Source organism: Mytilus galloprovincialis, chromosome 7 (assembly GCF_965363235.1).
Source record: "Mytilus galloprovincialis chromosome 7, xbMytGall1.hap1.1, whole genome shotgun sequence".
Taxonomy (NCBI): Eukaryota; Metazoa; Mollusca; class Bivalvia; order Mytilida; family Mytilidae; genus Mytilus; species Mytilus galloprovincialis.
Genome location: NC_134844.1, coordinates 67,714,393 through 67,786,481, shown reverse-complemented (window position 1 = coordinate 67,786,481; position 72,089 = coordinate 67,714,393). Strand labels below are relative to the sequence as shown.

The window sequence follows — 72,089 nt, the reverse complement described above, 5'->3', positions numbered from 1 at the left end:
GTTATTGAGTAATAGGACTAACATCACCTATATATCTTAGCGTGAAGCTTAAACACTTACAAGATGCGTTTTCATTTTGTCTTTATTTAAAAAGTCAATACATGAATTTGGCTCCAGATCAAATTAAACCTTCATTTGCCATCATGGGTGCCAAGTCAGTACTTATTTGAATGCCGACTATTTGCTGAAATGTAAATTCACATTACTTGTTTAACCGACATTTACATTCAAAATTATCCATACTTATGTCAAAACTGTCTACGTATACGTAAGTCAAAGCTGTGACAACCACGAAGGTTATTTAATCAATTTTGTTTTGATAAACTTGCCAAAATATAGACATTGATGTTTAAAATATACTTGTACCTAAAAAAAAGGAAAAGCTCAATAAGAACTAACCATACGACTTTTTTTTCGATTTTTTACATTTTTAAAAATCCAAACGTTACTACCAAAGCTTAATCGATGACATACAATTCAAAAAATAAAACTAAAGGCAAAGTGCTCCTTGTCATAGTTAGTATGGATATGATTTTCCAATAATTCTGTTTCAGGGGAAATAGGAGACTGGAAAAATCATTTTACAGTAGCACAAAATGAGCGGTTTGATGTACAGTACACAGAAAGATTTAAGGACAGTTCATACACACTTTCTTTTGAACAAAGTATCATTTGTTAGAAACAAAAAAAAATGTAGGAACAGTCCTTTTCCAAGTGATGTGACATGGCAAGTTTGATTTAACATAGACAGGTATAAAGCTATAAAAACAATAAAATGTTGTACGGCGATGTCTAGATTTAATTGAGGAAAATAGAAAAGTACGTGGATACGAGTCAACAAAATATAGAGATCAGCAATCATTATGGATGTTATTATAGTGTCAAAGGCAAGAACTATGAGATTGAATGACAGAATCATCATAAAATAGAAATTGTAAAAACTGTAATATTAATGAAGTTGAAGATGAAACCCACTTTTTCTTAACATGTAAATTTAATAAATCTTCATGTCAGACAAAAATAGTATTTTTCCAGAATTATCTGACAAAAATAGAGTAGAATTACTTCTGTCTTCATTTGATATTATGCAGCTTTCTGTTCCGTTTTTAAAAAGTTATTTGGACTGAGGAGAGTGGACACAACACATGCATTATTACTTGTTTTACTACAGTACCGCTATACATATATGATTTTTGATATTTTATAATGTTTGCATTGTGCATATATTTGTATTGTATTGTTTATATGCCTTCAACTCCTCGGTGTATAAATATGCATTTCATTAATAAATATATTAATTTTAGTTTCACATAAATATATTTTTTATATTTAGATATGATTTGATTTCAAATAAGACAACTATCCACACATGTATGTGTGATGTGATGGTTAGCAACAGCATGCAACTGTATGGACTTCAACAATGAACAAAACCCATACCGTAAAGTCAGATGTGGAAGGTCAATTCTTGGCAAAATGTTAATTAGTTGAAACGAAATAACCAACTGCCTTGTTAATGCAAACGCAATAAACGAAACACGAATACTTCAAATAGTAATCAGTCTGTAATGGATCAAAGGCTCTCGATCATGACTTTGGAAAGGCGCATACAAAGTGTGACGGGATAAAACGAACTTCTCAGTGCCCACCACTTCCTCAAATTGACACAGTTGTGTAACAACACAACATAACACAGACACAGTAAAAATGTGTTGAACATGGACAGATTGGAACGAATCACAAACAAAATAACAACTAAAAAAAGAAAAAAACTAAAATAATTGTCTTTTGCTGAGAAGTAACTCATATATGCAGCCTATCACAGCTGATAAACACATTTGGTTATCCCAGACTTAAATGTCATTCATTTACCATCCAACAGAATAATGGCATACATAGTTTGAAAAAAACAGGAGCACGTGCCAAAATATTACTACATTGTATTGACAGAAAGTGGGACCATAAGTTGTCATAACTGTATATAAATGCATATTAAATAATGCTTTTCTCTATTAAAATCAAAATGAATGTTAGTACTGACAAAACACTACATTGGTAAATACATAACCTTTACGATTTTTTTTCAATTGAAAGAAGCAATGTCTTTAACTGGATCGTTTCTAAATTTATGAGCTTTATAAGCAACGTCAAGGTAAAAATTATGATCTATAATGTCTAAAACGTCACTACAAACACGGGCATAGGTTTTTTTTACGCAGTTTTTTTTCTGTTAACCGTTTACGTTTCTCAACTATTTTAATACAGGATATCATATAAGGCTTGTATGTGTGTTCGGCTGTGAAATTTGATAGCGAAGCGTGATTTTAAATAAGAAACTTCTTGCGCATATGCCAAAAACAAAATTCAATACATCCTTACGCACAAACTATCCGATACGATATTTTGTATATTATGTGAAAATTAATACTTATTGATTGTCAATTGTTCATGATCAATATATGTGAAATCCTCGTCTTTACTGTTTTGAAGATGTTTGCCGAAAATGAACATTCCTTCCAGTTCGTTATACGTGTCTTTTGTCAAAAGCCCGCTACATGCTATGGCATTTGTAGTGTTCTTCTATTAAAAAGAGAGGCGATAGATGCCAAAGGGATAATTAATACTTCTATGTTTCAATCTCTCCTAAGTCATATTCGTTAATAAAGTCTATTACCAAAAGTACTTTCATAAGTTGTTAGCATAGCATTTATGGTAAATTTGTATTTTTTAGATCCTTCCGATCATTTCCAACATCGTTTGGACAACCGATTCCACACTTGGAAACTGTGTAATCTATGAGTTATTGTCATACGTGTATACTGCTACGTAAAAGGGTTTTGGTAATTCCTTTCATATTTGGTCTGATGAAATTATACCTTGGGAACTCAAAAGTTAATGTTCGTAACTGATAGAGAGGGTTCGGCCTGTGCGCAAGGTTTTTAGGACAACATACTGATAATCCTCCAATCACATGACAACACAACAGGTGACAGAAACCTAGTATTTGCAAGACGTGACGATTTCGCCAAACAAATGACAGGTGTCAGAAACCTACAATTGCAAAGAGTTGACGATTACGCTATGCAATGCATTCGCACATACGTAACAGATAACCAATATCGATAAACAGTTTCATATTTACTAGACAAAGACATTAAAACGCAAATATCGCAATATCTCCGCATGAAACCGTGAATTTTCAATACATTTTCGCACCTCAACTTTTAGGATAAAAATTTGCAATGCATTAGCAGTGAAAAACCGATAATAAATCAACCAAGTAAAACGAAAGTGTTTAGCCTTAGTGCTATAAGTTTTTTGTAATACTATTTTGAAACATTAAAAATTCTATACGTGACCGACGATTGCTTTTATATCAAAAACTGTATATTAGTCGTTCTAAATAAAAATTAATTTAATCAATCAATGTCAAGACGTCACACATTCCAACTTCCGATCATAAAACTTTCGAGTACGATTATTGTACTCAGACTCCAGTGTTAACCAATCAAAATACTCGATTTGATGTTTCGAGCACAGATTTCGTACTCCGAGTACTGAGTAAAGTTTTATGACTGCAAAACACGTAAAAAGTTCGTAATAAATCAAGTCCTTTTAAAGTCCCGTTCCAAACAGAGCTATAATGTCTGAAACTTATCTTTCAGTAGCATTTGGCTTTTGTAAGACATAAAAAACCATGCGATAATTTAACATGTGGTCCGAGAACACAATTAATTCGTAGTGCATTTCTTTTAGAACATAAATGAAAATAAAAAAAATCCCACCTGCGCTTTCTCAATGAAATTTTTACAGTGTGTTGAACTACTTTTGGGACAAATTATATCAAAAATATAGAAAACTTCATCGCCTCTAACTCAAAATATGGACAATTTTGTGTTTAGGGTGTCTTGAAATCTTTTGACAGCTTCCGAAGTGCTAATTTTTAACCTTTTTCAGCTGGACCAAATCACTACTTTCCTGTAAAATTCTGGACCCAAATTTTTTTACAGTGTAGTTTCACCCCCCTACTTACAATTTGAGGCATTAAACATGGAGAAATAAATTTGGAAGGGGTATAAAAATTATTGGCAAGTAACCCACTTTTAACACTAGGGACTATATTCGTGAACAACGAAAATCAAGGGACGACAATTGTGGTCTCGGACCTAATAGGATAGAAAGAGTTGACAAATCTTAAAAAAACTTGGTATGACCAAAGCTTAATAAATTATAACACTGCTTGCAAAGTTTCATAACAATAGGATATATATTATAGACAATATGCTAAATTCTATACTCATCTTTGCGTGTTTAATTTTGACGTTAAAATTGAATAATTTCAACTATCAACATTTTGGGCTTTGAAAATTAAAATATTGCAAAAAAATACTTTTTAAATGCCCTAATATATCATTTATTATGTACTAAAAGCAATAGAGTACTCATTTGATATATCAGACTTAGCATAATTATTCAAAAGTCAAATTTATATCAGCCTGGGCCTAAAAATTGAGGTTTTTCAATGAAAGGGGGCCTTACATGAAGATGTAATATTTTCCAGCAATTTTAAATTTGTGAAGCTTTTAGGTTATAAATAATCCTTACATATGTATTGAATGTACTTTAAATGGGAAGAAAAGTCACAAATAACATATCATATTACTTTAAAAGGGTCTTAAGCCAAGTAAGACTGGAAAGAAATAAGGGTCAATTTAGGCCGTGCCACATATTTACATTAAAAAATGCATATTGAGGCTATAAGAAATAAAAAATTGTGTCTTTTTTATCATTTCTATACTCATGTGACATGATACAACAAATCTGAGCACAAAAAGGCTCTTGCAATTAACTTTTCTTACAGACAGTATGGTATGATACAAAGATTTTTGCCTTTTTAATGAAAAACTTGAATGCAATTTTAGTCTCAACAGGCTTATATCTAAACCACTTGCTATCCTACAGAAGAAAAGAAAGATATTATGTGAGATGGAACAGGTACAATAGACATTGCAAAGTGCTTTTGATACAAATTTAGTGAGGTCTTTATTGTGGACTTCAAATTTTATGTACCAAGAACCCCACTTTTGACTTCATCCAAACAGGGCGTTAAGACAAGGGTCATTTATACAACACATTTTGTACATATTGTCTGAGATAATGTTCTTTTCAGTAGATTCTGAGTTCATAAACAAGCAAAAGAACTAGATAAAGGCATAGAAACACAAGTATTGACACATGAAAACCTGTCAGATAAAAAGTCAGGATGCCATGTATGCATCATTATTGAAAAAGCCTTAAAATGCCTATTTTGACCATAAAATGCCAAAATTGGTCATTTTTGCAGAAATTCTATAAAATAAAAGTGTAAATCCTTTAGTTTCATGCTATTTGACAAATTGAAACCACCAAATCATTTAGGGAAGTTGCCAAAGTACAGATTCTATATTTACAGACTTCACCTCTTAATAGGATAGAAAGAGTTGACAAATCTTAAAAAAACTTGGTATGACCAAAGCTTAATAAATTATAACACTGCTTGCAAAGTTTCATAACAATAGGATATATATTATAGACAATATGCTAAATTCTATACTCATCTTTGCGTGTTTAATTTTGACGTTAAAATTGAATAATTTCAACTATCAACATTTTGGGCTTTGAAAATTAAAATATTGCAAAAAAATACTTTTTAAATGCCCTAATATATCATTTATTATGTACTAAAAGCAATAGAGTACTCATTTGATATATCAGACTTAGCATAATTATTCAAAAGTCAAATTTATATCAGCCTGGGCCTAAAAATTGAGGTTTTTCAATGAAAGGGGGCCTTACATGAAGATGTAATATTTTCCAGCAATTTTAAATTTGTGAAGCTTTTAGGTTATAAATAATCCTTACATATGTATTGAATGTACTTTAAATGGAAAGAAAAGTCACAAATAACATATCATATTACTTTAAAAGGGTCTTAAGCCAAGTAAGACTGGAAAGAAATAAGGGTCAATTTAGGCCGTGCCACATATTTACATTAAAAAATGCATATTGAGGCTATAAGAAATAAAAAATTGTGTCTTTTTTATCATTTCTATACTCATGTGACATGATACAACAAATCTGAGCACAAAAAGGCTCTTGCAATTAACTTTTCTTACAGACAGTATGGTATGATACAAAGATTTTTGCCTTTTTAATGAAAAACTTGAATGCAATTTTAGTCTCAACAGGCTTATATCTAAACCACTTGCTATCCTACAGAAGAAAAGAAAGATATTATGTGAGATGGAACAGGTACAATAGACATTGCAAAGTGCTTTTGATACAAATTTAGTGAGGTCTTTATTGTGGACTTCAAATTTTATGTACCAAGAACCCCACTTTTGACTTCATCCAAACAGGGCGTTAAGACAAGGGTCATTTATACAACACATTTTGTACATATTGTCTGAGATAATGTTCTTTTCAGTAGATTCTGAGTTCATAAACAAGCAAAAGAACTAGATAAAGGCATAGAAACACAAGTATTGACACATGAAAACCTGTCAGATAAAAAGTCAGGATGCCATGTATGCATCATTATTGAAAAAGCCTTAAAATGCCTATTTTGACCATAAAATGCCAAAATTGGTCATTTTTGCAGAAATTCTATAAAATAAAAGTGTAAATCCTTTAGTTTCATGCTATTTGACAAATTGAAACCACCAAATCATTTAGGGAAGTTGCCAAAGTACAGATTCTATATTTACAGACTTCACCTCTTAATAGGATAGAAAGAGTTGACAAATCTTAAAAAAACTTGGTATGACCAAAGCTTAATAAATTATAACACTGCTTGCAAAGTTTCATAACAATAGGATATATATTATAGACAATATGCTAAATTCTATACTCATCTTTGCGTGTTTAATTTTGACGTTAAAATTGAATAATTTCAACTATCAACATTTTGGGCTTTGAAAATTAAAATATTGCAAAAAAATACTTTTTAAATGCCCTAATATATCATTTATTATGTACTAAAAGCAATAGAGTACTCATTTGATATATCAGACTTAGCATAATTATTCAAAAGTCAAATTTATATCAGCCTGGGCCTAAAAATTGAGGTTTTTCAATGAAAGGGGGCCTTACATGAAGATGTAATATTTTCCAGCAATTTTAAATTTGTGAAGCTTTTAGGTTATAAATAATCCTTACATATGTATTGAATGTACTTTAAATGGAAAGAAAAGTCACAAATAACATATCATATTACTTTAAAAGGGTCTTAAGCCAAGTAAGACTGGAAAGAAATAAGGGTCAATTTAGGCCGTGCCACATATTTACATTAAAAAATGCATATTGAGGCTATAAGAAATAAAAAATTGTGTCTTTTTTATCATTTCTATACTCATGTGACATGATACAACAAATCTGAGCACAAAAAGGCTCTTGCAATTAACTTTTCTTACAGACAGTATGGTATGATACAAAGATTTTTGCCTTTTTAATGAAAAACTTGAATGCAATTTTAGTCTCAACAGGCTTATATCTAAACCACTTGCTATCCTACAGAAGAAAAGAAAGATATTATGTGAGATGGAACAGGTACAATAGACATTGCAAAGTGCTTTTGATACAAATTTAGTGAGGTCTTTATTGTGGACTTCAAATTTTATGTACCAAGAACCCCACTTTTGACTTCATCCAAACAGGGCGTTAAGACAAGGGTCATTTATACAACACATTTTGTACATATTGTCTGAGATAATGTTCTTTTCAGTAGATTCTGAGTTCATAAACAAGCAAACGAACTAGATAAAGGCATAGAAACACAAGTATTGACACATGAAAACCTGTCAGATAAAAAGTCAGGATGCCATGTATGCATCATTATTGAAAAAGCCTTAAAATGCCTATTTTGACCATAAAATGCCAAAATTGGTCATTTTTGCAGAAATTCTATAAAATAAAAGTGTAAATCCTTTAGTTTCATGCTATTTGACAAATTGAAACCACCAAATCATTTAGGGAAGTTGCCAAAGTACAGATTCTATATTTACAGACTTCACCTCTTAGGATAGAAAGAGTTGACAAATCTTAAAAAAACTTGGTATGACCAAAGCTTAATAAATTATAACACTGCTTGCAAAGTTTCATAACAATAGGATATATATTATAGACAATATGCTAAATTCTATACTCATCTTTGCGTGTTTAATTTTGACGTTAAAATTGAATAATTTCAACTATCAACATTTTGGGCTTTGAAAATTAAAATATTGCAAAAAAATACTTTTTAAATGCCCTAATATATCATTTATTATGTACTAAAAGCAATAGAGTACTCATTTGATATATCAGACTTAGCATAATTATTCAAAAGTCAAATTTATATCAGCCTGGGCCTAAAAATTGAGGTTTTTCAATGAAAGGGGGCCTTACATGAAGATGTAATATTTTCCAGCAATTTTAAATTTGTGAAGCTTTTAGGTTATAAATAATCCTTACATATGTATTGAATGTACTTTAAATGGAAAGAAAAGTCACAAATAACATATCATATTACTTTAAAAGGGTCTTAAGCCAAGTAAGACTGGAAAGAAATAAGGGTCAATTTAGGCCGTGCCACATATTTACATTAAAAAATGCATATTGAGGCTATAAGAAATAAAAAATTGTGTCTTTTTTATCATTTCTATACTCATGTGACATGATACAACAAATCTGAGCACAAAAAGGCTCTTGCAATTAACTTTTCTTACAGACAGTATGGTATGATACAAAGATTTTTGCCTTTTTAATGAAAAACTTGAATGCAATTTTAGTCTCAACAGGCTTATATCTAAACCACTTGCTATCCTACAGAAGAAAAGAAAGATATTATGTGAGATGGAACAGGTACAATAGACATTGCAAAGTGCTTTTGATACAAATTTAGTGAGGTCTTTATTGTGGACTTCAAATTTTATGTACCAAGAACCCCACTTTTGACTTCATCCAAACAGGGCGTTAAGACAAGGGTCATTTATACAACACATTTTGTACATATTGTCTGAGATAATGTTCTTTTCAGTAGATTCTGAGTTCATAAACAAGCAAAAGAACTAGATAAAGGCATAGAAACACAAGTATTGACACATGAAAACCTGTCAGATAAAAAGTCAGGATGCCATGTATGCATCATTATTGAAAAAGCCTTAAAATGCCTATTTTGACCATAAAATGCCAAAATTGGTCATTTTTGCAGAAATTCTATAAAATAAAAGTGTAAATCCTTTAGTTTCATGCTATTTGACAAATTGAAACCACCAAATCATTTAGGGAAGTTGCCAAAGTACAGATTCTATATTTACAGACTTCACCTCTTAATAGGATAGAAAGAGTTGACAAATCTTAAAAAAACTTGGTATGACCAAAGCTTAATAAATTATAACACTGCTTGCAAAGTTTCATAACAATAGGATATATATTATAGACAATATGCTAAATTCTATACTCATCTTTGCGTGTTTAATTTTGACGTTAAAATTGAATAATTTCAACTATCAACATTTTGGGCTTTGAAAATTAAAATATTGCAAAAAAATACTTTTTAAATGCCCTAATATATCATTTATTATGTACTAAAAGCAATAGAGTACTCATTTGATATATCAGACTTAGCATAATTATTCAAAAGTCAAATTTATATCAGCCTGGGCCTAAAAATTGAGGTTTTTCAATGAAAGGGGGCCTTACATGAAGATGTAATATTTTCCAGCAATTTTAAATTTGTGAAGCTTTTAGGTTATAAATAATCCTTACATATGTATTGAATGTACTTTAAATGGAAAGAAAAGTCACAAATAACATATCATATTACTTTGAAAGGGTCTTAAGCCAAGTAAGACTGGAAAGAAATAAGGGTCAATTTAGGCCGTGCCACATATTTACATTAAAAAATGCATATTGAGGCTATAAGAAATAAAAAATTGTGTCTTTTTTATCATTTCTATACTCATGTGACATGATACAACAAATCTGAGCACAAAAAGGCTCTTGCAATTAACTTTTCTTACAGACAGTATGGTATGATACAAAGATTTTTGCCTTTTTAATGAAAAACTTGAATGCAATTTTAGTCTCAACAGGCTTATATCTAAACCACTTGCTATCCTACAGAAGAAAAGAAAGATATTATGTGAGATGGAACAGGTACAATAGACATTGCAAAGTGCTTTTGATACAAATTTAGTGAGGTCTTTATTGTGGACTTCAAATTTTATGTACCAAGAACCCCACTTTTGACTTCATCCAAACAGGGCGTTAAGACAAGGGTCATTTATACAACACATTTTGTACATATTGTCTGAGATAATGTTCTTTTCAGTAGATTCTGAGTTCATAAACAAGCAAACGAACTAGATAAAGGCATAGAAACACAAGTATTGACACATGAAAACCTGTCAGATAAAAAGTCAGGATGCCATGTATGCATCATTATTGAAAAAGCCTTAAAATGCCTATTTTGACCATAAAATGCCAAAATTGGTCATTTTTGCAGAAATTCTATAAAATAAAAGTGTAAATCCTTTAGTTTCATGCTATTTGACAAATTGAAACCACCAAATCATTTAGGGAAGTTGCCAAAGTACAGATTCTATATTTACAGACTTCACCTCTTAGGATAGAAAGAGTTGACAAATCTTAAAAAAACTTGGTATGACCAAAGCTTAATAAATTATAACACTGCTTGCAAAGTTTCATAACAATAGGATATATATTATAGACAATATGCTAAATTCTATACTCATCTTTGCGTGTTTAATTTTGACGTTAAAATTGAATAATTTCAACTATCAACATTTTGGGCTTTGAAAATTAAAATATTGCAAAAAAATACTTTTTAAATGCCCTAATATATCATTTATTATGTACTAAAAGCAATAGAGTACTCATTTGATATATCAGACTTAGCATAATTATTCAAAAGTCAAATTTATATCAGCCTGGGCCTAAAAATTGAGGTTTTTCAATGAAAGGGGGCCTTACATGAAGATGTAATATTTTCCAGCAATTTTAAATTTGTGAAGCTTTTAGGTTATAAATAATCCTTACATATGTATTGAATGTACTTTAAATGGAAAGAAAAGTCACAAATAACATATCATATTACTTTAAAAGGGTCTTAAGCCAAGTAAGACTGGAAAGAAATAAGGGTCAATTTAGGCCGTGCCACATATTTACATTAAAAAATGCATATTGAGGCTATAAGAAATAAAAAATTGTGTCTTTTTTATCATTTCTATACTCATGTGACATGATACAACAAATCTGAGCACAAAAAGGCTCTTGCAATTAACTTTTCTTACAGACAGTATGGTATGATACAAAGATTTTTGCCTTTTTAATGAAAAACTTGAATGCAATTTTAGTCTCAACAGGCTTATATCTAAACCACTTGCTATCCTACAGAAGAAAAGAAAGATATTATGTGAGATGGAACAGGTACAATAGACATTGCAAAGTGCTTTTGATACAAATTTAGTGAGGTCTTTATTGTGGACTTCAAATTTTATGTACCAAGAACCCCACTTTTGACTTCATCCAAACAGGGCGTTAAGACAAGGGTCATTTATACAACACATTTTGTACATATTGTCTGAGATAATGTTCTTTTCAGTAGATTCTGAGTTCATAAACAAGCAAAAGAACTAGATAAAGGCATAGAAACACAAGTATTGACACATGAAAACCTGTCAGATAAAAAGTCAGGATGCCATGTATGCATCATTATTGAAAAAGCCTTAAAATGCCTATTTTGACCATAAAATGCCAAAATTGGTCATTTTTGCAGAAATTCTATAAAATAAAAGTGTAAATCCTTTAGTTTCATGCTATTTGACAAATTGAAACCACCAAATCATTTAGGGAAGTTGCCAAAGTACAGATTCTATATTTACAGACTTCACCTCTTAATAGGATAGAAAGAGTTGACAAATCTTAAAAAAACTTGGTATGACCAAAGCTTAATAAATTATAACACTGCTTGCAAAGTTTCATAACAATAGGATATATATTATAGACAATATGCTAAATTCTATACTCATCTTTGCGTGTTTAATTTTGACGTTAAAATTGAATAATTTCAACTATCAACATTTTGGGCTTTGAAAATTAAAATATTGCAAAAAAATACTTTTTAAATGCCCTAATATATCATTTATTATGTACTAAAAGCAATAGAGTACTCATTTGATATATCAGACTTAGCATAATTATTCAAAAGTCAAATTTATATCAGCCTGGGCCTAAAAATTGAGGTTTTTCAATGAAAGGGGGCCTTACATGAAGATGTAATATTTTCCAGCAATTTTAAATTTGTGAAGCTTTTAGGTTATAAATAATCCTTACATATGTATTGAATGTACTTTAAATGGAAAGAAAAGTCACAAATAACATATCATATTACTTTAAAAGGGTCTTAAGCCAAGTAAGACTGGAAAGAAATAAGGGTCAATTTAGGCCGTGCCACATATTTACATTAAAAAATGCATATTGAGGCTATAAGAAATAAAAAATTGTGTCTTTTTTATCATTTCTATACTCATGTGACATGATACAACAAATCTGAGCACAAAAAGGCTCTTGCAATTAACTTTTCTTACAGACAGTATGGTATGATACAAAGATTTTTGCCTTTTTAATGAAAAACTTGAATGCAATTTTAGTCTCAACAGGCTTATATCTAAACCACTTGCTATCCTACAGAAGAAAAGAAAGATATTATGTGAGATGGAACAGGTACAATAGACATTGCAAAGTGCTTTTGATACAAATTTAGTGAGGTCTTTATTGTGGACTTCAAATTTTATGTACCAAGAACCCCACTTTTGACTTCATCCAAACAGGGCGTTAAGACAAGGGTCATTTATACAACACATTTTGTACATATTGTCTGAGATAATGTTCTTTTCAGTAGATTCTGAGTTCATAAACAAGCAAAAGAACTAGATAAAGGCATAGAAACACAAGTATTGACACATGAAAACCTGTCAGATAAAAAGTCAGGATGCCATGTATGCATCATTATTGAAAAAGCCTTAAAATGCCTATTTTGACCATAAAATGCCAAAATTGGTCATTTTTGCAGAAATTCTATAAAATAAAAGTGTAAATCCTTTAGTTTCATGCTATTTGACAAATTGAAACCACCAAATCATTTAGGGAAGTTGCCAAAGTACAGATTCTATATTTACAGACTTCACCTCTTAATAGGATAGAAAGAGTTGACAAATCTTAAAAAAACTTGGTATGACCAAAGCTTAATAAATTATAACACTGCTTGCAAAGTTTCATAACAATAGGATATATATTATAGACAATATGCTAAATTCTATACTCATCTTTGCGTGTTTAATTTTGACGTTAAAATTGAATAATTTCAACTATCAACATTTTGGGCTTTGAAAATTAAAATATTGCAAAAAAATACTTTTTAAATGCCCTAATATATCATTTATTATGTACTAAAAGCAATAGAGTACTCATTTGATATATCAGACTTAGCATAATTATTCAAAAGTCAAATTTATATCAGCCTGGGCCTAAAAATTGAGGTTTTTCAATGAAAGGGGGCCTTACATGAAGATGTAATATTTTCCAGCAATTTTAAATTTGTGAAGCTTTTAGGTTATAAATAATCCTTACATATGTATTGAATGTACTTTAAATGGAAAGAAAAGTCACAAATAACATATCATATTACTTTAAAAGGGTCTTAAGCCAAGTAAGACTGGAAAGAAATAAGGGTCAATTTAGGCCGTGCCACATATTTACATTAAAAAATGCATATTGAGGCTATAAGAAATAAAAAATTGTGTCTTTTTTATCATTTCTATACTCATGTGACATGATACAACAAATCTGAGCACAAAAAGGCTCTTGCAATTAACTTTTCTTACAGACAGTATGGTATGATACAAAGATTTTTGCCTTTTTAATGAAAAACTTGAATGCAATTTTAGTCTCAACAGGCTTATATCTAAACCACTTGCTATCCTACAGAAGAAAAGAAAGATATTATGTGAGATGGAACAGGTACAATAGACATTGCAAAGTGCTTTTGATACAAATTTAGTGAGGTCTTTATTGTGGACTTCAAATTTTATGTACCAAGAACCCCACTTTTGACTTCATCCAAACAGGGCGTTAAGACAAGGGTCATTTATACAACACATTTTGTACATATTGTCTGAGATAATGTTCTTTTCAGTAGATTCTGAGTTCATAAACAAGCAAAAGAACTAGATAAAGGCATAGAAACACAAGTATTGACACATGAAAACCTGTCAGATAAAAAGTCAGGATGCCATGTATGCATCATTATTGAAAAAGCCTTAAAATGCCTATTTTGACCATAAAATGCCAAAATTGGTCATTTTTGCAGAAATTCTATAAAATAAAAGTGTAAATCCTTTAGTTTCATGCTATTTGACAAATTGAAACCACCAAATCATTTAGGGAAGTTGCCAAAGTACAGATTCTATATTTACAGACTTCACCTCTTAATAGGATAGAAAGAGTTGACAAATCTTAAAAAAACTTGGTATGACCAAAGCTTAATAAATTATAACACTGCTTGCAAAGTTTCATAACAATAGGATATATATTATAGACAATATGCTAAATTCTATACTCATCTTTGCGTGTTTAATTTTGACGTTAAAATTGAATAATTTCAACTATCAACATTTTGGGCTTTGAAAATTAAAATATTGCAAAAAAATACTTTTTAAATGCCCTAATATATCATTTATTATGTACTAAAAGCAATAGAGTACTCATTTGATATATCAGACTTAGCATAATTATTCAAAAGTCAAATTTATATCAGCCTGGGCCTAAAAATTGAGGTTTTTCAATGAAAGGGGGCCTTACATGAAGATGTAATATTTTCCAGCAATTTTAAATTTGTGAAGCTTTTAGGTTATAAATAATCCTTACATATGTATTGAATGTACTTTAAATGGAAAGAAAAGTCACAAATAACATATCATATTACTTTAAAAGGGTCTTAAGCCAAGTAAGACTGGAAAGAAATAAGGGTCAATTTAGGCCGTGCCACATATTTACATTAAAAAATGCATATTGAGGCTATAAGAAATAAAAAATTGTGTCTTTTTTATCATTTCTATACTCATGTGACATGATACAACAAATCTGAGCACAAAAAGGCTCTTGCAATTAACTTTTCTTACAGACAGTATGGTATGATACAAAGATTTTTGCCTTTTTAATGAAAAACTTGAATGCAATTTTAGTCTCAACAGGCTTATATCTAAACCACTTGCTATCCTACAGAAGAAAAGAAAGATATTATGTGAGATGGAACAGGTACAATAGACATTGCAAAGTGCTTTTGATACAAATTTAGTGAGGTCTTTATTGTGGACTTCAAATTTTATGTACCAAGAACCCCACTTTTGACTTCATCCAAACAGGGCGTTAAGACAAGGGTCATTTATACAACACATTTTGTACATATTGTCTGAGATAATGTTCTTTTCAGTAGATTCTGAGTTCATAAACAAGCAAAAGAACTAGATAAAGGCATAGAAACACAAGTATTGACACATGAAAACCTGTCAGATAAAAAGTCAGGATGCCATGTATGCATCATTATTGAAAAAGCCTTAAAATGCCTATTTTGACCATAAAATGCCAAAATTGGTCATTTTTGCAGAAATTCTATAAAATAAAAGTGTAAATCCTTTAGTTTCATGCTATTTGACAAATTGAAACCACCAAATCATTTAGGGAAGTTGCCAAAGTACAGATTCTATATTTACAGACTTCACCTCTTAATAGGATAGAAAGAGTTGACAAATCTTAAAAAAACTTGGTATGACCAAAGCTTAATAAATTATAACACTGCTTGCAAAGTTTCATAACAATAGGATATATATTATAGACAATATGCTAAATTCTATACTCATCTTTGCGTGTTTAATTTTGACGTTAAAATTGAATAATTTCAACTATCAACATTTTGGGCTTTGAAAATTAAAATATTGCAAAAAAATACTTTTTAAATGCCCTAATATATCATTTATTATGTACTAAAAGCAATAGAGTACTCATTTGATATATCAGACTTAGCATAATTATTCAAAAGTCAAATTTATATCAGCCTGGGCCTAAAAATTGAGGTTTTTCAATGAAAGGGGGCCTTACATGAAGATGTAATATTTTCCAGCAATTTTAAATTTGTGAAGCTTTTAGGTTATAAATAATCCTTACATATGTATTGAATGTACTTTAAATGGAAAGAAAAGTCACAAATAACATATCATATTACTTTAAAAGGGTCTTAAGCCAAGTAAGACTGGAAAGAAATAAGGGTCAATTTAGGCCGTGCCACATATTTACATTAAAAAATGCATATTGAGGCTATAAGAAATAAAAAATTGTGTCTTTTTTATCATTTCTATACTCATGTGACATGATACAACAAATCTGAGCACAAAAAGGCTCTTGCAATTAACTTTTCTTACAGACAGTATGGTATGATACAAAGATTTTTGCCTTTTTAATGAAAAACTTGAATGCAATTTTAGTCTCAACAGGCTTATATCTAAACCACTTGCTATCCTACAGAAGAAAAGAAAGATATTATGTGAGATGGAACAGGTACAATAGACATTGCAAAGTGCTTTTGATACAAATTTAGTGAGGTCTTTATTGTGGACTTCAAATTTTATGTACCAAGAACCCCACTTTTGACTTCATCCAAACAGGGCGTTAAGACAAGGGTCATTTATACAACACATTTTGTACATATTGTCTGAGATAATGTTCTTTTCAGTAGATTCTGAGTTCATAAACAAGCAAAAGAACTAGATAAAGGCATAGAAACACAAGTATTGACACATGAAAACCTGTCAGATAAAAAGTCAGGATGCCATGTATGCATCATTATTGAAAAAGCCTTAAAATGCCTATTTTGACCATAAAATGCCAAAATTGGTCATTTTTGCAGAAATTCTATAAAATAAAAGTGTAAATCCTTTAGTTTCATGCTATTTGACAAATTGAAACCACCAAATCATTTAGGGAAGTTGCCAAAGTACAGATTCTATATTTACAGACTTCACCTCTTAGGTCCGAGAACACAATTAATTCGTAGTGCATTTCTTTTAGAACATAAATGAAAATAAAAAAAATCCCACCTGCGCTTTCTCAATGAAATTTTTACAGTGTGTTGAACTACTTTTGGGACAAATTATATCAAAAATATAGAAAACTTCATCGCCTCTAACTCAAAATATGGACAATTTTGTGTTTAGGGTGTCTTGAAATCTTTTGACAGCTTCCGAAGTGCTAATTTTTAACCTTTTTCAGCTGGACCAAATCACTACTTTCCTGTAAAATTCTGGACCCAAATTTTTTTACAGTGTAGTTTCACCCCCCTACTTACAATTTGAGGCATTAAACATGGAGAAATAAATTTGGAAGGGGTATAAAAATTATTGGCAAGTAACCCACTGTTAACACTAGGGACTATATTCGTGAACAACGAAAATCAAGGGACGACAATTGTGGTCTCGGACCATGTACTACCAGAGTGATGCTCAAACGATTCAGATGTTTGACGAATGTTTTATCTAAAATATCCCTCTCGGATTACCCATCTTATTTAATACCGTTATTAAGATGTAACCAATCTATTTTTAAATTAATTACTCATAAACTTTTTTATTATTTTTTTTTTTTTTTTGAACGGAAACATAGACTTTGAATTTAGAAATGTTTGACTCTTAAACCAGAACCATGATATATTTCAATTATAAAGAAATTAATATGTAAGACTATTGAAATCGAATTAAATAAAATAGTTTTTCCCAATCTATAGAAATGTTGTCCAGACGAGGTGTAAATATCCAAGTCTGGATATCGAGTCTCTACCACCACAAGTAAAACAATCTCCGTGTACACATGGTGTAAACTCTAAGGGCAACACCCAGATTCATTTCTTAATTTGGCGTATAAATATTTGCATACGACTAGAGTAATTCGGGTTCCTTACAAACATGTATGAATGGTTTTTAAAGGTATTACACTAGTCATTTTTGGGGCCCTTTGTAGCTTGCTGTTCGGTTTGAGCCAAGGCTCCAGGTTGAAGCCGTACTTTGACCGATAATGGTTTACTTTTAATTTTGTTTGCAGCTGGTCATATTTTTATTTTCAGATGCTCAAGTCTGCATATAAATATCCGTCATGGTAACACGCTGGAGCACATTCAATCAACCAGGCGAAATTTACTTAGTTTATTCAGACAATGCATAGCGCATTCCACTTGTGATATATAGCTGACTGAACCACTCATCAGTACACCCGCTTTTGATCGACTTGCTGTGATACAGTGAGTGGTTCAATAGTTGTCAAGATTTTATTGATTGACAGATAAATTGGTTATGTACGGTTGTTGTTATTAATTTAATTAATTTTAATTATGATTAAACGTTTCCATGCCAATTCAATGTCCGAACTGAATCAGTTATGTGTTGTACTGAAACACAAATCAAGTCAGCAATGGCTTATGTTCGTCAATATTGATATTTGGGTAATTTACATTAAGTGATTACTTTGATTTAATGATATATTTAATAGGGTATATTTATATGATTTTATATAGCGTATTTCTATTTATTGTGAGTTATAACCAGTTCACTTATACACGTAATACTGTTTTTTTTTTTCTATCTTATACACATTAATGTTATATATACAAATTAAAAGACAGAAATTAAGGATAGTTGTTAATAAGACAGTCACACATCCAAACGTGTTATCAAGTCAAAAATAATTAGTTCTATGTATATAACTACGATAATTATTGTTTTTAGACGACCCATTGCATTTTATACACTTAACATGTTGATGTTAGTGTTAACAGTTATTGCGACTGTGTATTTAATATCATACAACACTATAAGCTTGATATCTTTGTTTGCGTTTTGTCAATACAGTGAGGTTTGGTTTCTACGTTTATGAGACATGATGAAAGAAAAGGGAAGAAGGTGTTTTGAGAGCAACTTTGTCATCGCTAGACATATGTCTATATACTTATCCTTTATCTTGTTCAGTCTTAAGTTTGCTATGTTCATGGTTATGTTATACTGTTATTTTTAGTTTCCTTGTATTGTTGTTTCTTTCATCTTCGCAGTTTCAGTGTGTGTTGTTCTTTGCGTTTTTCGTCCCTCGTTTTCATTTGACATTAGTTCTGTTTAGAACAGAACATCAAGACAAAAGAGGTTATTTGAACTTCTTAATTTCAATTTTATTGGTGTGCAGAAAGATACATTTTGAATGTAAATACCCTAGTTGATACGAACTCTACAGCTTTCATATTTTACCATCATTTCTTTGTTAGAATGTTGCTGTATAGAGGAAGTTTCTAAACCATGGGTTCAAAGTGTAAAATTAAAGCTATAATTACATTTGCCATTTCACGAACTTTATCTTGAGGTACCGGGTACTGTTTCGACATATCATTGTTACAAATGAACCCCTGAAATTCTCGTAAATTTGATTCTGTCCTGTGTCATGGTTTTTTTTTTATCTTCTTACGTTTTAAAGTATCCAGGTATTTTTTGTTTTGTTTTATTGTATTCATATTTCAAATCATACATTTTTAAAAGGTAAAAATGGCCTTCAAATATATTGGATGTGTAGTAATGAGGGGGGCCTCGGTGTACTCGACTCCAATCTTTGTTGAATCGTATTGTTAGTTTTCCTATCGAAGGTTGGTCGTTTTTTTTTCTGGGTACTCTGGCTTCCTCCACCAATAAAAACACCAACACTCAATCAGTCAACCATTGTGAAGAGGTGTATTCAACAAGCGTTGTCAATCACGCTAGGTTCCTACTTTTTATAACTATCTTAAGCAATAGTTTTAATCAAAATCTACTGACTGACACGGCGGTATGAGCACACATGATAACTGATTTAAAGTTTGGAATTTTAAATCCTATTTAATAAATTAAATATATATAAGACCACTTAAATTTCATTTGTAAAGCTTTTTATTTTCGACGAACCGAAATCTCATTAAATATAAGCTTGAACGATTGAAACGTTTTTTGAAATCATCAAATTCGCCTTATAAGAGAAAACAACACAATAAGTATCTACTTTATACATTAAATGTAACTTAACAATGGTATTTGTACGTATGAAGCGTCAACTTCATGTTATTTATACCTTTCAAGCGTCATTGTAACATACATTATACGTATGAAAGTGAAATTTATTAATTTGGATTGTCTTTCTTTTCCCAAAATCATGTTTAGACCGTTAAAAAGGTAAAAACTTCTGTATTACGAACTTAATCACTGACTGCATACGTAAGATGGTACATGTAAGTCGGTGATTGTTTTTACAGATATATATATTTTTTTGACAGTAAGCTAAAAAAAATACGATTATTATAGTTAAAATGAAATTTATCAGTATCTTTCAATTTAAGTTGACATATGTTATACATTTTTTTCAAAATTGATTATTTATGTTTTCGGTGAAGACGAAATTTGTATTTTTACAGTTGTTCCGTTAATGTGCAATGTCATTTGTCAACCGATGGACATTTATTTAGGTTACTTTGTAGAGTCCCCTGTCATCAATTCCAATCTTTTTAAATGCGTTGCAGCACATAATACATGAAATCGAACAGCTTAGAAGTTTTGCAAGGAAATAAATCAAGATTTTATAATTATAAGGAGTCAAAACAGATAAAAGAAAATGTAGCTGATGGTTGCAAAATTATTATTTTTTTTTTTTGCTTTCTGAAAGTTTATTCTCTTTCATGCAGAAAGAGCAAGAGCCATTACAACATATGCAAAGTAAATTTGCAGAAATTTCAGTCAAACACTGGTACAGTACACGATTTCATATTACATTCATTTTTTTATAGTCTAAGAGTAAAGCCATTTTCAATTAATATTTTATAGAATGAAATTCAAAACAGTGTGGCTGTGGCCATTGATTGACACATTAAATTCATCAATCGACTGGGAAAATTTAGGTGAACGTTTGTATGTAACGACCACTGCTCACTATGTACTTTTCAAAGACTTAAACTATGGGGTCACCAAAGGTTCTCAACACCTCAATAAAGTAATTCGAAAAAAATAATCAGAAATAACACGATGTTTTGATTTATATCAATTACATAAATCAAAACATAAAGGTTATTCCTGATTATTTTTTCGAATTATTTTATAATTAAAGGCGTTAAGAAACCTTTGGTGACCCCACAGTTTAAATGTCTATCGTAGGTACGTCGTGAACACTGGTCGTTACAGACAAACGTTCACGTAAATTGTCCCAGTCAATGGATGAATTTAATGTGTCAATCAATGGCCACAGCCACACTGTTTTGAATTTCATTCTAGTGCGTTTTTTCAATTGTAATGTTATACTGCTGTATCAGTTCTAGGGTGAAGGTTGGCGCCTGTTAAAACGTTCAAACCCGCAGCATATATTATATGCACCTGTCCTAAGTCAGGAATTTAAGTCAGGAACAGTGCTTGTCGTTTGTTGGTATGTTTGATAAATGTTTCTCGTTTAAAATAATAATAATAAAAAAAAAGATGAGGTGTGATTGCCAATGAGACAACTCTTCACAGGAGACCAAATGACACAAAAATTAATAAAAATGGTCACAGTAAAGCCTTCATCAATAAGCAAAGCCCATACCGTATAGTCAGCTATAGAAGGCCCCGAAATGACAAATGTAAAACTCAATTCAAGTTTACAATTCAAACGAAAAAACTAACGTTCTAATTAATGTGCAAAAAAAAAAAATGAACGAGAAACAAATATGTAACACGGCACTAAACGACAACCACTGAATTACAGGCTCTAGACTTGGGACAGGCATATGTGTACGTAATGTGGCGGAGTCCCAACCCTCCCCTAACCTGGAACAGTGGTTTTATAGTAGAACATAAGAAAGAACTGTAAAAATCATTTGAAAAAGGCTTATCTGTAGATATTCGGTCTCAACAGTATTTCATGTACATTGTAGAAACCCGCAAATATATTTGCTCTTCCCTTTATTTCATAGCAACGTTATGTTACATATTCATATATGGCTTTTAAAGCCAAGACGCAAAGATATGCTGATTTAGTTTAAGTTAGGTTAAGTTTAATTGGTAATTAAACTAAATTGATTTGTGTGGGACTTGTGCATTATTAGCTATAAAACATTTTGTTGATTGATATAGATCGTTAATCATCAGTATTAACTAGATATATAAGTCCCTGACCTGTGAAGTGGAGCTGTAGGAGACTTTATTATATTTGTTTGGCTGTCTGTCTTGTAGTCTTTTTTGTCTGTCTGTCTGGTGGTCTTGTTTTTCTTGTCTGTATGGTGGTCTTCTCTGTATATCTGTCTGGTGGTCTTGTCTGTCTGTCTGTTTGGTGGTCTAGTCTAGTTGTCTTGTATGTCTTTCTGTCTGGTGTTCTTGTCTGTCTGTCTGTTTATCTGGTGTTCTTATCTGTCTGTCTGTTTATCTGGTGTTCTTGTCTGTCTGTCTGTTTATCTGGTATGTCTGTCTGTCTGGTGGTCTTGTCTGTCTGTCTGTATGGTGGCCTTTTCTGTCTATCTGGTGGTCTGGTCTGGCTGTCTGTCTGGCTTGCTGTCTGTCTGATTGTCTTGTCTGTCTGTGCGGTAGTCTTGTTTGTGTGTCTGTCTGGTTGTCTTTTTTGTGTGTCTGTCTTGTGGTCTTGTTTGTGTGACTGTCTGGGGGTCTTGCCTGTCAGTCTGTCGGTCTGTCTGTCTGATGGTCTTGTCGGTCTGGTGGTCTTATCTGTCTGTATATCTGTCTTTCTGGTGGTCTGATCTGTCTGTTTATCCGTCCTTCTGGTGGTCTATCTGGTGGTATCGTCTGGCTGGCAAATATCCATGATAAAATCCAGATCAAGTTCGAATTTGTTTGGGTCTTATGAGTTTGACCGAGTAATTTCCTTTAGTCCATACCCAGGGCTCAATTTCAGATTGCCTTAATTATGTACTGACGACAATAAACAAACAAGAACTATCTTGATACAAGATATACGACACATTTATATGTTGGCGTGAAGTTTTGTATCAACCATAAACATTTATCTTTTGATTTTTTATAATTTCACACATATGTTGATTCTAACTTGACTATAAGGTATATCTGAAGGGTTTTATTCGGAGAAAAAAAACCTTTAAAATACTAGTTATGATAACTACACTTTTAAATTGGAGATACAACCTATTTTGGTTTGAAAATCGTGGATTGACAGTCAACAAAGTGAGATGATATTTGTATTTTGAGATTTTTTATTTCAATTATAATAGTTTAATGATAATATGCTTTGACTTAATAATTAACCCTTGGCATTTTAAACAAAGTACAACAGATGTATAGCAGTGTCTCCAGTTATTGAATCCTAAACTGGATATCATCTCTTTATACCTTCCAATGCTTCCATTAATTACGATTATTTTTCTTAAGATTTAATGGTCAATAATTTTAAGTTACCAGAATCACTATAAATACTAAAAAATCGAAACTGCTTTTTCAAGGTGAAGACGTGCATGCACGCTTAAAGATCGATTAATTATGCACTGACAAAATAGGGAAAGGCAGGGGAATTAAAACGAGAAAGCAAACATGTGCGAACCAAACACAAATATTATAAACAGCAACAAAGTCAAGCACTGAGTAGCATATGACCGAGCATAAATTATGGCAGTGGACAAACATGTTTACCGACTCAAAATGCTCTCCTAAGTTTAGAAAGTGATGCAACAGCAGTCGGTAAAAATCAATTTAAAAAGACAGTTGCAACAATTCACACCAAATAACTCGTAAGAAATAGTCTAAGCTAGGACATAGATTAACGATCTGAGATATTAAAGCCCGGGATGACGAAGTATGAAAAAAAATGAAAGACGAAAACATTCCAAAAAGACCACACCAGACCATAAAGCATAAAACAGTCCATTAATGGCATTGGGCTGTATCTGGTTTTTGATCGGTTTGTTTCTTATAAACAAAAAGACTTACACGTACAATATCAAGATTGTTTTAATTGTCCAATGTATTCATGATTCCCTAACTGAAAATAAACGTTTCCCTATGTACAACAATGTTGTCTTAAATCAAATATCCTAATTAGATTAAGAAAAATATGAAGATAATGGCGAAATTATAGCTGAATGCATTTTGATATGGTTTTTTTGTTGTTGGAAACAGGGAGACAATTCAATTTCAAATATAGTCTTAATTGTGATTTCTTACGTATACTTTATGTATGACGTTAGTAAAGTCAGATATCGAGAATTCTCTATAATGAGGAACGTCGTGTAAAGCTTACTACAGTATCAACATCGTGCGCAAGGTCAATTTAGCAAGTAACCGTCATTATTTTAGATAGAAACAAACAGCATTAAATTATATAATGAAATGTAAACTCTAAACTTCAAGTTGTTTGCACGACAACTTCGTGGTGATATACGTTACGTTTATACAAAATTGACGATTACTAAGTAGATTAACAGACGAATAGACGTATACACCGAAAAACAATATACACTAGGACTATTATCATATAAAAAAGAAGATGGGGTATGATTACCAATGAGACAACTCTCCACAATGGACCAAATGGCACAGAAATTACAACTATATGTCATTGTACGGCCTTCAACAATGAGGATAGCCCATATTGCTTGTCAGCTATAAAAGGCCCCGAACTGACAATGTAAAACAATTCAAACGAGAAAACTAACCGCCTAATTTATAACTATTCCATCCGGACATACATCTAAAATTGTAGAATTTATAAGTTGAAGAGAGAACATAAAACCAGACAACACAGAAAGCTCGTTACACTTAGTTCACTGTCTCAGAAATCAAAATAACTGTCACAATGGTAACGTGATGAATGAGAAAATATAAGTTTACATTGAAATAAATTATGGTTAATGCCTTGACCAAAATACCAAACTCTTTTGGTGTTCGCTTTTGTTCTTTTACCGACAATGAATTTTATTCTAAAACGCTGAATTCAAGACCACATTGGTATACGTAATGAATCATATACCCAACTCTAGGCATTGTATTAAAAAAAAACTATTCCAATAAAAAAAGTAGTTAACTTACACAAATAGATATAGGAAGATGTGGTGTGAGTTCCAATGAGACAACTCTTTCCAAACGTACGATTTGCTGTGAATTCCAAAGTAAATAGTTATGAATTTTTAAATAATAATTTTTGCATATACAAACTGTATTGGATATGGGCAACATACAAAAATCAATGAAAGATTTTGTTATGTGATAGTAAGAGCTAATCTATAATAAATGATAAATAAACAGAAAGATTTTGCCACATGATTTATATTACAACCAGAATGACTGTTAAAAGGGCACTAGCTGTCAAATTTATGTTCACCGATTTGACTCAAATTTTCATATTTGATTTATTACACTGTAAACATTTATCCAAATTATAGAAAATATAAATTAAACAATTTACGCATAACCCAAAGAGATATACAGCCAGTTTAAAAATACATCGAAGTTTGTTCTCTAAGATTTGTTTTCAAATAGAACATGTTTTCTGTGAAATGATAAAACTATATTGCAATTTTGTCCTTTTTTAAATCAGCTATTATAACTATTTAGCTTAATGGTCCTAGTAAATTTATAATTTCATTTGTAATAGCGTCCTCGCTAAATAGAAACAACATTAAAAAATAAAGTTTCAGTGTTTACAAAGTTGATAATATCTTCACAGTAGATTCCCTTAAAAATCATATTGTCTAAAGGTTATCAAGGTAACTGATTTTCTCTACTGTCTCCGGTATTAAAAAAAAACAATACAATATTTCTTTTTATGACTAATATTATTGGAACTTTTGTTTTGTTTTTGTTTGTTACAATGTCAAGTTGTGAACATTTAAAATGACTATTGGTATAAACGTCTAAATCAACGACGGTAAAATTGAAACAACATTTGTTTCTTTCTTTTCAATTCGAGTGCATATCATAACATTTGATACATGAGATTTTGATGTCAAGTACTTTGTCAACTAAAAATCATTTAAATGACCAAACTAACAAGAATTTGTTTAAAGTTTGATCTTATCAATATGTGTATTCTTTACTATTTTACTTGATTGTTTATTTAGGTCAGGATAAATACACATTTTACCTGGTTATTGAGGTTTTAAATCTTCCAAAATGGCGGCGAAAGCCTGTTTGTTAATTTGAAGTTATGACAAATGAATGATGTGCTCCTCCAGACAAAAGAAGAAGTTGTCGCAAAAACTGATTGTTTAAGGTATTTTACAGAAAAAATATTTTTATAAGCTTTTACTTCTATAACATGTATAAAAAGCAGACTGTTTAAAATATGTTACAACAGGTAGAAGTCGTGTGTTCTAAAATCAGTAGCATGGCGTCAGTATAGGACAAACAAAATATGCTGCATTCGGAAAATCAATTAAGTAATTATAAATGCTAGTATAGATGAGTATATATGGTGAATGTCATTTGATAATTTAAACGAATAATTATGTTTTGTAAAAGATAACGTGTAGACCACTCCAATAATGTATGATAAATAGATAGCACATATAGATCATTTTGTAGCGTTCGTGTATTGTAAATCCACAAATACACCTGACTACTCAGTATGCGTTCTCTTGCCAGACGAATACAGGGCAACTCTCTGTGCATGTGCAAGATGGAAGCTCCAATTGTTTTAATCACTGTATATTAAAAAAAAATCTGATTTACACGTTATTTCCCTAAATTGATTTCAAAACGTTATAGGATCATGATCAAAATTCACTTAAATTTTTATTTGATTTTTAAATCAGTGGGGCTTTCTGCAAACAATGCACTGAAACGTTGACTATGAAAATACTACTTAAAACGATTATGATTCTTTAAGTTTTATTTGAGAAGAATGTGAAACAGGAAGGGAAAACAGATGGTTAAATTTGACATTTCTGCATTTGTATAACAGCAGTCGGTCTGTAGATTTACTTATTGATAAAAATATATACACTGGTTGTGTTGATAGAAAATTGTTAACGAATTTATTTTCATTTGTTTCTAATCAGAGGAAGAACTTGAATGCCCGATGAATCTATTATGATTGAATATAATACTCATTTGATTTCAATCGGATAGCAAATATACATCATTTCTTTTTACTTATCCCGTAATGTTTTATCCTTGTTATTTTAGAAGAAGCACTCAAACATAATTACATTTTGCAGGTTATTAAAAGTAAAAGCAATATTGTATTTTTTAGATTCAGGAAGCATTACAGATATGACGTATCTGGTAGCATTTATAATTCTAACTAGATGTCTACTAGTACAAGGTGAGTACATAAAACCAATATTTACATATTATTAACCCAACTGAATACCGATTTAAAGTAAATTGCCAAAACAAAAATATTCTTAATAAGTAGAGAAGAGAATAAAAATTGGTATTGTGTTAAAGAGATAAATAAAAAAAAAATACAAACAGCAGAATGTAGCCGAGGGCCACAAATGAGTCTTTAAAGTTTACTGCGAGAAAATACCGCTCCCAGCGACCGGCTCCATTTGGCCCATAAACAGTTATATTTACTTTATCAACAAAATAGACTTAACACAATCTCCGAAACATTCCATGAACCATATTTAAAAATAGAAATTATTTCAAGAAGAACACAAGGCTAGCGATTCCTGACCTTGGACAAGTGCAACATTGCGCCAGTATTAAAAATGTTGTATGAGATGATTTCAATTCGTTTCCTTAATTTCTAATCAATGTATAATAAGGTATGAATGATTGAAATAATCCGATTGTCACGGTCAAGAAAAAAACCCTTTTGCTGTTTGCTGCGACTGAAGGGTTTGTTAGGTCTTTACGACGATGAGTTTATTAACGCACTATAAGACTTCTTTTTGAAACTTTCCTGCTTAACTTCCTGCTGCCGTATACCTATATTGAAATGAAACAATCTATATATAGGTCCATTTCACAAATAATTAAAGCATTGGAACAGTGTGCAGAACACATTATAAATCTTAATTTTCACATAACAATACATAACTTGATTCTTGTTTTGACAAACACATAGTGTGTTGGCCTTGCATACACTATGTAAGCTGTTGAAGATAAGTATTTTGTTCTAATCATTTTTATTGTCTACATGTTACCATACGCACAATGCAGCCCTTTAATTATACAGAACATAAACAACAAATATTGTAGGTAATTTAGAATGGAAAGTTCTTAAAAAGATAACAGAGTATGGACAAAATGTGACATTAGTTTGCAATGTTTCAAACTGCTGTCCTAAAAGTGCAGGATGGGATAAGTACACTCCACAGCAACGGACAATAATTATAGATGTCAAAACATGGAGACCGACTAAAAAATATGATGGAAATATCTTAACAGATGGATATACCTTAGTAATACAAAATCTGACTAAACAAGATATTAATATATCATATTCATGTGTGTATGGCTCTTCATTGGGTGATCAACAATATCTACTAGAAGATAATGTGTTTGATTGTAAGTACAATTTATCACTTAGTAAATATGTTGTTTGCCAAATTTAATGTGATATGAAACAGAATGTCATATTAGCACATAATTTGGGTTGAAATAGACTTGAGCAAAGACAGATCTTTGTCAAAGCTACAACAACTGTCTCATTGATGTATTGTACACTACATGTTAAATTCTAAAACAATTACATTCTGTATGTGCCTCTCCTGAGTCATAAGCGATCGCGAGTATTGCGGTATGTTTCTTTTTACTTTTGTTATTAATTCTATAAATAAATCAGGCCATAAGTTTGCTGGTCTGAATTGATTTACATATGTTATATCGGAGTCTTTTATCGCCGACTCTGCGGTAAGGGTTTGTTTTTATTATTCAAGGCCGTACATTTAACTCTTTTTGTTAGTTTTTATGTCATTTGGTCTTTTTCTTAGCGTTGTCTCATTGGTAGTAATATCACACCATCTGATAGTTATTTTTACTAAATAAGTCCATCTGTTGAGCACGTTTTCGTTAGTTATTTCTACATCAGTTTTTTAACCCAAGGCGCCCGTTCCATCTTGAGCATGTTCATTAGAAAGAGCATACGTGGTGATGCATTCTAAAAATTCATGGAAATTGCCAGGCTTTTATTTGGTACGCAAACTATACATTAGCTAAATTAAACTGATTTCTTTAATTTTATGGAAGTAAATTCAATAACAGTAAATGTCAATACAACAGACGATTAAAGATGTTGCGTACGAATTTGAAGTTGCATATTAGACAAAGGATTCGTGGTCCGTACAGCTTCAATTGATGTGTATTCATTGTACATTTTATTATCTATTTTATATAGACATAAGTACTACACATCAAAATAGTCCCATTGATAACAGAACGATTTTTGCTGGAGATATAAGTACTACACAGCAAAAGGGTCAAATTGGTAACCATACATTTTCTGCTGGAACAATGTAAGTTTGAAATCTGTTTAAATGAATTCAAAAGATTTTTTTATTTTTCATCTGTATATTGCTATCTAAGCATTGACTCGTTTTGTTGCGTTACGTAATATATGTATATCAATTGAATTAATTCAAATTGACCTTCTACCAAAAATGTCCCCATTGGAATACGTAAGGCCATGTGAGCCAGACATAAAATACCAATCACTTGATGTCGTTGTCATTAATTCTTTTTTTAAATCTTATCATGTGAAACTACAGGACCAATATTAAAATGTTAAATCATCCTTAGCTTATATAGTTTAGTGTTTGAGTTTAATAATCCTACCGGTACAGCTGACTGGGACTACCGTTTAACACCCAGTTCATCGATCCTGTAAGTTGTGTTCACTTTTGCACTAAGATATATTGGGTACTGTGGATTCATTTTTTTGTGAATTGAGGAAAACGTGCATGTATATCAAATTTCGTGGTTCTACTTTTCTCAAAAATTGGTGTACAGTGAATATGGATAAATCCACAGTATTTAGTCGTCCAATTAATTGCTAATTTCAGTTCTTTTCGAGAAAGTCATAGTTGGACGTTGAGAATTGTTATTAATATCTGTTTATTTTTAAAAAAATAATTCAACATGTTGTAGATTACAGACTTGTATTGTGTACGCCAAACGGGCTTTTCATTAAAAAAAAGAGGTATAAGTGTCAAATTGAAAAAAGGGTTACATGGCCAAATAAAATATGACGCAGCCGGTATTTGAAATATGTTTTTCCCAACAAATTGCAAAATGTAATTGTTCTTCTGGACAATCAGACAGTAGTTCACAAGGATACTTCACTGTAGCATCGACAGTAAAGTTTCAGTTTAACAATTAAACTTAAGAATGACAAATATTATTTTGTTGTAATAAAATTAACGGTACCAATTTTCTTGCATCAGATGCGCATTTCGACAATACATGTCTCTTCAGTGATGCTCGTGGCCAAAATATTTGAAATCCAAAGATTATATAAAAGATGAAGAGCTATAATCCAAAAGGTCCAAAAAGTATAGCCAAATCCGTGGAAGGAATTAGAGCTTTGCATGAGGGAGATACATTCCTTTATTTATAATCATTTCTAATATTTTGTAACAGCAAATTTTAATAACACAAAAAATCCGTATATTCATGCCAGTACCGAAGTATTGGCTACTGGGCTGGTGATACCCTCGGGGACTAATAGTCCACCAGCAGAGGCATCGACCCAGTGGTAGTAATAAAATTAACGGTACCAATTGTCTTGCACCAGATGCGCATTTCGACAATACATGTCTCTTTAGTGATGCTCGTGGCCAAAATATTTGAAATCCAAAGATTATATAAAAGATGAAGAGCTATAATCCAAAAGGTCCAAAAAGTATAGCCAAATCCGTGAAAGGAATCAGAGCTTTGCATGAGGGAGATACATTCCTTTATTTATAATCATTTCTAATATTTTGTAACAGCAAATTTTAATAACACAAAAAATCCGTATATTCATGCCAGTACCGAAGTATTGGCTATTGGGCTGGTGATACCCTCGGGGACTAATAGTCCACCAGCAGAGGCATCGACCCAGTGGTAGTAATAAAATTAACGGTACCAATTTTCTTGCACCAGATGCGCATTTCGACAATACATGTCTCTTCAGTGATGCTCGTGGCCAAAATATTTGAAATCCAAAGATTATATAAAAGATGAAGAGCTATAATCCAAAAGGTCAAAAAAGTATAGCCAAATCCGTGAAAGGAATCAGACTTTTGCATGAGGGAGATACATTCCTTTATTTATAATCATTTCTAATATTGTGTAACAGCAAATTTTAATAACACAAAAAATCCGTATATTCATGCCAGTACCGAAGTACTGGCTACTGGGCTGGTAATACCCTCGGGGACTAATAGTCCACCAGCAGAGGCATCGACCTAGTGGTAGTAATAAAATTAACGGTACCAATTTTCTTGCACCAGATGCGCATTTCGACAATACATGTCTCTTCAGTGATGCTCGTGGCCAAAATATTCGAAATCCAAAGATTATATAAAAGATGAAGAGCTATAATCCAAAAGGTCCAAAAAGTATAGCCAAATCCGTGAAAGGAATCAGACTTTTGCATGAGGGAGATACATTCCTTTATTTATAATCATTTCTAATATTTTGTAACAGCAAATTTTAATAACACAAAAAATCCGTATATTCATGCCAGTACCGAAGTACTTTAAAAACAGTAACTTAGACAAGATGTACAAACAAATCTGGAAGACCGCCATGTGTATGAATTTGATGACGCAAAATAAGAAGAATTGTTCATTCTGCCGAGTATTATTTATAATAAGCAGACGGGACCCAACAACTTTAATTTGTACGATTAACAAAACAGGTGTGGTATTTTTAAATGGTCATGCCGTAGATGTCAGACTTTATTCAAATAAACTAATTATAGATACCGGATTTGAAATTTTATATATACGCCGTACGCGCGTTTCGTCTACAAACGACTCATTAGTGACGCAAAAATAAAAAAAAAATTAAAAAGGCCAAATCAAGTACGAAGTTGTAGAGCATTGCGACCCAAAAATTCCTAAAATGTTTACCAAATACGGCAAAGGTAATCTATTCAAGCTGTAGAAAAACCTTAGTATTTTAAAAATTCAAAGTTTTGTTGACAGTTGATCCATATTTATGAACATATCAATAATAACTCAAGTCAACACAAAAGTACTGACTTGTGGTACCCTCGGGGAGTCAAAACTTCACTTACTTTATTTAAGTATCCTGTTCAGAATTTCTTCAAATTTGTTTTCTTTATACGTACAACGGATTTAATCGTGAATTCAGAAACATTTCCGGCATTATGAATATGAATGAGAGCCTAGTGAGTGTTATTTAATTGGTCGATAATTATTGAGTTGTAAGAATTATAAATCATGTAAATGGTAGATGTACTGTCATAGTGGCTTCCAGATTGATCATATTTCACTAAATGTAATCAAGAGCAGAAAGTTTCTCCTCTATATGTTTTACAAAAATAAGTACACATTCAATTATTTTCGTTATTGTAAATGTTATTAACCAAAATTGTTAACGTACCAATTCACGGTTCAGAAGAAAAAACCCAAACATATTTAATTGACTTTTTATATTTTGTCAATACTGTCAATAATGCACGAATCATGTAAATAAAAAATAAAAAACAACATTGAGTTGTTGTGTACACAGGTAAGAAACACATGACAATACGTGTAAAACAGCAATAAGGACAAAGTAAAAAACTTTGAAATGCACGAATAGCAAGGGGGTACATGTATATACCTAGGGAAAATAGTAGTGCATGGAACCACAATACAGACTTTTGAATTGCTCGAATAGCGAGGAGATCCTCACCTAAAGATTTACCTTAGCTGTAATTTGCAAACATTTCAGAATTGTTTGTCATGAATACTTTTCAAAACGAAGATCTTACTGTTATAGTCCGTATCCTTATACCTTTATTCGAACGTCACTGATGCGTCTTTTGTAAACGTCACGTACTTCTTGTGTACAAAAATGTTAGCCTAAATATCTTTGGTGAGTTATTTTGTAAGAGTTGTTTTGGTTAATGTAGTTGGATAGTAGTTCCATAGGCAAGCATACAAAATTCAACATTACAAGTATATTGCTATGTGAAATAAGACAATTTTGGTTTCAAATGTGTGTCGTTGAGCGATAATGTTTTTTTGGTACACTCGTCACATGTAATCATATATATCATTACAAAAACGATCAAGTTGTTTCCCTTTTTTCTGCGAAGATATAAACTATTTTTTGTTTGTTTTGCAGTTGTATTATATAAATAGGAAAATATTTGCTTCTTCGATAAGTTATCAATTCAATTTGGTCATGGAAGAAGAACTTTTGGCTATCTGCCCTTATCCTCATGGGTTCTTAGGAGCAACATATTCTAAAGGAGTTAACAGTATAATTGTCATACAAGTGAGTGATTTATACAGCTGTAAAACCAGGTTCAACCCACAAGTGTGTGTATATAAGAAAATGTCAGGTATATTAAAGATGTTATTCTTTCGTTTGAGGCGTTAGAGCTTTTGATTTTGTCAATTGATTATAGACATTCTGTTTTGATTTTTCCTCGAAGTATTTTTGTGATTTTACTGTTTGCACTAACAAGAAAAGCATTGAATAATTTCGTTAATAAATGACAATGACTTTGTCTATTTTTTTATTTGACCAATATAAAGTTATAGTAAGTCAAGGCCCATGCATCAATTTGTAAATCTAAGACCATATGTATGTAGTGTCAGCTGTGTACTTAGTTTGGAGTATAATTATCAATTAACGTATACAAGCTATCAGCAATTGTCATTATGCATTTTCTCCAGTGTTTGTTTTATTGATTTTAGTGCAGGTATAATACTTGGAGTTTCCGCAGCAGTGTTAGTTGCTATTTTCATAATTTGTTTTTGGAAACGTAGAAAAGAAAGACACAATAGTACAAGAAACAGTATTGAAGGTATTTTGATATTCAACACATTCTTAGTTTCAAAAGTTTTTTGTTCGCTTTGTAAATTCATTCCACAAAAAGGAGACGACCTGGGTATTTTTCTAGAAACGATTTCTCTGATATGATCAAAACCAGAATAAAAGTTTCAAACACAAAAATACTGCCATTACAAATGTATATAAAATCCGCAATTCACCTACAATACATTGATTAAAGACAAAAACAGTGTTTGCCTTAAATATCGTTAAAATCATACAAACTTGAAGAAAATTTGTTGGAACAAAAAAAAAATTATCAAGATATAAATTATATTTGCTCATGATTTAGAACCACAACATAACATAATTTTCATTATAAACATAATAAATAGATCACCCAAAATGAAAATATTATTGTAACAATTTTTCGATTCTATTGTTGGCAGTTTCGCCTTTGTTTGTTTTGTTTTGTTTTGTTTTGTTTTGTTTTATTTTGTTTTTTATTTAATTTATTTAATTCGTTTATGTGTCTTAACTATATAAACAAATAACTCAAACTAAATATATGCACGATACATCTATACATGCATATCAACCAGATCATGAAATGTCCGGCTGTTTATCAGGTTTTTCATTCAATACAGATGTTTCCGACTTATTTTTCAGGTTCAAGTGAAGAAGTACCTTTAATAAGTAAGTTATTTTATTTATAATTAACAAAATTATGTGTTATAATTTTTTGTTATAACACTTATACGCCTGCTTTGTTTGCAAGTATTATTTTTACATTATTCCATTCCACTAGTTGAAAATCAGAAGTAATTAGATATTAATACATTGAATTTGTACACATTTTTTGTCTGTGGGCCAGCTGAAACCCCGCTTTCGGGTTCGGGAATTGTTTTGCCTTGTTTGAAGGCCCATTGATGGCATTCGGCTGTTTAGGTTTTTCCTCGGGTTGTTGCCTTGATGACACATTCCCTATTTCTTGTCTCATTTTTCTGATAGGGTGTGAAAGTTATGATATTTGTTTTCTTTCCCTTTAGAAACTAATTAAGCCCGAAAAGGTTATACTTGGTTGTTTATATAACCGAAGCCGTTAATGCTGTATAATGTGTTTCGTTACACAATCCTGATGGCCTTTAAATTGATGAAAACGTTTCCTTACACGATTTTGTAATATATCATAGGATGAGGAAGAGTTCTTTTCATTTTTGAGATATGTTTTAATAAATCTAGGTCAAAGTATTTATGAAATGTCTGTCCAACAATCACTAATGCGGGATATGAAGAGGTTGGCATATGGAAATTGTAGTCTATGTCACTACAAGAATCGATAATCTTAGACCAGTATTGAAAACCAATGCATCTTCATGGAATACCTGTTTACAAAGTGATAGGAGTCTTTAGTTTGCAATGTAGTTTTTGTATGACTTGAATGACTTTCTGTCGATCTAATACAAACCAGAAACATCTCTGCAAAATGGATATAACTCATTCATTTGATGAGTTAAGCCTTTTTTAAATGATTTTTATAGTTCGTTCTTATGTTGTACTTTTATACCACTTTCCAAGGTCAGAGGAAAGTTGGGATCTCGCTAACATGTTTAACCCCGACACATTATGTATGTATGTGCCTGTCCCAAGTCAGGAGCCTGTCATTCAGTAATTGTCGTTTGTTAATGTGTTGCAAATTGGTTTTTGTTCAATTTTTGTATAATAATAAGGCCGTTAGTTTTCTCGTTTGAATTCTTTTGTATTGATATTCCAGGGCCTTTTATAGCTGACTATGCGGTATGGATTTTGCTCATTGTAGAAGGCCGTACGATAAACTATAGTTGTTAATTTCTGTGTCATTTTTGTCTCTTTTGGAGAGTTGTCTCATTGGCAATCATACCATATCTTCTTTTTTTATATAAAATATCAAAATCTTATGTATATGTTACATGCATTTTCTAAATTTATGCATTTTGTAAAATGACTGAATTTTCAGGCAATTTATAAAATGCCTAACCTTGACAGGCATTATACAAAATGACTAAAAATACCTAGTAATTTTGTAAAATGACTGAAATTTTGAAGCAAAATTCAACAAATTGCCTGTTCAGTTTCAGGCAATTTGTGGAAGTAGGTTATTGTTGACAAAAACGGACATAAATACAATATCTTGCGTAGAAAATATCTAATGGTTCGGTAAAATAAATTTATTTTCCAAAAACTAACTGGTAAGGTTTTTGTATGCCATATGATGTGTATTTTTTTAGTTAAACTACATAAAGTACATACTCACTCTGTATTTCAGATACCAGCAGCAAATTTGTGATTATTTTGTGAAAATTGCAAAAGGACAAATTGTTCTGTCAATAGAACAAAATTTTAAATAGAAATTTTAGAAATTCTGGATTCAAAACAGTAAATTAAAATAAAACATGTAAACATAAGAAAAAGATTTGTTTTAATTGACTGATTGTTTATTGTATGCTTTCAGTCGCAAATATGTCATGCATATTTTAGACGTGAACAATTTGGGTATAATTCATATGGGTTATTTTTGTAAGGGATTGACCAAGTTAAAGGACAGACATTTCAACTGCCGCTTGCAATTGAAATGAAGATATTTTGGATAGACACAGTATATTTCACCTGAAGAACAGCTATAAATAAAAAAAAAATGTAGAGTTCTTAACGTGAAGAAAGTATTGCATTTACTATCATATGACAATATTTAATATTCCAATTCAGAAATAATGGGAATTTTAAATTATACACCTACATCGAAACAAATTCCCCTCTACAAAATAGGTTTTGCCATACAAGGCTGTGTGTTGATGTGATGCAAATATATGGTAGGTAGTATGATCTGATACATTTTTAAATCAAGATAGCCTATTGCAAATTATTGTTAGGTTTAAATATATTTGTGCAAAAGATAACAATATTTAAAAAGATGTTTAATATAGACTATAAATGGCAATAACTTCATACGGGGTCAATTGACAATTGTTTTTTGCGAAACACAATGCTGTCTTAAGTTAAGTATTTTGTCAGTAAAGGTAATAGAAGCTAAATGTGTGATGATTCCGGCTTCTCAAAATATGATTGAAGTTTTAAACCAGATTTTACGCAAAAAAATTATGTATTTACAAAAGTTCAGTACCAGAATTGTGTTACAGTTCTGTCATCCAAACATTTTGAGAAATGATAAATAAAAGTCGATTAATTCAGTGAAATGTATTCTTGATTATTTACTCTTATTTTTTTATTCAGTAATAATTATCATAAATCGAACTGTTCTGATGCTCAAAGCTTTCAATTGTTTTTATTTTCAATATTTAATTCTTTAAAATAATTCAGGCCTTTTCAATTTTTCCAGGCATTTTGTAAAATGCCTAGAATAATTAGTCATTATGTATAATGACTGAATCTTGCAGGTATTTTAGAGAATGCCTAGAGTTTTCAGGCATTTTACAAAATGCCTAAATTTAGAAAATGCCTGTAAAATATACATATTTATCAAAAAGTACCAGGATTACAATTCAATACAACAAACGCGTTGCATGTACTTAAAATGATTTGTGCTTCTTCCTATTCTTCTTTTTGTGTATGTTCAATAGTATTTAAGCGCATGATTCATAGAAAAATAATAAATTCAACTACCATATTTTCTGTACAAAATGAATATTAAACCTACCTTTTTAGATCCTTTTCTGGAGGAACCCGATGATATCCAATGTATAGATGGTGATGATGCAATTTTAACATGTAAACTTAGTTCGGACATACCGCAAGTGAAATGGTTGAAAAATGGAAAAGAAATAATACAGAGCTTAAAGTGTATTATGTCAACGGCAGATGCCGAACACACACTTACACTGAAGAACACAACACAGAATGACAGTGGAGACTATTATGTGCATGTAGGACAGTTTTCCCATAAAATACAACTTACCATTACAGGTATCTTAACGTTTTATAAACTAATATGTTAGTTTAAACTTGACTCCACAATAGATGTACTGGAAACTGATATCACACCATTCTAATATAACATTGGTATTGACAACTGTGTGTTCGACAGACACCGGCATTGATAGTTTTAAATGTTGAATTCATAAATTTTAAAAAGTTATGACATTATATAATATACATACTCCATGATTTTTAAATGTTTGAACCACGCATTTACTAACTCTCTTTTAAACACACGTGTGTAAACTCAAAAGATATCAAAATAACTTTGATCAACTGATTGCTCTAAAGTGATATCACATATAAATTACTAGATGTTTCTGTAAATTTAAGTGTACATCTTGTTAACCAAATGTTAATATTCAAGTAACTGAAATTATCATTGATAGGCAGAAATCAAACTAAAACGGCAAAAACTTGTCAAGTAAATTATAGTCTTAACATGAACTTCGTCTTTATAAGTCATATTCTTACATCTCTGCCATCGGTGTTTGTTAGTCATTGTCCTTAGCATGTACCATGACAACTTCGCATTTTATTTGGCCTTTTTAACTTTTTTGAATTCGAGCGTCACTGATGAGTCTTTTGTAGACGCGTCTGTCGTATATACTTAATTTAATCCTGGTATTTATGATGAGTTTATGTACGTGTATCGTGACGAATTTGTTTTCAAATTCATTATATGGCACCAGAACTATTTCTATTAAATTATAATAACTGATCATGTTTATGCTATTTGATTCGAACAGAAACGACTAAAAACAATAGAATCTTCCATCTTTGCTTTCCAAATTACCTTATGACAGGTGCTACTAAAATCTGATCCGTCATTCAAGATACATTAAAAAAATTCAACATGAACGCAGTCAAAATGTAACCTTTTGTGTAGAAATATTAGATAATTATAAATCAGTCAACCAAGATACATCAACAGAATTGCACATGAAAGACATCGAAATGTATTTATTGTAATAGATAACAATTGATAAAATTATTACTCCTACATTTTAGAACGTTTTACTACTTTATTATCATTATTAAAGTGAAGGTCCTTTATAAATGATGAGTGATGAATAATTTGTTTGTCAGTCATTGCATGTTTAATGTAGCATATCATAACTGGGTTGATCTGCAATTAATACCGTGTTGGTGATATGTCCCTTTATGTGACGTATAAATACGCATATATGTCCGGTCTGTTACTGCACATTATAACTGTAACATGTATGCCCTTATATCTTACAGTTAGTGTTATTTGTTGCTTGTGAAATAGCTGTGTATATATTCAGTTACATTAATGTTCTATTTCTTTTACTCAATGTTGGTGTTATTTGGTATATTGTGGAGAGTTGTATCTATTGTTTATTGACTGAATGGTTTGTTACTCGTGAAATGAAGATGCAGTAGAATGTAGTGTATGCCCTAATATTTTTACAGTTTTTACCTTTGTGAGATATTAATATAAATGTTATATTTCTTTTCTGTATTTTTGTTTCATTTGATCTATTGTGATTAAATATCTCATTGACAATCATACCTAATCTTCCTTGTATATGCAGGGAAATGGTTTACGGCGCATGTATACGTTTTCCAAACATCATGTATCTAGTGTTAGTTGTAGGTCTTGATGGTCTATTTGCTTTGAAAAACCCACTTTTTGCATTACATGTTACTACATTTGTATATTCTCGTTCAAATTATGTTTGCATTATTTACTTTGACCGTTTAGAAATCAGCCTTCAAATGATCAATGACAAGTTTCAAACGGTATGTACATCCGGGTTTTTTTTAAAGAAGAGAAGGCTTCATGGTTTGCATTTGTTTTGAAACATATTTCCATCGCATTTTGACGGCAACAATGAATTAGAGCTTGATGATATTTTTATGAAGCTCTATAATTTCTAATTATAGATCCGTCTCTTATCTTATATAAAACGTAAGATGAATACTGAATATACATGAAGGTATAGATGGTGCCATCGGTGTCATTGACGTTATCTGTTCCAAGTTTCATTCGAAAATAACTGAATCAATTTGGACGAATGATTCGTAATGTTCATTTGTATGTACATGATTAGTCCCTGGGTTTCAAATACCTAGCTTGTTTTGTTCCGGAAAAAGCTAATTCGAAAACAAAACACTTCCAACGAATGTATTTAAAAAGTGTTGTTTTCATTTCTGTTTAGTATATGTTCTGCACATCAACAGTCATTATCATTACATCTAAAAGTAAATTAAAAAAAAACATAGTCATGACAATAGTTTAAGAAACTCCATATGAGTAAAATGTAAATTATACTTCATGTCACGATCTGCGTATGATCCATGTCTTCTAAAAAGGTGATTTCGTACAAAATGGTTATAGCAATTTATCGAAAACATTTACAATTTTCTTTTACGATTTGCATTATGCATGTTATGTCTCTCAAACTAAAATTGATCTACTGAAACAAAAAAATAAACATTCAACAATACATCAATAGCAAGATTTACAACTCAAACTCAAGTAAGTGAGTTGCTAAATATTTTAAGGGTGCTGTGCATAGTACTTGTAGATTAATAAGCCATATAAGGTTTTTGTGTAGAATATTTGCATCATGTTACTTATATGTCGCTGCTAAATCGAATAAAGAATTTTAAACGTGTCTCATAAACTGACATGAGTTTTCATCGGATATAACTACGAATCGCTGTGTTTTTCTCGTCATTCACAACTGGTTCATAGACAAGCGGTTGACAGGATATGTTACGCGATAATTTTATGTAATGCATGCTCTAATGATTTTCCTCTCATTTAATGACTTATTGTTGTTAGAACCTTCAATGGCGGTTAACATGGACGAAAAGAACACATATATGGACGCGATCAAAACTGGAATAGAAGTCAGACAATACGTAAGAATTCAGGTCATTGGCAAAGATCGTGTTGGAAAGACAAGTCTTGTACGAAGACTTCTATTCCTAGAAGACGGTTCATACGATGGTAAAAGCACTGATGGAATTGAAGTTGATAGAAAATGTCAAATACGAAGGAAAGATGGACAATGGTTTGTTGGTGATGGTAAGTAATGTTTCTTCGTGATTAAAATCAGATGCGATGTTTTCCTATTAGAGATTTTTGGCAAACATTTGCTGATCAGTGAATAGTTATACACATATAGATGTTCACCATTAATGAGATAGAGAAACCATTAGGTGCATAATTTGTTTTGGATAGGATTGGACCTACCAATGATATACTCCAATATGGCAGTACGGGTGGTATATAAAAGCAAGAAGATGTTGTATGATTGCTAATGAAAAAATCTTCCCAAGAGACAAAATGTCGTACACGATCAACTAACAGCCTCCAACAATTCATTCACAAGCAATATGATTTTGATCTCCAGAAATTCTTCCATCTGAAACTATAAGGTCAGTTGATTTTTCATCAGTATGTTATACATGTTATAGTGTCCTTAATTTAAATTACATACATTGAATATTAATATTAGCAGAAATTGATTAATTAACCAAAGACGATGACTAAACATATTTCTAGAAATCACAACAAATGTTAAAATAAAGACGACTTGGTCATGTTGGTATTAACTTTACCTCTGTTCATTAAACAAGTACTTCTAACAGAGAGAATAAAATGTAAAGTGTATTCATTTGCAGTATCGGGAACGTTTACACAACGTCACACAAGTGGGATGCTTAACTAGCCAGGTGTTACCAGCCAAGACATATGTTTCGGAAATAGTGTCTAAATATTTTGTTTGGGTGAATTTAGTTATAAATGAATCTTAAAGGAAAGGAAAGTTGAAAACAGAAGCATATGGTTTTTACATCATTGTTTAAAAAATAGAGCAGTGTTGTTCTTACCGTAAATTTGCAACCTGGAAAAATAATATGCAAATTACTTCTATTATAAGTATAATCCAAATGCAGTAAATGAGCTGTATAAATAAATGAAGAATGCTTTTTTGGGTCACATATGCCCCTGCTTGTAAATATACATTTTCCACATATAGATTCAGGATTAATGTAGTTTTGACCGTTTTGTGAGTATAAGCATTGTGTATAAGTTCCATAACATTTGATTCAGGAAAACTAAAGTTAGAGAACGGAAACAACAGATTTAGTATTTTTAGTGTTGAAGGCCGTACTTTGAACTGTAGGTTTTGTTTTACAAATTGTGACTTTGATAGAGAGTTTCATTATTGTAATCGAATCACATCTTCTTACATATAATATCTCATGAACAGTAAAAATGAAGCCACCCAATATCGTACTTAATCTGTGTTTTGGGGTAAAAAACATTGCGTATAAGGTTTATAACATTTGATTGAGGCAAACTTATGTAAGAGAACGGAAACGAAAGAATCAACATTTTCTAAGTTTATAAAGGGGCATGATAAATCATAAACGGTAAAAGTGACTCCAACCAATTTAGAGTTTTATATTGTATTTTGTGCTAATAAGCAGTGTGTAGAAGTTTTAAACTATTTGGTTGAAGGGAACTAAAATTAGGAGAACAGAACCCATTTGTTGGGACGTTTGGAACGGACGGACAAGGATAACACTTAATGTTCCCTCTGGTGCCAGCACAAAGGTTCTGACTACTATGCTGGTGATACCCATGGTTGGACCATCACCGGCACTGGCATCAACCTACACATAATTTTATTATAAAAAAAATATTCAATCTTAATTTTGATTTCTCTATTTTTGGCAATTATTACAATGTTTGCTCTTCACAAGGAGTGTCAAGTTTTACAAATTCATTCTACATATACATTTTGTAATATTTCATCGCATTTTTAGGTCTACTGATTAAAGCTTTCAAACTTGAATTGTGCATCACTTTCTATGTATATGTCTTTTTACATTATGTTTTGAACAAAATGATTTGTTACAAATCCTTTATATGTATTTCTATCAAATCTGGCATTATTTCAAAGCCAAACAAATAAAATTCAGTCGAAAAAAATGTTTAATCAAATATAAATACAATTCGTCAAATGGATATTTGCACATATCGTTGGCCAATTGAACGACATGTCCTTACTATGTGTTTTTAAAAGTTCAAGAAATATTGAAGGAAATACGGAATAAGAAATGGAAAATAATTGAAAATGGAACGACTAATTAAACTTAAAAGGAGGCTCGATAAACGGTGTATTTCGGTTTATCTTTAAAATATATGCGATGCTATTTTTGTCCAGTTTCCTAATCAGAATAATTAAAATGAGAAGATGATTACCCTAAAGCTTCATTTTTCGGCGACGCTGAAATGTTTAATGAAATAAAAAAGGGTAAGCGTTTTTACCAACTTTATTTTTGTATTCGGATACTTGCGGATATCTTCTCAAAGTTCAACGGAAACCTTAAAAGAAAACTCGGATAGAACCAATAAGTAGGTTGCTATAACCAAAAAACCTGGATGTTGAACCAGTTTCCATAATTTCGAACAAAGAACCCGGATAAAATCAAGATTAAGAAGCAAAAGACCCGGATGGAACCAAGGTTTTGAACCAAAGTGCCAAAATAGAACCTAATGGCACTAGGAAATCTCATGACTTTGATACCTTTAACGTATTTCCCAAATCATTTATGTATTTAGTACATTTATATATAATTTCATTTTTTCCCTTCATCGTGTTCATTAATGATTTATTTATTTCATTTAGTAATTAACAATAAAATATGTACTTGTTTGTATTTGTTGATAGGTAGCATGCATGTTCCAGTATATTGTATCTTTTTGAATACAGTTGTTGATCTTTCATTTATACCATGTTCATGTGATATGGAGAGAGTTTTTCTATCCTGTTCCTGTTTTTCAATCCTTATCGTATGTTAAAGAATAGAATATGTTTAAAATCAAAGTCAAGAATGCAATTTGTATTTTTTCAGTCGTACCAATGGTTAATGTACATGATATAGTGGAACATTGGAATAAGTTGAATATCATAGACTTCCCCATTTTGATATTCAAACATAAGGTTTCTCTCAATTAGTTTGTATCAGCGCAGATATTCTTTTTTAGTATGCAAATAAGGTTTGAACTAGCAAGATTAGTACACAATTTTATTGAGTGCGTAATTTACTCGCTGCGTTGAAGACCAATTGGTGGTCTTAAGTTGTTGTCTGCTCTTTGGTCGGATTGTTGTCTCTTTTGACGTTTTACCCATGTCCGTTTTCAGTTTTATCCTTATAAAACTAAAATGCAACACATACGTTTTTTTTTCAAGATCTCCTTTTCATTATTATATTAACATTCAACAAATGGTCCATATTTATTAAAGAGACAAACCAACATGAATCAGGGAGGCATTTTTGTTTTAATTCAAATTAAGCTAGATAATTAACTATACTTCGATTTTAATTAAAGAAAATTTGGACACACACATTAAAAATAATTATCAACTGTTTGCAATTTACTTTTCTTGTGTTATTTGTCTTTTATTTTTCCTATTACAAATAGTTTAAGATGACAGTACTTTAACCTATAAAGTGGTATATCAAAAATATTTGTTGCAGTTTTCAATGAAAATATGTTGTGTTTAAGTTACGTAAAGAAACGATTATTTCGTAAATGTTAAAAAAAGATACTAAACTCAGAGAAAAAATTTTAACGGAAAGTTTTTGAGTATTTGGCACAATAAAACGTCAAAAACATAAAACGAATTTGTAACAACTGTCATCTTCTTGACTAATAAAGATATTTTCTAATGTGAAAAATAGTGGATTGAACCTGTATCTTATCTAGCTAAACCTCTTAATTGTATGACAGTCGTACACACTTTCATTATACTGACAACGGGCGAACAAAACCAACAAAAACGATATGTTAAAATGTCAAAAATATGTGTACAGCAGTCAAAATTTTGTTTAAGTCTCAATCACTATGAAAACATGCAAATATATATAAAACACAAACAAAAATGCATATTGACAAAATACGTTAGAAAATAGAAAAGACAAGAATACACAAAGATGTTACCAGAGCACAACAAAACAATGATGGTATGAACAAATACCGTGCGACTTGAATGAATCTTGCCAAATAAAGAAAACAGTAGTATACCGCTGTTCAAAAGTCATAAATTAATTTAGAGCGAACAAATCCGGGTTCCAAACTAAAACCGAGGGAAACAGATTACCTATATGAGTAAACCATAGAAACAACAGAACACTGAAGTGCAACAAAACACAAACAACGATGCAACATGCATAGAAACGAACTATTTCATAACACACGCCATATTCCAGACTTGGTACAGATCAATTTAAGAAAAAAATAGTGGGTTGAACCTGGTTTTGTAGCCAGTCAAACCTCCGCGTTGTTTGACATTATAAAATATACCTCTAAATTAACAACATTACATGACCGGAATAAAAAATAAATAAATGCATGTTTTATGACTGCTGTGACCAAACCAAGGACAGAATTTGTGTTAACTTAAAATGCAGAGTTAGTCCTAGGACTAAAATGATTGCCCGAAATTTAACTTCAGGCCAGCTCCATGTCCAGAATTGAAGTTAACTTTTCACAAAGTTAGCTTTGCCACAAGCAGTCCTTCACACAAGTTAACTTATGACCAGGTCTGCTGTTAAAAGTCAAACCAGACCTGTTCTTATAAAAGTTTACTTTGGTTTGGTCCCTTTGGTCTGGTCTGCTCCTCTAAGATCAAGTTAACTTGATCCCATGTTAACTTTGGTCTGGTCTGCTCTTCCAAGATAAAGTTAACATGATCCAAAGTTAACTTGTTAATAGGACTGCTTTTATTGTATGTTTCAACGTGGTAAAATAGTTATCAAAGTTACCAGGATTATAATTAATTACGCCAGACACGCGTTTCGTCTACATAAGACTCATCAGTGACGCTCAGATCAAAAAGTTGTAAAGCCAAACAAGTACAAAGTTGAAGAGCATTGAGGACCTAAAATTCCAAAAAGTTGTGCCAAATACGGCTAAGGTAATCTATTCCTGGGATAAGAAAATCCTTATTTTTTTTTTTTTTAAATTCAAAGTTTTGTAACAGAAAAAAGATCATAGAACCGATTATAAAGCAGATTTGTCTTTATGACTGATAGTACTGCTCTGTTAAATACTTAACAGGTCAGATCTGGTCTGGTCCTGTCAAGCATATGCATAACTGTCCACATGTCTGGTCTGGTCGAGCATACCTGCTCACAGGTCTGGACTGGTCAAGCAGACCTGTCTTTAGGTCAGGTCTGGTCTGGTCAAGTAGACTTATCCATAAGTCTGGTCTGGTCAAGTAGACTTATCCATAAGTCTGGTCTGGTCGAGCTGACCTGTCCTGGGAACAGGTCTGCTCTAGCAAACTATTTCTTAGGTCTGGTCTGCAGCATTCCTAAAAACAGCAGACACGAGGTCTGGTCCGCTAGGGATAAAGTTAACTTACAGGTCTGCTAAAATTTTCAAAAGTTAACCTATAGAGCAGTCGTAAGGACTGCTTTATGTTAACGTGTGTACAGGTTAGGACAGACCGTGTATACTTCCGCCAAACATTTTTCATTTTAAGCTAAAAAATAGATTTTGCAAAATACTCTAAAAATTTTAAGGTTAATTGGTTTGATAAATGCTCATAGAGAAAATGTTTTTATTTGAAAGTGACTTCAATAGATTTTTGTTACATTTTTTCAAAGCAAATAACTTTAAAAGTGTCAGAGCAATTTGCAAAATCTTTTTTTTCATCTGAAAATGAAAAATGGTAAGCTTGAATGTACATGGACGTAGGACCGCACCCATCTGTAATACATGTAATATATGAGAGTCCATCCATAAAAGTAATAATATGAAGGAATTATTACTTTGTTTTTATATGCAATATACAATTATGGCCCGTTGAAGAGGTGAATATTCAAAATTGTCAACACGAGAAGGTTATTTCATTTAGGGCGCAGCCCGAAGTGAAATAACTTTTGAGGGTTGACAATTTTGGATATTCATCGATTCTAAGGGGCCACAATTGTTTTATTATACCGAACTAACAGTGGAAGTGCATTTCGAACACAGATTGACGTTTGAAAATACATTTGTGTTCGATTTTCTCGAATAAACAACAAAAGTAGAATCTTTTTGTAAAATATTGATGGCCCTGAAAAGGACCGTTTATGAGAGACATCATCGGCTGCTGCCACTCTAAACTCTATTTATGTCCAATGCCGTACTTTTTCGTCTCTCGATGGGCTTCCAGTGTAACGTGAACGCTGCCATTTTGTTTATTTACGTTTGTGACGTCATTTTTTAACTCAAGTACAAATAAACAAACTCAAAAGGTTATTCACCGGTGAATAATAGGGTTATTCACCGCTGGTGTAAATTCTTTAGGGTTATTCGTGCTTCCTTCAATTGAATGAAATTTAACTGAATTATTCCATGTCACGTGATTACGTTTCACCCAATAGAATTGTTTGAAATATACGTAAGGTATAATAATATGTATTGTTAGGCTGTGTGTATGTGTGTACGTTGTGAATAAGCATTTTATTGTCCGAGTTTCATAATAATGTTTTGTAGTTGAAACAGAAAAGAAGGAAAGGATAAAGAGGATACATCTGGCCGTTAATACAAAACAAAATAAAAGTATATCGAAGCTGTCACAACTTCCAACTGAAGAATATGTATCAGATTTAGAAAAGAAGAAAATGGAACAAAAACAAAATGCCACATCGGAATATTTTGAAATAGAAGAGACACACAATTTTCAGGACACGCTTATCTCTGACGATAATGTTATTGAAAAAGAACCGTTTGATGTTTTATCCAAAATAAATGATGATACACAACATGCAAGTATTACTTTAGCTGCTTCTACCTCCGATGGAAAACAATCAAGTATACCAGATAAAATGGAAAAACAACAAAATAATGACTTGAAAAATCATGAACTAGTACCCAATTCAAGTGACCAAATAACCGAAATGATGGTTTCAAAAATGGATGAAATTCTTGCTTATGCCAAGATAGAAAAAGACAAAATGAAATCTGAAGGTTTAGTAGAATGTGGTATATGGGATTTCGCTGGTCAAAAAGACTACTATGCCACACACCAGACATTCTTTACACCAAATGCGATTTATCTTCTTGTTGCAGATATTGAGGACGATATAAAACCTATCACACATAATGAAGATGATTGTAATTGCATTGGAGGTAAGATATATAATTATATTGAAGCAATGGAAATACTTAAAATTATGATTCCTCATAAAATATTATTGTCCTCAAATTATTATTTTAAGATTTTTATGTATGAAGGGTTATGATGTTTCGTTTCAAAGATGATTCAATAAACACAGATATTCAGTGATGTATCAAATTTGAGTGAAGGGATTCTTTTGTACTCAAAACATTTTAAGCATGAATACTTGTATCGTAAATGTTCAAATTATTCTTATGGACATCTGATCTAAATGTTAAACTGCGAGAATTATATATCTCCATAATTAAAAGTATGTTCAGATTTACGTATATTGTTTTAATGTCAGTCCTGAATTTAATAACATAGGAGTGTGACAGCTTAATTGTTACAAGAAATACAAAACGATGTTGACTTCATTAATCACTGTTTTGTTAAATAAAGATGTTTCTGCATTTGCGTAATGCAAGAAACAAATCAGTTATACAAGTCGGTAGATATAAGCTGCATGTCACCTGCTAATAATTTACTATTTTGATGTGCAAATTATGTTTCAACAATTGACAAACCGATAATCATAAAAGAAATTGTTGATGATATTGCAATATCAGTTTTCCTTCACCAACCCAAACTATAAAATGAGAAAATGTGGTAATCTTATAATTTGAACAGAATACGTAAATGTGAAAAAAAAACAGGCAAATAGAGAAAGCTAAAATACACAGAAAACTCAGTTTGCTCCTAATTTGATTGCGAAATCTTTGTCTCTTACTTTTATTTGTAAATTGTTTTTCCTAGTTTTGATGTTGACTCAAGAAGAATAGACACGTTATGATCAAAGAGATTGTTAACCAGCTTTTCAAGTGAAATTTTAAAATTGTTTGTATAAACATTGAACTACAAAAATATGTAGTGTATATAATTTTCTGACGTCAGATACACGAACCAATGAATGTGTTTGTAGATAGATGTTTTTGTATTCTGTTAAATTGTTCCTTTTTTAAATTGTTACACGATGATGACTGCTGTACCCATATTTTGATTATATTATTTATTATGTCTGTTTAGTTCACGCATCATTGTAGATATAAAGGAATTTGATGAGACTTTCAACAAAGTGGAAGGTTTAGCGCTATAAAACCATGTTTAATCCACCATTTTCAACTTTTGAAAATGCCTGTACCAAGTCAGGAATATGACAGTTCTCGTTCATTCGTTTTTTATGTGTTTTGTCATTTGAATTTGCCATGTCATTGTGGACTTTCCGATTGGATTTCCCCTCTGGGTTCAGTATTTTTGCGATTTTACTTTTTTGTTTAAACAATAACTTGTCTGAACTTGATAAAAATTATAACAACATATTGTGATTTTAAATTAAAACGGCTTTTTCTTGCAGAATAATTGAAATTAGCTCCTTAGACTAACAACTTCCCTCAAACGAAAAAAATGAGAACTAAAAACTGTCAATTGTAGACTCGGTTACCCCTATAATTAAAACACAAATGAAGCTGTACAAATACTTTTATACCGGAAATTAAATGGATTTTCAACATCCTGCCATGATTTTTACTTATATATTAGTATCGCATGTTTTCCAGCTAAATGTTTCAACCACATATAGTGTATTTTAACAATCGAAACGTTCAATTGAAACCACACGAGTTTGTAAAGGTGTTTTTGAGTGTTTTTGAAACAAATATGTATTTGTGGCATGGTATATAGCCGAAGATGCATAATATTTCCGTAATGGATTACAAACAAAGAATGACATATCTTTTTATTATTTTTCCTTTTAGATTATATTGATTTTTGGTTTGACAGTGTTCACTGTTTTTGTAAAGATCGTTCAGCAATGAAACTTTGTCCACCTGTTGTAATGGTGTGTACTGGTACAGACAAGTTTGAAAAGGTATGCATATCATAAGACGACATCATTGTAATTTTTTGTAAATAACTGCTTGTTTAACGAATATTACTGAGTGGTGTTATTCTTAGAAGTTTTGTATACTTTTTGACTATGTAATGCCTTATATAACAGAAAATAAACAGATACAGCATTGAACTGAACAAAAATATGTAAAAAAGGTAAGCAATAAACACGGCTGTCGAAAGTGGATTAATTTTTTTGTTACTGTTGTCAAGTCTAGTTAAGTTGAATATGACCGAAATTACAAGAAAAAAAATACAGCTGATGAGTCTGAAAAATAACCTAATTATTTATTGTACAGTACTTTTTTAGAAGACACTGTTAATTACAGATTAACATTGGTTTACTAGTAATGTTTCGTCGGTTGAATAAACAATAATTAGGTTGGTTTAAGTGAGATCTGTTTTGGAAAATAATAACAAAGTAAAAGTATTAATATTTTGAAAATAATTTAAATGATATCTTGAATATGCAAGCTTTTTCGAGGCAGCAATAATACCCCATGATAGCTCGCTTTAATCATTTATTTGTGATAATTATTTAGTCATATAATTGTAACAATATACACTTCACATGTTACAGGAAGTACCTATTTAAATAAGATTACGTAAATAGATAAACACCACCTAAATAAACTAAGTCTACAAAATTAGATAACCTCTGTGATTAATAAGTTGTATTACATTTCTATAACTTAAATGGAATGTTGGATTAACACCAGTCAGTAAGCAATCCACAGGAAAAAACATCACATGAAAACATTCACTCAAGAATTGTAGGGCTTAAATCTGAGGCTTCCTTTATACTTATATACATATATATTCTTATTCGCTAGGTCCGATTATTTTAGTATTGTAAATGTATGTCCTCAACGTACGTCTGAATCAGTGACCACTCTACAACAGATTTATCATTTATAATCCTGGTATCTTTTATAACTATTATCAATCGGATAACAGTGATGGTGTTACAAGACTGCCAATACATTTTGTATATACAAATATTCATAACATCGGCTCACCAATGTTAGATCTGCAAATTTGCTATAGAACATTTTTAATTCTTCCCTCGCCGGGATTCGAACTCATGCTACTGAGATATCGTGACACCAAATCGTCTTGCACTGTACCCAATGCGCTACAACACACGATCACTTATGCTTCACAATACCCAAATAGCTTTCGGTGGCCTGGTGTTACCTTTCCTCGTCAGTTTTAATTTAGCGTCGTAATGCAGTTCATGATCTATAAGGCATGAAGATTGAATTGTTACAGATCTGAATTATCTTTATGTATCATCTATATATATCATCGCTTTACAAATCCTCTGTAACTGGATGAAAAAAAACATTGGTTAAAAAAATGTATCAACACCATTGCATTACATTAACAGATTAAGATGTTGATCATTTAATTTTTGGGTTATTGTTAAGAGTTTTGAACTTTTTAAAACGAGGATTCTGTCCATTTTTGAATTATGTTATTTTCCTTTTCCTAAATAATTACATACAGTCGATTTCACTTTTTTGTATTTATAGGTTGCATTTCTGTAAATATTGACAATGCAGTTTCCCATAGGAACTCCTTTTACGGCTAAACTATACCACTGTGACTATGAAGTTTTGAAAAAAATCTTATTTTAGAATTGAAAGTTCATATGTACCACACTTTTTTTCAAAGGTCAAAATATAGGGCTGTGCGGCATATTTTCAACGTTTATATGCCCTGAATTTCACAGAGTTTAAACTAACACTAATTTTCTGAACTACCCCTACCACAGATTTCAATGTAAACAATATGCACGTGTTTATTTGATGGTAACATTCCCAAGTTATGTCTCTGTGAGATTGAACACAAAGAGCATAACTGGGAACCAGTATGCAAACAAAATTAAATTTCTATGAATATTCAAGATCTCCCCAGAAGAGGCGTGTTTTCAGAAAGCATCTCAGAATACTATAAATGTAATGTTTAGCAGTCAATCATTACAACATTCAAGATTATATAAAGTATCCAATCCAGCCTCTGTCACCAGTCCACATCTTACTGTATGCCTATTTGTCAATTAAAGAACACATGTTCTGCCTCAAATGGTCAATTTAGATTTTTTTTGTCACAATAGTATCATCTGTAACCATATATCTGACACAATTTAGCTAATCTATATTCTAGAAGTGTTAAAACAAAGCCATATTTGCAATATTTGTATGTATGCAGATACCAGTCTGAGATATAAATTCACTCAAAATGTTGTAGAGATGACTGCTTACTTCTGATTTTTGCATAACTTCCAAGCATAGTTATTGTTTTCTGTATCACGAACTTCAAAATCATAAAATCATAGCATTTACAAGTTAAATTATTTGTTTTTTGAACCAGGGGGTAGGCAATTTCTTATGTTTTTTGCCCCTGGGGCCTCAAATTTCCTAAATCATTCTGCTGTTTCTAGAAATTTGGAATATTTAGTACATATTCAGGATAGAACACACTATTGTAAGTTTTCTTGAGATATTTCTGTTTTTCTAGCTTGTATGTATTATGCCGTGGTGACAAAAATAAAAGATTTAGGTGTTGCGGCTTACTTTTGGGTTATCGAAAGGACACAGATACCCCATAAATAATATTCAGGAAGTATCTATGAGTTTCAATGACTGCGAAGAATAATCAGACTCACTTCTTAACAATTTAACTTACAAATATGCAAATATTATGAATTAATTTTGTATCCAGGACTTTAAATAAACTATGCATACTGTAAACTGTGAATTTATGCTGAGTCATCATATTTAAGGCCCAGGATTCTATCAATCTTCATTAAATATTTATAAAACTTCATATTTGAGTTAATTTCTTTAAAACTGTGAAATAAAGCAAATTTGGATACATTATGAATGTTCCCCTTTTTCACCCTATATAATCTGTGTTTACGTGAATTGTCGGGATTTTACAATTACCACCTGATGTGATGTCTTATGTAAACAATATTCTGTCTGTTGATTTTTTTTTAGTCATTTTAGCTATGGTGTTGTGCAGTTGTTCAAATGTCACTATGGTATCGTTCGACTCTGTTCTACAATCAACACCTTACTATTACGTTTGGTGTAAACATTGAATAATTTTGTACAACACTGTCCATTTTGATTTATATTAGTTTAACAAGAATATATTATCTGAACGAAAGGCTATTCACACATATCCTGTCATTCCTAACACACAGTCACTGCAATATTACTATTCAAAAGTGAAAATTAAGTATATACTGATCGTTACAGTATAATATAAAGTGTACATGATATTAAATCGAGAAAAGATTATTTAGGACAAGAATTAGAAATTATGTCTAATTATTCTGGTATTTAGTTTTTTTTTGTGATTTCATCTGAGTTTTTAGTTTCTATCAATAATCCTGAATAATAACAAATTTGTAAAGAAACTCCCTGTCATAATATATCCCTGAAAATTTCTCTCTAACTGTTGCTGTATTGGTCATGACATAATTTGATAAAATACATATTCTTTCGTTCCCTTATCCTCATTAGAGAAGGTACATATACTGATATACTTGTTCAGTTTAATCAATTATATTATTTAGTTAAGTGTGAATGTATGTGTTATTATTATATTTACATGCAGTATTTCATATGGTAAATTCCTTAAATATGTATCGCTACATCTTTTCAGAAGAGAAAAATACCAAAATGATTTTTAAATATCCAAATTTGTTACATCCGACCATTCCAAAAAAAAAATCTCATTTAGGAGAATGTATCTTTTATTTACAAGATATCTTTTACACAGATTGCAACGAATTATTTTTCATTATCTTTTAAGAAAATGTATTAACAGGAACACATTCCTAACTTCAAATCACAATAAGATTTGATGAATCTTTTGAACTGTCATATTTTGCATGAATGAATTCGATATACTGTATATTTAAGAAAAATAGTTCTGGATTCCTATATATCGCGATTGAAATGAAACTAACTTTCAAATTAATACTTTAGTGTACACGATTGAAAGTCTTCTTTAGGTGTTTTTTTTTCAACTCGGAGAAGTCTACGTAAATATTGATATATTAAAACTTAACAGTTAAAACATTTCATTATGTTTACAGAATATTTATTAAGATTATCGATATTGCCTTTCTGTAACCATACATGAACTGTTATATATATTTTTTATCTAATTAAATTGTTTTTCAAAATTAGCAGTTTTAAAATGTTGTTTTAACAGGTTGAAGATAGGAAAAAAGAATATGAAGCAAATATTCGTCAAGTTTTTGGCAAACAAAAAAAGTCGGATCACAGAAGGGGCATCTACTTTATTTCTAATACGAATTTTAGAGCTGAAGATAAAAAAGAAATCAAAAGATTGAGAAAGCATATATCCGACATTGCATTAGAGATGAATTATTTTGCTGAAAAGCTTCCGACAAAGTGGATTCAACTAGAAAATGCACTTGAAGTATTAAAAGACTTAAGCATATATGTTTATTCTTGGGATAATCTGCTGAAACTATCGCATGAAAATATGATAGAAGAGGAAGAACTCCTGGCTTTCCTAATTTACCAACATAAAATTGGAAACATAATATTTTTCAACGACATCAGAGATTATATCATTCTACGTCCAGATTGGTTAGTGAAGTGTTTCAGATGTCTTATTTGTGATTGCAACATAGAAAAGAGAAATTATAACTTGATTTGTCCAACTTCCTGGAACGAACTGAAAAATTCAGGGGAATTATCAGAAATATTAATCAATCAATTATTTCAAAAAGAACCCGAATTGAAGTTTGCAGACCATAAAACGCATTTGCTTAATGTCATGGAAAAATTTGACATTGTAATAAAACCTCAATTTAAAGATACCAGCACCGACAAATGCCAGAAGTCAAGTTCTTACTATTTGCCGTGCATGATTGAAAAATCATCTTCATACAAATCTGTAATGGAAAGATTTATCAAAAATACGTCTGATGTTACAATAACACCATGGTTGGTTTTTGAATTCGAATTTCTCCCCCTTGCCTATTTTAATCACATTTTGTTTCATTACATTAGAAATTATGAAGTTTGTGAAATTAAAACGAAGATGGTAGAACAAAAAGCTATTTATAGAGGAAAAGCAGTTTTCTCTTTGGACGACTTAAGGATATTTATTATCTGCTTTTCACATAATGCAATATCAGTGCAGATTTGGGAGTGGGGTAATATAAAGGATAATGTATACAAGACTGTTTTGAATGAACTTGGTAGTAACATTGAAATATTACAAGAAAAGTTAAGACAAACTCTGACGTACACAATTAAAGCAAAATGTTTTGATGGAGATCACTCCACAAGTGAAGGAAGAATTACTTTAGATATCTCCAGTGAAAAAGAAATATACCGGTGTAAAGAACATATGAATACACACAGCATGGACAACATAAAAAAGACCTGGTTAAAACATGCCGTGAGTATAAATTGCATATCTTTAAATACTTGAAAACTGTTTTTTTTTTTAAATCTAATTGGATCACTACCTTTTAAGTTCCTAGTTCCTCATTAGCGTTATAAGTCTCGGTTCAAATAGCTTTTTCATTGTCCAATATCTTGCAAGTACAAAAATTACCTACTTAAACATATTTTGTATACGTTTTTTTATTGCACAATTATTGACAATCCACCATGCATTCGTTCTATAAATAAAATTTAAGAAAAGATAAATATAAACAAAACCAAGACATACATAATTTCAATTAAAGTTAAAATAATTTGTATTTTTAAAGCACGTGTGATATCATCAGTATTTATCAAAACTTAACAAACACACTAGAAAGTAATGGCATTCATATACAGTCCAATGTTTAACATAACAGTTATCAACATTTAAAGAATATATTATATGTTATACCCATTGAATTTCTGTGTGCACGGATTTTTTGTCAGCGGTCAGTATATAAAAACAATGAATGTGCTTGACCAATGCAACGCTAATTACAAGATAGGAATGATACAGTAATAAGTTAGGTGTAATATTTTTAATGCACCCACCCAAAACAATTTTCGTCTATGTTTATTTCTCATTTCGTATCGACTAGTATTAGATTCATGAAAAATACTGTATGTTATATTAAACGCGAATTTGTAGCGAACATACAACCGTGAAGTGTATTTGTTTTTTTTTTCTACGAATATATCTTGCTTAGTAAAAAAATATTCATAGGAGTGGTACGAGAAATGCAACTAGGAATGTTTAATAACCAATATTTGATAAAACGCAAAGTTCATCCTGTACTACTTTTTCGAGTAGTATGTTGGCGTTTAGAAACTTTGACGACCCAATAGTTTAAATGTATGTAATGCGAACGACATATTGGTTTACCTTACAGATGAATGTTCATTTAATCTGACCTAGACTATTTGTGACTTATATTTAAGTGCGTAAAGAAATGGTATCTTCTCCGCTGTTATAAACTATTACAGTTAATAGCTAAATGTGTGATTAAATATTACAATTTGATTGAAACAAAACACGTAACTGTATTGTTTAAACAAGTTAGTTATATATTTTTCAAAATGTTCGTCAAGGACGAATTGATAAAGCTTTTCCAGTGTCAGTCTACACACATATTACATAATCTGAAAATGCACTAGGTTAAATCTTACTAACTATTTGAATGTTCTGATTTTATGTTCATCCTAAACGTACGCAATATGGAACAGCACTGCATGTCTGTCGTCCGTTCACCTTTTTAATGGAATCATACAAAACCAAACACAAAACTAATGTAAATGTCCTGTTCAAATAACACACTGATGATTTAAAATTTATTGATTGATTGTCAAATATCTAAGAACAAATCAATTGAAGTTATGAAAGTAAAACAGGTAAAAAATAACAGGAGCATAAACGTTAACTCTAAAAAAAAAAAGTAAACTACTGATCCTTTCGAATAAATACATGCAGAAATTCATTTGATTGGAAGGTTAAATAATTAAAAGTTAACAATAGTAATGACGATATGTACATTTTCAGTTGGAATTTGAAATCAGACGTCGACTATTGTTAGAATTTGACGCTCTAAAATATAGTAATATTCCTGTGATAACCCTGGATTATATAAAGATGATTAACTGTGGTCAGCTTTTTCCACCTCTGACAGATGAAGAACTACGCGTGTTTCTAAAGTTTCAGTATTCAGTTGGGCGAGTCTTGTATTTTGACAAATCGGATTTAGATCAACATATCATTCTTTCCCCGACTTTCGTGATTGATGCCTTTTTCATAATAATTGGAGATAAGAGATTTTCGGAAGGTGGCATACGTAGAAATAAACCATTAATTTCAAATAGTCAGAGAGGTATAATCGCGAAAAAATCTATAGAAGATGTCTGGCAAAAGTCTAGAATCGCAACATTAAGAAAACATCAAGAATATTTACTGAAAATCATGACACATCTTTTCTTACTAGTAGAACAACAGCCTTTCCCCGTTCAAGCTGAATTCTACTTTGTCCCTACCATGGTTGAAAACTACGATACAACTGGTTATCTTGCGTCACCTACTTTCATAAAAAGAAACATCGCATTTGCATTTAGTCCATCCGCGGAAATTGCAAAGATACCATCAGATTTCGCATTTAGATTCATAACCTACTGTTTGAGTATATGGTTAGTGAAAAAATACGGACAGGAAAACCATCAAATGCTTTTTCATAAGTCAGCTGTTTTTAGTATATACCCATCAGTAGATATGTATGTTACCTGTGATGATAACCTCATTTGTATTCGACTAGTACACGAAAAGCATCTATATCTCATAGACAGATATCTAGCATATAGTCTCATGAAACGTATAGCTGTTGCTGTCGAACATATAAGACAGCTTTACGTCAAGACCAGCAGAACAGGATCTCTTACATATAAAGGCTCTTTTAAAATGAGTTTGATTTGCAGTTCACCTATAGATCCTTGTATCCTGTCAATGTCAGAAGTTGAAGAACAAGATGGTTCATGGATATGTCAAAAGCACCAAATTGAGCATACTGAACATATTCTCTCTTCCTGGGTTGTACAAAAGGTAGATATGAGTAAAGGATAAAATAAAATAATTATGACTGTTATAAATAATTCTTTTGATGCTTTGTTATACAGTCTTTTATGTTGTTTTGTGTAACTCTAATTTTCGTGTTCAATACTTGTATGTGGCATACCAGAAAAAACACAGAACCATATAAGCATAATGTTGGAATCACTATATATATATATGTATGACTATTGAAACTTACTATGTGTGCTTTATCAATATCAAGTACACCTTAGTTGCAATATAACAACTTCACCTGCATATATAGCATATACATATCCCAACTCTTTCGGTATTCATGAACTTGCAGCTGCAACTCAAACTTTGTAAAACATCACAAATGTCTGCGCAAAATGTTGGTGAACAAGGGTTACATGTATGTCAAAGAACGTCTCGTCCTATTTCGAAAAAAAAACAACTTTTTGATAATTATTATTTATAAACTTCACAAATAATACATGGTGGTATTGAAAATAAATATTCTAGGTACTGACTTATCATCTTAATTACGTGTTATATAATTCTTTTCTTTGGCTTTGATTATTATTTACGTTTGCTGGTTGGTCAATTTTGGTTATATCCTTTAGACATGGCTCGTTACTTATACAGCTCGCCATTGTGTTGTTGTGCTGGGGACATTTTTTTTTGTAGTTTTGTGTTAAATGTTTTGTATGTGATTTTCACAATACTTTGATTTGTGTAACATTGCCAGTCATTGCATTTTAAAAATGTAAAGATCGAACTCATTTACCCCAAAACGAAAATTGATTTTTAGTAACAAAAAAAACACTCATATTTGTTATGTCGCTTTTTATCAGCAGAATTATTTTTATTAAAGGTACTTAACATCGAACTTGTTTTCACGTCAAATCTATTTAAAATTTAGTGCACATGCATATTCTATGGTGAAATCATATATTTACATCACAAATCAAATCATAATTTTGACCCGGCTATTTGATTAATTAAACATGGACATATTTGTTTCAGATTAGGTGAATGTTTTGTACCATTAAGAAGTTTAACCCGCTGCAATGTTTTGCACCTGTCCTAAGTCAGGAAGTTTTGATGTGGTTCATAAGTTTTTCTCGTTTTTATATAGATGAGACCGTTGGTTTTCCCGTTTGAATGATTTTGCACTTGGTTTTTTGGGGGGCATTTTATAGCTTGCTGTTCGGAGTGAGCCAAGACTCCGCGTTGGAGACCGTACCTTCACCTATAATGGTTTACTTTTTTTTACTTGGATTTAGAGTTGTATCATTGGCACTCATACCACTTCTTCTTACATCTATATGATAGTGCGAGTAAGGTAAAGTATAATGAATATATTTGCTGTTGTTTTTCTAGATCTATTCCCAATTAACTTATTTTCCGATAATATATAATATTTTTCAGACAAACATTAACTGTGGAAAAGAATGCCCAAGTAATGTATATTTTTTTACAATTTTATAAGATAGCTGTTTTTATGCATACAGTACAAACCAAAGTGTTAACTAACATTTTTTTTTCTAAAACGATGCACATGCAAACCATATATCGTTACACCAATGCACCATTATACCAAATACTTTTATTTTTATTTTACACAAACGCACCCTTCACCTTTACCTTATAAAAGAATATATCAGTATATATGTAGCATAATCGTGTCCTATCTCATTTGTATTCAGTGTGGTCACGGTAGGTTTAGTGTCCAACTAGGATCGTGTTTTTCCGAGCGAATCTGTCCATTTTTTTCGAATGTAGATCAGGCTTCTTCGAGTGATGAAACATGCGATCAGGTAAATTAACTGCTAATTCGTAATTATAATAGTTTTTTACCTGACTACCCATCTTATTTTGAATATCAAATATATTTTGAAACAAAGTAGCACAATGTCCTTGAATTTAACCATTACATTCAGTGCTTGTTATTGTCCGGGAGTTTTTCGAGAGGAACTGTGAAACCGTCCGGGTTTTTAAACAAACGGTTCATTTTATTAACGAAAATTTTAATATGAAAAAAACTTTTAAAAATGTAAAAAAATGGTTTTTCTAGTTTATACAATGTAAATTAATGAATGAAAATATCATATATTACCAAAACATATTACTAAGTTGATCAAAATTAACCTTTTTCAATTTAATGCAAATTTTCTGTTCGTAAAATGTTCTACCACAACCTTCCAGTACCAAATTAGAAATTATTGGATCATTTATAAAATTGTCTTTAGAACATAGTGCAGGCGACTCATAATCTTGTCAACTTCATTTTATGTTATTATGGTTGTCACAGTTAATAATACTTTTCGTGGTTAACCTCGGAGTTTTAAATGACTCGTATCATGGTATGCCGTTGACCGCTCGTCATCAGCATGTCGGACAATAACTCAAAAACGCTGTAACCAATTTACATGAAACTTCGGTGAATTGTTAATATATTTTGCTCAAGGTATCCCCCCTTTCGAATTTTATAAATTTCAGATAATATGTTTCCGAGTTATGGGATTTTATTAAACAAACTAGAGACTCTAAAGAGCCTCTGTCACTCAACTTGGTCTTTGTACTGCAGTGCATATTAAACAGAGGACACTTTTCAACATGAAGGAAAAATTCTCAGTTTTTTTGGTGGCTTAATTCTAGATCTTACTTTACTGAACATTCTTGCTGTTTACAGTTATCTCTATATATAATGTATTTTTGGTCCATAAGTTTCAAAGGAAAAGATTTGTATAAAAAATGTTTGCGTTGCACATGTCTCATGGTCAATACTCTCATTGTGTTAAACGAAAACTTCCGCAAATCGTTGGTCTAGTATTTTGTAAATGACATGTACATTGTCGTAACCTTTGATGGTCATCAATGACCTAAAGAATAGCAAATGGAAATGTCGTAGTATCGTCTTAACACATAGACATAAATTAAGTCTCAAAATGTCGGATTGATAATATCTTTTTATCTCAAATACTGACACACCTTGTATATCCTTGTTTATTAAACTCAAGCTTCTATATCAAATCTTGTCAGACAGTAAGTCTGTATGTTTACATTTTGCGTAGTATTCGCTCGAAAAAAAGTGGTCACACTCGTAAAAGCCCGACGAAATCACTCGGAAAAACCCTTTCCTAGCCGAACACTTTACCTACCGTGGTGATTTTCAGTTTCAAAATTAGTTTCATACAACGTGTTTGAAGGAAATGTCACTCTCAGAATATCTTTAACATGTTTAATTGACAATGCCAATCTCATCATTTATTGTGAAGAAGAATTGAAACTTGCATGCGTAAGAATTAATCTATCCGTTATTTAAACGCATCACATTTATTACTTCACAGTTGACCAAAATTGTATTGAACTCACCAATAACTCTGAATATCAACTGATTTAGGGCAATATCCGACTTGTGACTTTCTTTCAGTTTTGTGCATTACCTTAATTAGATGAACGTCCTCTTCGAACATCTGTAATTATTTTTGCATACAGTATGCAGTTATGGCCCGTACAAGAGGTCACTATTCAAAATTGTTAACAATGGAAGGATATAACATTGAGGGTACAGGATGGACAATTTTAGATATTTATCGAGCTCATATTTGGGCTAAATTATGTTGCAGCGTATTGTTAATATAACATTGTCGTAAACTATTCCCGTCGTACATCAACACACTATACTAACTATTGTGATATATTTGCAAATACTCTTAAATCCATGTAGTTAATTTGAAGAAGCTATTACTTTCATATTCTTGATGTTAGAACACCTCATCATCATTAACTGTCAATATTGAACAATTCTTGTTTTCGTTCTTATGTGTTCTCTTTTTGTCTGTTTACTCTCAAGCATCTAAAAAAGAAAGAAAAAAATGAAACAATGTCCATGATATTTGACGTTCATTATATAGATATAAGAAGATGTAGTATGATTGCCAATGAAACCACTCTCCATTCAAGTCACAATTTGTAAAATAAAACCATTATAGGTCAAAGTACGGCATTCATAGCGAATCTTGGCATCCATAGAACAGCAAGTTAAATAGTATGTATACATGAGATGTTTTATTTTCCACAATATCTATCGACGATGAGAAACAAGAAAATGTATGTTTATAAGGATGTTTGCTACTCTGTTTCAAACAAAAAAGGTTTTCAAAAGACTGTTTTAAATTGACAATATATAAATAAAGTAATTAAAAAGGCAGAAGAAAATGAAGGATCCGTGTGCTGTTCGAGAAATAAGCCATACATAATTCATTAACAATTTGGAGGCAAGTAATTCTCTCTAGATTTTTCTTACATTTAATATTGGCAGTTTAGGTCTTCAAAATAGAAAAAAAATAACAATGAGTTTATAATATTTTCAAACTATATGTAATAAAATTACAAAAAGGAGAGTTAACATTAGCGGTGATTTTTTTTCATGGAACTACATGGATAAAGCAAGAGGGTTCCGAAAAAACATAAATGCAAAAGGAGTAAGCATCATAAAATTAAGATATACTTCATGGCAGTCGTACATTTTTTAAAATTTTCAATCGTGGTTTAGAGGTTTGTTTTCGATTTTTTTATGATAACGGCAGGTAAAATACGGAGATATATATATATATATAACTAACCTATAGTTACATAAAAAAAAGTCTTCAACCGCCGGGCATGAAATATTCCCATTTGAGAGGCCAACGAAATCTTTATTTACTTAAAAACGTCTGTACATACTGATATTGTGGACAGACACGTCTTGTCTAGATACACTTTCGATCTATCAGATATTTTGATTGATGTAGAAACACTTTCGAACTTATGAACAATGGATGTTATACAGAATAAGTCAGCCATGAATTTGAAATGTTAAATCTGGAATTAAAAAAAAAAACACCCTACATCTTGTCTTCATATATTTGTACATGACCGCTATATTGTTTATTTTTAAAAAGTTTGAATCGTAACTTATAAACCCAGAAATAAATTATGGTAGCCTCCCTACATTACAGGGAAAGGATATAATTGTTTGTCTGTTGTAGGCGTTATATTTATTTGGAAATATTTGATACATATTCATAATGACGGCAATAAAGGAACACTTACTACATGCACCAGCCTAAAGTACTATAACAAATCATGCAGATAGATACAACTTTTTAACACATAGTCAGCAATTAAAAACATACTAATAGGATATTCCCTAAACCATTGGCTAGTTCTTATATATGTTGTTAAACTACGATTACTTTTTGACATGGTTTGTTATACATTGAACATTTTCTTGAAAACTATAATGTATAGGTTGAATCTGTAAATAGCAAAACAGCAAAGCACAAGATTTACGAAAATATATAAAAGCTACAATTTAATATCAAAATGACATGTCTTGATCAGGAATGCCATTCAGTCTTTAAGAATTATTTAAGTTCTTTACAGCATATATTGATTTTTAATGTACGACAACAGCGCATTGAATTGTTTTTTGTTTTTTTTTCAAGTGTCAATCAAATGGTAAATCTATAACGGCATTTCAAAGAAACCAATGTAACAAAACAGTATTTTATTTTGATTTGGTAATATTCCGTTCACTCATTATCATTTTATTATAATTACGTTAATAGACACGAACGTTAACACATATGCAAAATTGTTATGCAATACAATATATTATACGACGATCTCAATGTTCTAAATGTACAGTGCACGCCTCATGTGCGTAATTTTTATCCTCATCCCTAAACCAAAAAAGCACTTCTTATTCAAAGTACACCTTTCAAGCTTTCATGTCATTTTAGGACATTTACACTATTTAAGGACTTATACGTATTAACATACATGTATTTATCATATACATATTCGAAATAATGGTATATACCCCATGATAAAACTTGTTTGTTCATATATTTAATCATTAAATTGTAAGAATAGCCTTAGCCTTGTGATATGACTTTTGTTATCAACTACTTTCGGTTTATATCAACATTTTTTTTTAACATATACTTATAGAGAAATAATGGTATAATCGTACCCCATGATAAAACTAATTTGTTCATATATTTTTCATTTAATTTAAAGAATTGTTTAAGCTGCGAGAAATGACGTTTGTTATCAACTGCTTCCGGTTTATATCAACTACTTCCGTTTCATATCAACTGCTTCCGGTTATTATCGCATGCTTTTCTGTAACATTATCGCATGTCATTTCGACGTTATTCGGCAAATTCCGGAAAATACACCTCTTTAGTACGATTGTTCGTGTTAAACATAACAAAGTTGTATAAAAAAAAATTTGAATCATGGAAATATATTATTAAAGAATGCAAATCAAATATTACAACAAATGGGTTTTTTCAAAGTTTAAAAAATAGTTTGTGTCTGTATGTCTTCTGCTGAATTATACAAAAACAACTGAACATGTCATTTTTATATCAGACCACTTATCAGACCATGGTCAAAATCATAACTCGAACCTGTCGGCTCTCGGGCTGATAAGGGGTATGTTTGAAAAATGTCATGTTATAATCTATCCATATCGCAGCACATTGTTTGTTCTTCATTTTTTAAGTGGTCAATGCCTTTGTTTTTTTCAAATTAATTGCATAATTTGTAATTTACTTGTTACAACAAACAACACTCCTCTTTCAACATTCAAAGATAGATAGATAGATAGTTTATTCAACATTCATGCGATTTTTATTAATTTACAACTGTTCAACTTTGAACTTTATGTGGCCTTTTAATATGTTATTTTTTCAAGCGTCACTGACTATTCTTTTGTACACGAAACGATCATGTGGCGTTAACTTGTTAAGCCTGATATAGATATGACACATTTACATTATATAAGGAATTTGCTTTAAAATGCCCCTTCTTCTGGTAAATATTAACTCATTTGAATCGAGCTTTCAACAAATACTAGTTTATTAAGGTAAACTCGAGAAGTTGGGCAAGCTAAACTACAGTAAATGTTCATTAGAGGCAAACACATAAGTATGTTTACCCAAAGATTTACAAACCACATATTAATACTGAAGTGGATTGTTTGATAATTACAGCATGGGGAGAAATAATCCACCGGAAGCAATGCACTGGAAATGTTGACATTTTTAATAAACATGTATTAAATGCGTACGTAAACAAATGTGATGTTGGCATTCCCTTTATTACACTAAAAAAATATCATCGGACAAAATTTGTATATATGAAGAAATGTTTTATTCAATGAATATTACAGTTACCAACAATGAGTTCTTAAGGCAGATTCCAACAGATTTACACGTTCGTCGACTGGCAATGCAGTACAGTATAACCGAAATCAAAGAGTTAGCTATTCATCTTGGAATGGTGCATAACGAATGGGATAGGATGCATGATGAGATATCAGATACAGAAAGATTAAATTTTGAAATACTGCATAGATGTATTGATAGATCTTCCTTTACATTTCATGACATCAAAAAAGCTGTGGAAGAAGTCGAAGTCTATATACGGAACCCACATACTATTTGTAGGGTAAGTTGGATTTTTTATTCTAATTTACTTTTTTTACACTTAAACGCTACACAGTCCGTACTTTAAACCATACTATATAATGTTTTCTCTGTATGTGTTTGTAACAAGTGTAAGTCCTTTTGAGCATTGTCTAACTGTTGGTTGCACGTCTTTCAAATGAACAAAACAAATACCCTGATTTCTATTAATTTAATTATTCTTTATCATTATTCATTTAAGGTTGTGATGGGATACCCAATTGACTTCGGTAAGTAAAACAATTAACAGCTTAGCTATTGCAAATACAATAGTATTGTTAGTCCTGGGGGGGGGGGGTAATAAAAATGTACAATGTAAAAACCATTACCTGTAATAAATTACACATTTAAATTTAAATTAAAGTAAAGTGTAATTGTCTATAACATGCAATAGCAAATAATTAACTAGTTTAGCCATTACAAGCAATAGCGGATGGCACCCTTCCCCCATTGCCAGGCGAGCGGCAGTCATTTAGAAAATTCCAAAGTCAAAGAGTGTATCTTCACATGCAAATTATCATTTTTGAAAAGTTTCATTAAGTTTGGAGCATTTTGATAATTTGGACATTTTTGCTGTTTCCATGGTTATGGCGGCCATTTTGAAAATTCCAACTTTAAAATGAAACTCTGCCAATGCCAGTTACCATTTCTGTAAAGTTTCATCTAGTTTGCAGCATTTTTATTTTTTTTGAAATGTTTTGCATTGTTTCCATGGTAACAAAAGCCATTTTTAAAATTCCAACTCCAAAAGCCACATCTGCCAATGTTGCTCATCGTTACTATGAAGTTTCATAAAGTTTGGAGCATTTTGATATTTTTGAAAATTTTGGTGTTGTTTCCATGGCAACATAGTAGTTCCAATAAGTACCAAAATCATCCAACACCTGTATATGGCTGGCACCTACATTGTGTTAAAATATAAGGATTCTGAGTTGAAGCATCTCCAAATTATTCCCCAAAACCAAAAAGTGGATTTTTTCACAGTTGTTCCGTTTTAATGGTAACGGCGGACATCTTGAAAGTGCCAACCCCAAAAAGCAAATCCTCACATGGTGGTTGACATTATGGTATAGTTCCATCTTCTTTGGTCCATTTATATTAGAGTTCCAGACTGGACAAAAAAGTGTGGAAGAAAAATAATAAAGATAAAAAAACAAAAAGAAACGTAGAATAACGATATGTCACCCAAACTCCGTTTAGGGTGCCATAAAAACTCCGTTTAGGGTGCCATAATTACATTTAATTGAAAGCAATGCATTACATGTCATTGAGCAAGTTTCTTGTTTGTCTCCTGCACTAACATGTGTAAATTGTATGCTTTTAATTAATTTAGTATGCACTTGGTACTTTGAATTTCCCTCATTTCATATATTGATAATAAAACAGTATTGTGTTAAAGTAAAAAAAATAACTACGTGTGTTTGCTAAGATGTAATATAGTTTTTACTTATATTAGATTCGTGAATGAATTGCTTGAAAAAATAAAGAGAAATTAAAGACAAAACGTTCATTGCACGAAACAAAGTTTGATATTTATACAAAGAACACTAGCTTTAAGTAATACATGAAATACGTCTGGTTTGAGGCTAATTCAAGTAACTACTTTGGCGGCTTAGGAGGGGAATTAACATCCTTTTCTTCACACGAGGGTATCGATAAATAGCAGATGCCTTAAAAACAATTATATATTTTCAAGTATTGAATGTAAAAATGAAGTACAAAATTAAAAACAATCCTGATCAACAATATTTCAATAATAAAACATCAACAGCTACATACTAGTTGGTTCATAATTATAATCGTATACGACAATTATGATAAAGTTCCAAATGCACATTAACATTGTAATTGATATTTATTGATAACATTTCAAAATAATTATAACTTTGATTCAATTGAGAGAAAAAAAATCAGTTTGTAATAGAATTGTTATTAACTATTTGAACATGTAGACATTTTGACGCAAGTAATAATTGATCTTGTTTGAAATAATAAATGTCAACATCGGAAATGTTAGTACTATAGTTTGATAATTTATTGTCGGTCAAAATATAATTTTTTCATAGTCTATCCTTGAAAATAAATTTTACACCATTTAAAAAAGATCATGGTGAAAAAGTTAAACATTTAACCAACACAATATCTTCAAAATTGTTATTATTTGCATTAGACCAGGAACCAGAAATATGGGACATGATACCTACAGATGAACAAATTGAAAGACTCGCTCATGTAGTGGGAAACAACTCACTGTTATTGCTAGTTGAGCTTGGCATGGATTTCCATACCTGGGAGCTAATTAGAGACCGACAAAATGGCAGAGACCTCGTGAAACTTAACCAACACATTTTGAACGAGTGGAGGTTTACATTTTGTAAAATTCATAATATCCGGCCATCTCTGAGACACATTGGCCATGCATTCAACAACATTGGTAAAAATACAAAAATCATTGAAAATGTTTTGGCCGATTTGTGGTAAATGGTGTTGACTATTTTTGACAAACTTTGTGATTTAATGTTCAATGTTAACAAGCATGGTTGCGCAATACATAAAACTTGTTACGTACTTGCATATCCAGAAAAAAAGAGTCAGTTCAGTTTTATTGACAATTTTTGTCAAAATTAAAGCATATTATATTGAATGTTTCTAACGCATGTTATGATAATGAAACTTTATCTGACACCCAAAAGATTGGGATAATATCATTGATTTTCAAAAAAAATTACCCTTTGTCCTTAGATAACTACCGTCCAATTACTTTGTTGAATTCTGATGTAAAACTTATTACACATACCTTAGCACAAAGACTTAAATAAATCTTACCCCTAAATATAAATAGAGATCAAAACGGTTACGTTCAAAATCGATATATAGGATTCAACGTACGCCAAATTCAAGGTATTATAGATTATGCTGAAAACTTTAATATTGATGGAGCTATACTATCTATTGACTTTTCCAAAACGTTCGACTCACTCGAATGGGACTTCATGCTGGAATCATTAAAACAAATCAAAAGTGGGTCAAAACACTTTATTAGGATTAAAAGGATGTATTTTAAATAACGGTTGGATTTCTGAAACCTTCTGGATTCAACGGGGAATTAGACAAGGATGCACTATAAGCACCTTATTGTTTGTTTTATCTGTTGAAATACTGGCTTGTAGAATAAGACATTATAATGATCTCAAAGGGATACAAATAAAAATTGATAAAAAACTCAAAGCCTAAAAATCTCACAGCTAGCAGATGATACAACTCTCTTTTTAAGATCTAAAAATGAAATAAAACATGCACTTAAACTCATAAGAAACAATACAGAAGGTATATGGCTATGTAAACTAAAACACTGCAAAGACAAATTTGAAAGTATCAATCGGAAAGATAAAGTGAAAAGTCTTGGTATTTATTTCGGCCTTAACAAAAAAGAATGTGAAACACTAAATATAGATAAACAGTTTGAAAAATCAGACAGGTTACTAAATGATTGGAATAGAAGAAAACTGAGTATGATTGGATAAATAACGGTAATTAAAACACTAGTTATTTCCAATATAACATATGTTGCTTCATTGATAAATCTAAGCAGTGAAATTATAGGTCAATTTAAAAAAAAATCTTATTTAATTTTTTATGGGAGGGTGGTAGCGAGAAAGTTACACGCTCAGTGTTAAGAAAAGATTATATTGAAGGGGAATTCAAAATGACAGATATTGATGCATACATAGAGGATATTGAAATAAATTGGGTTAAAAGATTAACTGATGAAACTTGTGCTAACTGGAAAATCATACCTACCTTTTATGTAAGGGAGATTTGGGAAAATAATTTAATATTTAAAATGAACCTTTATTCTTATAAGTCACTAGAAAACCTAAAAAAAACTTACCTACATATTACTGTGAAATTTTGAAATGTTGGATTAAAAACGGAGGAAGGAAGACAAAAGTACCTTATAATTATAGAGATATAAAAAAGCAAGTTATATGGTGAAACCAAAATATAAAAACACGTGGCAAAAGTTAATATTATAGTCATTGGGTGGAGGAAAACATAATTTTTGTTAATGATGTAATTGATGATAAAGGAGAAATTTTTGAAAACATATTAGATAAACTTAAAAAGAAACAAAATTCGATCGCTGGATCATGTACTCTTCGAAAAGCTTTACCCAAAAGTTGGATCCAAAAATTAAAGAGTAATATATCAAAACATACTAAAATCAACATGACACAAGATATTAAAATGTTTTGTCATGGATTGTATTACAATCTTGACAAAATTAAGTTTAAAGAAATTTATATGGGGACGGAGTCCCCAATAACAGTAGAAAATTCAATAAAAAAAAAATACGGGAAAATTTCCCGAATTTTTCATTATACTAACATGACTAATGAACTCAAAATCGTTCAAATTTTTTTGTCGTGTTTTGAAATCCCGGACCTGCGCAGAAATGTACAATGTACTTCCTTTTTCCGGTCTCGTTTGTATGAAACTTTGAGTAAAATATATATTTATCAGTCTAGTATAAAATAGGAAGGAACGCGCAATACCAATTTCATTTTTAATAATTCCTTGATATGAAAAAACGTTACCTTATGATAGCGTTTCTTTGTTTACATTGCATATGACGTCATCATTTAAATAACGTCACAACTAAATCCCTAACAACAGAACCAAAATCGGAAACGTTACGGTATTTCCGTTTCTTTTTTTTTAAACAAATATTTAAGTTACAAAAAAATAATTCATACAGACTTCGTCCCCATTTACAGGTAATGCCTGCCTCAAATTAATATTATAATCAGGTCAAATAAAATGTTTTCCAGTAGGTTTTTGCTCATGGAAAACCAACTATAATGCAAAAATGTTTTTATTTCATTAAGAAAAATCTATCTACTTTTAACTTTCTTTTTTTAAAAGATAATAGAGTAAAAATGTTCAGATGGAAACTACTGCATAATATTTTAGCTATCGACCATACTCTGTATCGCTGAGAAGTAGTTAATAGTGAAAACTGTGAGCTATGTTTCAAATCTGATAGCTATATATAATTTTTCTTTGAATGCACATGGGTACAAAATTATTGGACATTACTACACAAAATATTTATGTATCTTAATATTGGTCAACATGTTTTTTGTTTTAAAAATCTGTAATAGGATACAAAATTGAAGATGTTGCATATTATGTACTTAATCATAGTATAACAATTGTTTGCTTTGTGATTTATAAATGCTTTTATTTATCAGAGAAGAAAACTAAATAATTATGTGAATATGATGTCAGTCCTAAAAACATGAAATTGATACACAAATGTTATATCATCCGGAATATTCCTTTTTGAGGAAATTTCAAAGAACAATATTAGAAATTTGATTCTCTGTCTGTTTTGTTTGAATTTGATTGACCTAGAATCACAAAAATATCATTAAAATAAAAAGAAGAAAAATTTCTAAACAAAATGGATGCTTATTTTTTGTTTAAATATCAGATATGGTATATTATTCAATGTTTAGTGTATTTGAATGATAAGATAGTGATACTATCTAAAAAAAAACTCTCGTAATTCAAGTACACTGACCTCTTGATCCGATCAGAAACCTTTTCACTCTTCACTTTCCGAAACTAAAAGCTAAACAAAAGACGGTCAAAGTTCCGTTTTCTTTTTCATTGTAAAGTAAAGTAATGTTTACATACTGTAGACAGCTACTACTCTGTAAATTGTAACTAACACGTAATACTATGTAGATTCATAAAAAAAGTTTGCCAATGAAATCCCATGGTTTTATTGGTAATAGACAATACAGAGAAGAACCTTAGTGCCATTGTTGTAACATCAAGGGGCTTTGTTAACAACTAGTAGTGAAATAAAGTATCTGAAGTTGAAAAAAGAAAAGAAAAAAAGAGTCACAATTATTTTTGTAAGCAAATATTAATTCTAAATACATGACATAGGTTTTGTAAATATGTATCTCAAATAACGTTATTTAACTTGTTTTAATATTTTCATTCACAAATACTTTCTACAAAATCGTCGTGTTTTGTTTAATATTGACAGCCTTTATTAGAAAACTATAACAATATACAATTGAATGTACAACGCGTCTATTGTTGAATGTTTTCTGTCAAAACATCCTCCGTTATCTATTGAGTCAACTAATAAAGTTTATATGTTAATGTGTTTACAAAATGACTTGAATCTATTGTTAAATGCATTAGTTTCATCAAAATCAATGTTAATAAATATGATAAATAACCATGCAAGGTTACTCCGTCTTTATGGAACATCTGGCCATGTTATTCTTCTTTTAAAACTAGAAAACAACCAGTGTTTCAACATGCATTGCAAATGATTTTTAACTGTGAATTACATTTTACGGCAGTCTTCTACAGTAAAGACGTGATTGTCTTCAATAGTGTCATTTACAGTTGAATGGAGT

The 72,089-nt window shown here is 31.0% G+C and overlaps 2 protein-coding genes and 2 long non-coding RNA genes across 5 annotated transcripts in view; all 4 read left to right on the top strand.

Moving 5' to 3' along the window:
- Positions 1-1,303, top strand: part of LOC143083519 (sulfotransferase 1B1-like) — a 13,185-nt gene extending 11,882 nt beyond the window's left edge. For both annotated transcript variants that reach the window (XM_076259772.1, XM_076259771.1), the window contains exon 6: positions 555-1,303. In XM_076259772.1, the coding sequence (XP_076115887.1) occupies positions 555-679 (125 nt within the window). In that variant the 3' untranslated portion in view covers positions 680-1,303. The remainder of the gene's footprint in view (positions 1-554) is intronic.
- Positions 1,304-26,252: 24,949 nt separating this feature from the next.
- On the top strand, positions 26,253-28,589 carry LOC143081902 (uncharacterized). The gene is made up of 3 exons (XR_012980145.1): positions 26,253-26,349; positions 27,331-27,402; positions 28,287-28,589. It is a non-coding gene; the product is annotated as an uncharacterized LOC143081902 (long non-coding RNA).
- Positions 28,590-33,952: 5,363 nt separating this feature from the next.
- Positions 33,953-55,862, top strand: LOC143084249 (uncharacterized). Its single transcript, XM_076260659.1, has 8 exons — positions 33,953-34,056; positions 34,692-34,718; positions 37,725-37,982; positions 40,810-41,055; positions 47,530-48,165; positions 49,948-50,060; positions 54,314-54,544; positions 55,854-55,862. Exons 3-8 carry the CDS (start codon positions 37,865-37,867, stop codon positions 55,860-55,862), a joined length of 1,353 nt encoding a protein of 450 aa, XP_076116774.1. The 5' UTR covers positions 33,953-34,056; positions 34,692-34,718; positions 37,725-37,864.
- A 1,247-nt stretch (positions 55,863-57,109) lies between these two features.
- LOC143081901 (uncharacterized) lies at positions 57,110-65,602 on the top strand. The gene is made up of 3 exons (XR_012980144.1): positions 57,110-58,147; positions 59,549-59,579; positions 65,349-65,602. It is a non-coding gene; the product is annotated as an uncharacterized LOC143081901 (long non-coding RNA).
- Positions 65,603-72,089: the final 6,487 nt, after the last annotated feature.

Bases quoted from the DNA above. Each gene is read 5' to 3' on its own strand.
- LOC143084249 (XM_076260659.1), top strand. From the start codon at position 37,865: ATGTCAACGGCAGATGCCGAACACACACTTACACTGAAGAACACAACA. The intron at 48,166-49,947 runs GTAAGATATATA...TTTTCCTTTTAG, and splicing joins TGATTGTAATTGCATTGGAG to ATTATATTGATTTTTGGTTT. The intron at 50,061-54,313 runs GTATGCATATCA...TTGTTTTAACAG, and splicing joins GTACAGACAAGTTTGAAAAG to GTTGAAGATAGGAAAAAAGA.